Source organism: Lontra canadensis, unplaced genomic scaffold, assembly GCF_010015895.1.
Source record: "Lontra canadensis isolate GAN:19392208 unplaced genomic scaffold, GSC_riverotter_1.0 scaffold125, whole genome shotgun sequence".
Taxonomy (NCBI): domain Eukaryota; kingdom Metazoa; phylum Chordata; class Mammalia; order Carnivora; family Mustelidae; genus Lontra; species Lontra canadensis.
In genome coordinates this window covers 5,140,746-5,209,405 of record NW_022631119.1, presented here as the reverse complement: position 1 = coordinate 5,209,405, position 68,660 = coordinate 5,140,746, and the positions used below count along the sequence as shown (strand labels likewise).

Sequence of the window (68,660 nt, the reverse complement as noted above, 5' to 3'; positions counted from 1 at the left end):
AAAAAAAAGAACTGATTCTGTGCCTGATGCTGTGCCAATTACTGGATAAAGCAGAGATCCCAAACAATCTCCAAGCTTCAACAGTGGAGGAGAACAGACAGAAGTCAAGCAAACAGAAAATGGATAAAATGTCCAGAACTTCCACTCAGAGCAAAAGAGGAAACACATAGGGTGCTGAGAGAAAGAGTAGGTTGGTAAGATGAGTGAATCCAGAAGCTGAATGATGGGCTCTGTGCATGGGCAGCTCCCAGGGAGACCTTCAGAGCAAGGGGAGAGGGGACAGGGAGCATGGAAAAGCCCCTCACCGTACCCCTACCAGGCTGTTGTTCTCAGATGAGGCAGCAGCAGACAAGGGTGAAGTTCTTAGCAAAGCCTAAATTATAGACATCCTTGTAAATTCTGTTAAGGAGTTTGCATTTCGGACCATTGAAGTCCCAAGGAGAGTTCTGAGCAAATGCCAATTGCTTCTTTTTTTTTTAAGATTTTATTTATTTATTTGACAGACAGAGATCACAAGTAGTCAGAGAGGCAGGCAGAGAGAGAGGAAGAAGTGTTAGGGCCGATTTAATGTTAAACCCTGTTTAACTATTAAAGCCTGCTTAGCCAGAGTGACTCCATATTGCCTAGGTAGCCATATTGTTGTTTACATCCATGGACTTCACTCCGGGAATAAACGCCCCAGTAGTTCCTGGTATCAGTTCCGGGTATCAATTCCGGGAGTAAATGCCTTAACAATAGAAGCCACGTACCTTGGGTCTCTGGGGTATGCCCTATAAAACCAGCCTGTGAGATCGGCATGGGGTCGCTCTCTTCAGAGGAGGCCCTGGCCAGTCAGTCTGACTTCTAATGCTTGGCATAGAATAAAGCTTTGCATAACTTTCACTTTGTCTCAGTCTCGTTCCTTTGATAACGTACCCCAACATTCTGGGGGCTCATCTGGGATCGAACGACAAGAACTGAGCCGGCATCAGAATTTCTGGCAAAAGCCTCTGGAGGTAAGATCTCGAGATTTTATTGTGCGAGATCTGGTCTGTCTGGTTGTGGAGCTCCAGGGTATAGCCCACCAGGGAGAAGCTGGAAGCAGCATTGCTCCCCAGGGCTGGAGTGGATGTGGGGATACCCCATCCCTCCACTGGGAGATCGCCGGGAGGTACGGGTCCCCCTAGGCTGTCAGGGGACCGAGAAAATCCCCACCAGCAGGTGTTTGCTGGGGACCAAGAAAATCCCCAGTGGCCACTGGGTCTGCATTTGTCTTCGTCTTGTCTTTTCATTGTCTATTATGTTGTTTGTTGTGTTTGAAGGAATGGGGCAAGCAGGGAGTAAGGGGACTCTGACTTTTACTCATTTCTTGTGTTAATGGCTATAACTGGAGCCAACTGTGGTTAATCTAACTCGAGACAGAGACTTTAAGGAATATTCCCAAGCAGCTGCTGAAACTCCCTTTGTTTCAGGGAAATTCCCGGTCTTCTCTGGCTCGACATGGACTGCCTAACCCCTCCCTCCTTGCTGGTGGGAAAGCATAGCGTCTGCTCCTCTGTTGAAGCTGATGCGCTCTAAAACTGGAAACCCTTTCTCTGCCTTCTGGCAGCACTTTGTTTTTCTGTCTCCCCCTCCTGTTTCTGCACCAACTTGGGTGCAGCCTGCATAACTGGCCTCTAGACCATCCTCGGTGCTTCCTGCTTCCCCCTCCCTCTCTGCCTGCCTCTCTGACTACTTGTGATGTCTGTCTGTCAAATAAATAAAATCTTAAAAAAAAAAAAAAGATAGACATGTCTTGGGACGCCTGGGTGGCTCAGTTGGTTAAGCGGCTGCCTTCGGCTCAGGTCATGATCCCAGCATCCTGGGATGGAGTCCCACATCGGGCTCCTTGTTCAACGGGGAGCCTGCTTCTCCCTCTGCCTCTGCCTGCCACTCTGCCTGTCTGTACTCTCTCTATCTCTCTGACAAATAAATCAATTTAAAAAAATTCTGTTAGGGGCGCCTGGGTGACTCAGTGGGTTAAAGCCTCTGCCTTCAGCTCAGGTCATGATCCCAGGGTCCTGGGATCGAGCCCCACGTCAGGCTCTCTGCTCAGCAGGGAGCCTGCTTCCTCCTCTCTCTGACTGCCTCTCTGCCTACTTGTAATCTCTGTCTGTCAAATAAATAAATAAAATCTTTTTTTAAAAATTCTGTTATAACAGTTCACATTTGGTTAATACTTAGCCATCACTAGAGACTGAGGTGTTTCTAAGAATACAAAATTCTGCTAACTATAACTAAGACTGATGAAATAAAGGAAGCAACTCTGTATGTAAAAAAGTAGGAGATATGTAAGGAAGATATAAGGAATGAAAATACATTTTGTTGAAGGTAAGAGAAAGTAATTTTGTCCCAAATGAGATGGTTGTTTGGAAGAAAATGGCTTGGGACAAAACCTGGATGCAAAAGAAAGTTGTAAAAGGTTTGTGAAGGAAAATCTTCAAAAAAGAAATTTTAGGTATGGTCAGGACAGACTAAGATTAAAATCAATTTTTTTAAAAGATTTTATTTATTTATTTAACAGGCAGAGATCACAAGTAGGCAGAGAGGCAGGCAGAGAGAGAGAGAGGAGGAAGCAGGCTCCCTGCCGAGCAGAGATTCCCAATGCGGGGCTCGATCCCAGGACCCTGAGATCATGACCTGAGCCGAAGGCAGAGGCTTTAACTCACTGAGCCACCCAGTCGTCCCTAAAATGAATTTTAAAATGTAGCACGTCAAAGTGGTAAAAACACATGAAATGATTCCATGTTTTCTGGACAACCAAAAGAAAAATGCCGTAAGGTTTTTAATAAAAGTTCTAATGCTGTCTGAAAAACCAGAGGGAAGGCAGTTGACTGATAGTAAGTTACAGAAAAACTATACACACAAAAAAAGAGGGCCTAAGAAAATGAACAGTTTTGTCTTAAAGTAAAAATGTCTGGTTGCACCAGAACATGAAAGGAGATAATAAAAACTAAACTTGAGGTTATATAGTAAGTCGTAGAAGGCTTGGGGAAAGTGACTTTTCTTTGCCTTGGTTTATAGGTTTGAAAGGAAACAATGAAATATGTTGAAAATTTGACCATATTAGATCAGTTTTGATGGATTTATTCACAAGAAGGGAAAAAAGACTAATAAATCTTTTCCTGTAAAATGTTTCTGTTCAAATGAGGCATAGTATTTAAGGAAGGAAGACTAAAGCCCTGTGTCATGGCAAATCTATATTGGTGATCCATTCAAGTAAATGTTGACTATTATGTAAACTAAAAAGACACTGGTATAAAAAATCTGCTTTCTCTCTGTTCAAAAAAAACAATTAATTGATTAACAGATTAATTGATCTGCTGTTAAGAATAAAATGTAAATGTTTTTCTCTATCAGATCTTAAACATCTATAATCCCATTTAGGCATATGCTTTAAAACTTAGATTTTAGCAATTGTCAACAAGATTTAAATTGTAAATGAGATCTCTGACTCATAAGGCTTTTCCTTGGTATGCTAAGTTATTCAGGAAGTACTGCTAAACCAATGATAAACCTTGGGTTACATTTGGGTAAATACTATAACTATTATAGAGATTCTATGCATTTCCTAAAGTTTTAACCTTCTGATAAGGTCATCACTTGATATTGTAATTATTGAAATGTTATGTGTCACAGAAGTAACCTGATTTTCTTGCCAGTTAAATTATAAACTCTCATCTCATCAGCTCTTTAACCATATCTATTCTGAGCTTTTGTCACTTATAATTGTTTTAATTCTCTTGGAAAATAAGTTTTACCTTAAAGGAGATTCATATAAAGGACTTTTAGGACAAATACAGGTATTTGATATGTTAAAAGTCCTAAAATTGAAATGGGTAAAAATTTCCAGAACTAAGTAAAAGTTGCATTCAGACTAAACCAGAATTAGTAACATGGGACTAAATAAACTAGAAGATTATAATGTTATATCTGTTATTTTGAACATTGCTGGTTCTCTAATGTTTGCTCTTCCAGACTACGGAAACTTTTTTCTTAAGATGCCTGTGACTTACAGAAATGTAAAAATATTCATTTGTAAACAAATCAAAGCATTCAACTTTTCTCTGTATCTAAACCCTCTGAAACTCAAAAAGGTCTCAGCAAGTATTCTTTCTTCCATGGCAATCAGTCATTTGCATAAGTTCAGTAAGAATCTGTTCTCCTTGTAACAGGACACCATTGGAAACACTGGTTATTTTACCAAGGCTTTGACTGGAATGTCATATTTGAAAAAGATTCAGATATGACCAGACAGCTTAAAGGAACTAAGGTTAACTTTATAAAACCTGGAGCCATAAAGCCCTTTGGAACTGTTGGCCTGATACCTTGCTTACAGAGTTCCCAGCGGCCTCACCAGGGGAGTAAAGAATGTCACTTCCTGGCAGGTGCAGGAACCTCAGGATACATTGGGGACCCCAGGAAGAGGAATTCGCCCAAATCGACAGGTATTGCAGGCATGTCTGATGGCAAGTACTTGGCTTGGCTTCTGGCCTGGAGAGGCTATTACAAGTTCAACCTAGAGATTCCTTATAAGAAGTTCCAGCAAAGGGGCACCTGGGTGGCTCAGGCGTTAAGTGTCTGCCTTCGGCTCAGGTCATGATCTCAGGGTCCTGGGATCGAGTCCCGCTTCGGGCTCCCTGCTTGGCGGGGAGCCTGCTTCTCCCACTCCTACTCCCCCTGCTTGTGTTCCCTCTCTCTCTCTCTCTGTGAAATAAATAAATAAAATCTTTAAAAAGAAGAAGAAGAAAAAGAAGTTCCAGCAAAGCAGATTCTAAAAGATCTATATGATCACACTCACTGTTCTTGCTGAGCTTATGTAAATAATTAGGCCAAGTTTGTTAAAACTGGACTTGTTTTTCAAATAAATTAGTCCTGATTTGGCTATCTCTGGAAATGAGGGTTATTTTAGAGAGAAAAATTACGTTTCAGTAACACACCTTTGTGGATGTTAAGTTCTAGATTTTGTTGTCTTTAAATGTTTGTGTACCTAAGCTAGACAACTTGAGGTAAACTTCAGAGAAGTTGCACAATAGCTCGTTTAGACGATCTTGCCTAATATTCTGTAGGGATAATAACAGAACCCATTGGACACAAATATATGTTAGTTTTTATGGATACCTTTTCAGGCTGGGTAGAGGCTTTTTCCGCCAAACATGAGACAGCAGGAATGATAGCCAAAAGCTGCTAGAAAAAAATAATTCCTAAGTTTGGGCTGCCTCTCGCAATCAGGTCAGACAACAGCCCTGCATTTGTGAGTTCAGTCTCATAGGCATTGGCCAAGGCCGTGGACACTAATTGAAAACTACACTGTGCCTACCGGCCCCAGAACTCCGGACAAGTAGAGAGAATAAACCGGACTCTTAAAGAAACCTTGACAAAGTTAATTCTGGAAACTGGTGGTGGATGGGTGGATCTTTTTCCCTTTGCCCTCCTTAGGGCGCGATGTACACCCTACTTAAACAAGTTTACCCCATTTGAAATAACAAGAGGTTGCCCTAGCGGAAATGACTGATCAGTCTCTACTCCAGTCACTGTAAGTGCTACAGTCTGTCTTTTTTTTTTTTTTAAGATTATATTTATTTATGAGAGAGAGAGAGAGCGAGCACAGGCAGACAGAATGGCAGGCAGAGGCAGAGGGAGAAGCAGGCTCCCTGCAGAGCAAGGAGCCCGATGTGGGACTCGATCCCAGGACGCTGGGATCATGACCTGAGCCGAAGGCAGCTGCTTAACCAACTGAGCCACCCAGGCGTCCCGCTACAGTCTGTCTTATGAAGATAGAACCACATCCTTACCAACCCGGAAACTTGGTTTGGATACGCTGCCACCGAGTAAAAAACTTGGAGCCTCGCTGGAAGGGACCGTTCACTGTCATCCTGACCACCCCCGCGGCAGTAAAACTAAAAGGCATCAGGGCCTGCATTCATACGTGTCACGTCAAACGAGCCAAAAGCAAGGACACCCTCCAGAAATGGGAGCCACTGCCAGTGGACCCCACCAACTGTGGACTAAAACTAAGACTCAAAAGGGTTTCATAACTTGGTCACTTTTAACCCTGTTCCTACTCAGCAGCAGCCAGAGGACACCTCATCCGCCTAAAACAGCCCAGTGGAAAATCAAAAAGACAGCAGATAGAACAACGTTCAAGGTTAACTGCCGAATAGAAGAGGGCTTGACATATTATTCCTAAAAAAGGGGGGAGGGGCTCTGCGTAGCCCTGGGAGAGGAATGCTGCTTCTGGGTATTAACGCCCTAATGTCATTTGTAAAAAAAAAAAGGAATTGGGGCTATAAAAATGTTAGTCCTACAAACTCAATATAACCCCTTACAACAGGAAGACATAAAACTGGCTGAAAAGTCAAGGAATTGACTAATCTCCAAAGAAAAGAGGGAAATGTTAGGACCGATTTAATGTTAAGACCTGTTTAACTATTAGGGACTGCTTAGCCAGAGCAACTCCATACTGCCTAGGTAGCCATATTATTGTTTACATCCACAGACTTCATTCTGGGAATAAACACCCCAGTAGTTCCTGGTATCGGTTCTGGGTATCGATTCTGGGAGTAAACGCCTTATCAATAGAATCCACATAACTTGGGCCCACGGTTATGCCCTATAAAACCAGCCTGTGAGATTGGGAAGGCTTCGCTTTCTTCAGAGGCGGCCCTGGCCGTTCAGTCTGACTTCTAATGCTTGGCATAGAATAAAGCTTTGCAAAACTTTCACTTTGTCTCAGTCACGTTCCTTTGATAAGGGACCCCAACAGAAGCAGTGTCCCTGCTGAGCAGAGAGCCCAATGCGGGGCTCGATCCCAGGACCCTGAGATCATGACCTGAGCCGAAGGCAGAGGTTTTAGCCCACTGAGCCACCCAGGTGCCCCGTTTTGTTTTGTTTTTTTTTTAATCGTGCCTTCCTCTTGCCTCTCAGCTAGCTTCCCATTCCCCGTCCCTCTGCTCTGCATTTTCTCCACCTCTCAGGTGACATATTTGCTGCCTTGTTGATTCTTCTCCGTGGTGTTCTTCTCTGAGACCCGTTTTACTCCTAAGAGGGGGTCTAACTGGGCGGACCAGTCGGCTCTAGTTCCTGGTCATCCACTCTGGACGCCCCACACCCAGTGTGGCCCCAGCTTCCTGACGTGGAGCTGGGACTCTGGCCTTGGCCCTTCTCACCTGCCCCCCACTCCACCCTCATCCCCCATCCCCATGCGCTCATCAGCCTGGCCGGGAGGGGTCTTGAAAGAGCTGAAGAACACTGGTTCTGGAAACACTGTGGGTAGCACAAGGCTGAAACGATGGAAGTGCCTGTCTGTGTCTCATACGAGAAGAAAATTCAGGGAAACTTTTGAAATGATCAACAATAGAAACCTTTCCAAAAATCTCTTCTGGGGTGCCTGGGTGACTCTGTCATTAAGCATCTGCCTTCGGCTCAGATCAGGATCCCAGGGGTCCTGGGATGGAGCCCTGCAATGGGCTCCCTGCTCAGAGGGAAGCCTGCTTCTCCCTCTCCCACTCCCCCTGCTTGTGTTCCCTCTCTCCCTGTCTCTCTCTGTCAAATAAATAAAATCTTTAAAAACAAACAAAACTGGGGCTCCTGGGTGGCTCAGTGGGTTAAAGCCTCTGCCTTCGGCTCAGGTCATGGTCTCAGGGTCCTGGGATCGAGCCCCGCATCAGGCTCTCTGCTCGGCGGGGAGCCTGCTTCCCTCTCTCTCTCTCTGCCTACTTGTGATCTCTCTCTGTGTCAAGTAAATAAATAAATAAAATCTTTAAAAATAAATAAATACATAAAAACAAAACTGGGACACTGGGTGGCTCAGCGGGTTAAGTGTCTGCCTTCAGCTCAGGTCGTGATCCCAGGGTCTTCGGATGGAGATCTGCATCCAGCTCCTTGCTCAGCGGGGAGACTGTTTCTCCCTCTGCTTGTGCGCTCTCTCTCTCTCTCTCTCTCTCTGACAAAAAAAAAAATAAATAAATAAAATGTTAAAAAACAAAAATAAAAAAACCTTTTAGAATTGAACCCTGGAGTCAAATGAGGTTGAAGAGGGTGATGGAATCAAAAAGGACGAAAGTCAAAATAGCAGAGGATTTTGCAGGCATTCATTTTTTTGTTTTTTGTTTTTTGTTTTTAATCCTGTCCCTTCTTCACTTGCTCACTTAACAGTAATCTGAGTGACCGCTCTGCCAACATCTTGTTCTGGTGAAAGAGAAATCAAGATTTAGGAAAATAGAACTTATCTCTGCCTTGGAAAGTGCCAGCACCCTAGGGAGGGAAGCAGAAAATAAATAAGCAAACAAGCCAATAAATCGTTTCTGATTATGATATGTACTGATTATGATACGTACAGATGCCGTCAACAGCACTGGTTCGAGGAAGCACGTGAGATCGGTGCCCCAAGCAAGACAGCTCCGAGGAAGTGTTTTTTTTTTACGGAAGGATAAAGAAAGGTGTTCTCAGCAAATGGAACAGCAAACTCAAAGGCTCAGGGGCGCCTGGGTAGCTCAGGCCTTCTGAGCCTAACATCTGCCTTCGGCTGGGGTCATGATCTCAGGGTCCTGGGATCAATCTCCGCGTCAGGCTCTCTGCTCGGTGGGGAGCCTGCTTCCTCCTCTCTCTACCTGCCTCTCTGCCTACTTGTGATCTGTCTGTCAAATAAATAAAAATAGGGGTGCCTGGGTGGCTCAGTGGGTTAAGCCTCTGCCTTCGGCTGGGGTCATGGTCTCAGGGTCCTGGGATCGAGCCCCACATTGAGCTCTCTGCTTGGTGGGGAGCCTGCTTCCCCCTCTCTCTGCCTGCCTCTCTGCCTACTTGTAATTTCTGTCAAATAAACAAATAAAATCTTTAATAAATAAATAAATAAATATCTTAAAAAATAAAACTTGAAGGCTCAGAGACACGAAAAACCTTTTGACATTCGAGGGGCAGACAGAAGGGCACTGTCGCCAAGGTATTTTATGAAAGGGAGAGATAGTGGGAGAAGTTGAAGATGGAGAGACAGACCAAGGCCAGATCACAATGAAAGCGTTTGGACTTCATTCCAAGTGAAGTAGAATTCCATCCAAGGGACCTTGGGAGGTAAGAAGTCCCCCAGCCTGGCCTTTTCCCATGAGGCAGTTGAGAAATGAGAGACAGCAGAGCTGCAGCTTGAGTGGGGCGCTGGGCATTCACCGGATGAGCAGGATTCAGCTGGAGCTCGAAGACTCTGATGTCCTCTTTCTGGTCCTTGTGCTTGGAGCATCTGCTTCCCTGGCCCTGTTCACCACCTTCCCACAAAGCCCTTCTCTGATGCCCCAAACCAGCTCAGGACCTCCGTTTGATGCCACCAGCCTTCCTGGGCTTTGTTCTAACCTTTGTGCGCTGTATGTCTGGGCCTGATAATGCTTCTCTTCCCAGGGGTCCTCAGTGCCAGGACCCGCAGTGGACCCAGTCCGTGGTAGCTGCTCATTACGAGGCATGAAAACAGTATTGGACTCCTTGTGGAGAAAAGCATGGCTGTCGTTGACCTTGCTCCTGCAGGAGGTGGAGCATAAATAGAACTTTTGATTACAGCTGACCCTTGAGCAACACGGGTTTGAACTGTATGAGTCCACTGTTTTTTTGTAGTACATACAGTATTTTCCTTTTTTAAAATTAAGATTTTATTTATTTATTTGACAGAGACACAGCGAAAGAGGGAATACAAACAGGGGGAGTGGGAGAGGGAGAAGCAGGCTTCCTGAAGAGCAGGGAGCCCTATGCGGGTCTCGATTCCTGGACCCTGGGATCATGACCTGAGCCGATGGCAGAGGCTTAACGACTGAGCTACCCAGGCGCCCCACATTGTTTTAATTTGCAATTCCCTAATGACATATGATGTGAAGCACCTTATATGCTGATTTGCCATCTATATGTTTTGGTGAGGTCTTTCACCCATTTTAATTTTTTTTAAGATTTTATTTATTTGAGAGAGAGATTTAAAAATTTTGCCCATTTTTAAATTGTATCATTCATCTTATTTTTAAAAAGAGCTCTTTATTTCTTTTGGACAACAGTCCTTTAACAGACATCTGTGCTCAGGCGCCTGGGTGGCTCAGTTGGTTAAGTGTCTGCCTTTGGCTCAGGTCATGAGCCCAGGGTCTGGGGATGGAGCCCTGGTTTGAGCTTTCTGCTCATCGGGGAGTCTACTTCTCCCTTTCCCTCTGTGCTCTCTCTTGCTCTCCTTCAGGTAGATAAATAAAATCTTAAAAAAAGAGAAAAAACATGGGGCACCTGGGTGGCTCAGTTGTTAAGCATCTGCCTTTGGCTCAGGTCATGATCCCAGGGTCCCGGGATTGAGCCCCAAATAGGGCTCCCTGCTCAGCAGGAAGCCTGCTTCTCCCTCTCCTACTCCCCCTGCTTGTGTTCTCCCTGTCGCTGTGTCTCTCTCTGTCAAATAAATAAATAAACTCTTTAAAAACAAACCAAAAAACCCAGATATGTGTGCTGCAACCATTTTCTCCCAGTCTGTGGGTTGTCTTCCTCATCTCTTGAGAGTTTGTAGGTTTCTATTTTTTAAAACCAGATGATGAAACTTCTTTTTTGTTTTTAAGATTTTATTTATTTGGCAGAGAGAGATCCCAAGTAGGCAGAGAGGCAGGCAGAGAGAGAGGGAGAAGCAGGCTCCCCGCTGAGCAGAGAGCACGATGTGGGGCTCGATTCCAGGACCCTGAGACCATGACCTGAGCCGAAGGCAAAGGCTTAACCCACTGAGCCACCCAGGCGCCCTAGGATCTTTCTTTTTTTTTTTTTAAGATTTTGTTTATTTGGGGCATGTGGGTGGCTCAGTGGGTTAAAGCCTCTGCCTTCAGCTCAGGTCATGATCCCAGGATTCTGGGATCGAGCCCCACATCAGGCTCTCTGCTCAGCAGGGAGCCTGCTTCCTCTTCTCTCTCTGCCTGCCTCTCTGCCTACTTGGGATCTCTCTCTGCCAAATAAATAAAATCTTTTAAAAAATTTTTTGTTTATTTATTTGACAAAGAGAGTGTGTGAGCACAAGCTGGGGGAGTGGAAGAGGGTGAAGGAGAAGCAGGGAGCCCGATGTGGGGCTCGATCCAGGACTCCAGGATCACAACCTGAGTGAGCCGAAGGCAGATACTTAACCCACTGAGCCACCCGGGTGTCCAGATGAAAGATCCTTTATAGCCAGTGGTTCTTAAACTTTAGCGTGCATGAGAACCACCTGGAGGGCTTGTAAAACACAGCTGGGTCCCACCTCCAGACTTTAATTCAGTAGGTATGGGCTGGGATCCATAAACAGACATCTTAAGAAGTTCCCAAGTGTACTGATGCTGTTGGTCTGGGGACCACACTTTGAGAACCACTGTTCCTAGCAATCCCAGGGTCACCTTTTCATAGAGACAGACCTCTTGGTGACTTCTTGGATGAACTATGAAGCTTTAGGCCAGCTCTATATCTATTACAACTGTTACCAACATTAAGTTTTGTTTTTTTTTTTTTTTAAGATTTTATTTATTTATTTGACAGACAGAGATTACAAGTAGGCAGAGAAACAGTCAGAGAGAGGAGGAAGCAGGCTCCCTGCTGAGCAGAGAGCCTGATGTGGGGCTCGATCCCAGGACCCTGGGATCATGACCTGAGCCGAAAGCAGAGGCTTTAACCCACTGAGCCACCCAGGCGCCACCACCAACATTAAGTTTTAATGGTAGTTTTGTTTCAAATAGCCTTTTAAATTTAGGACAGAGTGAGGTGCCTGGGTGGCTCAGTTGGTTTAGCGTCCAACTCTTGATTTCGGCTCAGGTCATGATCTCAGGGTTGTGAGATTGAGCCCCACATGGGGCTCCTTGCTCAGCGGGGATCCTGCTTCTCACTCTCCCTCTGCCCCTCCCCATCTGCTTGTGCCGTCTCTGACAAATCAATAAAATCTTTAAGAAAAAAACTGCTATAAAGGGGTGCCTGGGTGGCTCAATGAGTTAGGCCTCTGCCTTCAGCTAGGGTCATGGTCTCAGGGTCCTGGGATCAAGCCCCACATCCGGCTCTCTGCTCTGTGGGGATCCTGCTTCCCCCTCTCTCTGCCTGCCTCTCTGCCTACTTGTGATCTCTGTCAAACAAATAAATAAAATCTTAAAAGAAAAAAGAAATCGATTTCCAGTGGTGGTTACATGGATGTTGGCTTTCTGATCAATCAACCCACTCTATATTTCCTATACTTTTCTATGTTATACTGCACAGATAAGATTTAGGAAAAAAAAAAAAATGGCCAAGAGTGGCCAAAGAAATGTTAAAGACAGGAAGGGAGTATGATTAGAAAGCTTTAGTAGTTCAGAGGATTGTTGTGAGGAAGATAAACAAATGAATAAATGGAAAGTAATAAAGAACACCCTCTCCCTCCCGCCACCCCCCAAAAACCCCACGAATCTAGACTATTTTGGAATACAATACAGGCGGCTTTTTTTTTTTTTTTTCTTTCTTTCTCCCCTGCAAAAAGCTTTATTGTTTCCACTTGGCCCACAGCTTGGGGGAGGACCTCTCCCGGGTGGTTAAAAAGCTGCTTGGCTTTATTGTTTCCACTTGGCCCACAGCTTGGGGGAGGACCTCTCCCGGGTGGTTAAAAAGCTGCTTGGCAGCTGGCTGCTCGGACAAACCCAGACAGAAGCTCCGGGACTAAGGGGATGTCAGAGGGGCCCCTCAAAGGTCGCTGGGCTCCAGAGGCTGACAGTCACGCTTGAGGGTGAGCCTTTCGAAGAGATACTCGCCCAGCCCGCCCTGGGTGCAGGACACCCTGCGGAGGTTCGTCAGGTGGTCACCCATCTTCTTGATGATTTTCACCTCCTCGCCCAGGAAGTGGCTCTCCAGGAAGTTACAGAGATGGGCGTCCGCACGGGAGGAAGCCAGGGCGTGCAGATCCAAAAGGGCCTCGTTCAGGTTCTTCTCCAGGACCACAGCAGTTTCCATGGCGTCCAGGGCTTTCCCCCACTTGTCGTGGGACGGCTTCTGCACATCCTGGAAGAGGGAGCTGCCGCTGCGCTGTTCTTGCAACATCAGGAGCTTCTGGGCGCCTTCGAGCTTCTTCTGGGCCAACTCTTGGAAGAAGCGGCCCAAGCCCTCCAGAGCCACATCGCTGCAGTCGAAGTAGAAGCCCAGGGAGAGGTAGGTGTTGGATGCCCGCAGGTGCATGTTGACTAGGCAGTTGACGGAGGCCTCCACCTCGGTGGAGTAATTCTGGCGAACCTGACAGCTCATGGTTGGTTGGCAACAGGGAGCTAAGCTCAAAAACCGGTGTTGGTTGGCCCCAGAGGCAGAGGGTAGCTGAGGAGATGGTTCCGATGGTTGAGGCTGTACAGAGGGTTGAGGCTGCACCAGCGGCTGGAGGGCGACCGGAGTCTGGAATAAAGGGTGGCCCTGGGTCTGTTCACAAATTCTGTTGAAACACTGGACAGATCCAGGGGCCCGCCGGACGCACTGTTGGTGGGGCATTATAATCATGGGAGAAGAAGCTTTGAGTGAAGCATCTTGGATGGGATCTTGGGAAAGCCAACAAGAAGCAGTCTTGTAGGACTTTCTTTGTAAACGTTAAACTGGTCCAAATGGAATACACGACCTCGGGCGTTCGGTTACCAACCCGGCAGTTTCAGCTGTGATGGCACATACGACCGCTAGGTGGCGCCTGGCGGAGCGCGGGTGCCCGGCCATGACGCGTGCGCAGTGTGCCTGGGTTGAGCCGTAGGCCCTGCGCTCGCGCACACGGGCTCGCGCGCTGCGTTTCCTGGCGCGCACGGCGCTGGCGCATGCGCTCTCAGCTGCACGCCCGTAGTCGCGCTGTCCCTTTACCGCAATTTTTCTGGGAGCGGTTGAGCTGCCCCCGCGGTCCGAGATGTCCGAACTGCCCGCCGACAACAATATCCGGCAGACGGACGCGGCGAATGGCCACCGCGACGTCCGGCAGGCGGAGGTAGGCGGCGGGAGGCGGGAGCCGGCCCCGGCGCGGCCTGCCGAACCCGGAGAAGGTCCGGTGGCGGCGGCGGCGGCGGCCAGGGAAGCCCGCGAGGCGGCGGTCGACCGCGAGCTGGCGGGGCCGGCAGAAGAAGAGGGCGCGCAGGCCAGACTCCGGTCCCGGCCTGCGAACGGTCCGGCCCTGGGTGCGCTGCCGTACCTCCGCCTGCGTCACCCCCTTAGTGTTTTAGGAATTAATTACCAGCAGTTCCTCCGCCACTATCTGGAACACTACCCGATCGCCCCGGGCAGGATCCAGGAGCTGGAAGAACGCCGCAGGAGGTTTGTGGAAGCCTGCAGAGCCCGGGAAGCCGCGTTCGATGCCGAGTATCAGCGGAATCCCCAGAGGATGGATTTTGACATTTTGACGTTTACTATAGCTCTCACCGCATCTGAGGTTATCAATCCTCTGATAGAAGAACTCGGTTGTGATAAGTTTATCAGTAGGGAATAGTCTGGCGACGGACCTGCGTGCAGGGGAGCGAGACTTGCGCCGGCCGTGTCGTTGCGTCGTAAGAAGTCCTTGTATGGGAGATAAGCCCCATGCCTCGTCGGGTGGGAAAGGGAGGTTTATCAGGAAGGGAGACAGAAAAGATTCAAAGCCTCGTGACTTCTGTGACGTTGGGTTTGCGACTGATAGATTCTTGACCCTGCGTGGTGGAAATATCTTTGAAAAACTGTTTCCCCAACGTGAAGGAGAGGTTTCATGCAATTGAGACCCGGTGTGAAATATTGGCCATAATAGAGCCGGTGATGAGGAGAGAAATGGTCAGATACTCATGGTAGCAAGAAGGAGTCACAGCTGAGTTATCCTGTAGACAGACTGGAAGCCCCCGGAAGAGAACTTGAAATTGTCAGAATTTGCGCTCTCCTCGCGTCAGGTTTTAGTCTAAGGCGATTTTGTGTTTTCTGAGGCATTTCAAGTGGCAAACAATGTAACTGTTATATATATTACGTGATAAATTATGTGTTCAAGAGTTTCTGAAGTTTCTCGATTTTTTTTCTTTCATTTTTAATTTTTACTTAAGGTGGGTTTTTTGTTTTGTTTTGTTTTGTTTTTTGGCAAATGTATTCACACATCCCCAAAAGTAAAATATATGCTGAAAAGCCTTACCTCCCTGTCCCCTCCATCCAGTACCACAACCCACATCTGTAGGTACCTCTTCTGTCCTTGCAGTGTCCTTATGTACACACAAGCAAATGCGAATTTGGGTGTTTGGGGGGGGGGGGTGTTCTGTTTTTTTGTTTTGTTTTGTTTTTCATTTCTTCACAAAAGTTGGTGTATTTACTGATTTATAAGCTGCTTTTCTAGTAAGAATGTATCTTGACGATCCTTCCAAACCACTAGGTTTCCTCATTCTTTTTTAGAGCTGCATTTTGTTTCATTCTGTGGTTGGTTATGCTGTAACTTACTTATCCAGGAACCTACTGATGGGCCTTTGGGTGGTTCCCCATCTTTTGCTTTACATTTCTTTTTAAAGATTTTATTTATTGGGGCCCCTGGGTGGCTCGGTAGGTTAAAGCCTCTGCCTTCGGCTCAGGTAATGATCCTAGGGTCCTGGGATCAAGCACCACATCGGGCTCTCTGCTCCAAGGGGAGCCTGCTTCCTCCTCTCTCTCTGCCTGCCTCTCTGCCTACTTGTGATCTGTCTCTCTGTCAGATAAATAAATCTTTTTTAAGAAACGATTTTATTTATTCATTTGAGAGAGCACAAGCAGGGACTGGAGGGGCAGAGGGAGAAGCAGACTGCGCTGAGCAGGGAGCCCAACTGGGGACTTGATTGATCCCAGGACACTGAGATCACGACTTGAGCTGAAGTCACACATTTAATCAAGTGAGCCACCCAGGCGCCCCCTGACGATATAATACAGCATTATTTCTTTTAATTTTTCTTATAATTTTTTTTTTTTAGATTTTATTTGACAGAGATCACAAGTAGGCAGAGAGGCAGGCAGGGGAGGGGGTTGGGAAACAGGTTCCCTGCTGAGCAGAGAGCCTGATGTGGAGTTCGATCCCAGCACCCTGAGATCACCCCACCCGAGGGGAAGGCAGAGGCTTAACCCACTGAGCCACTCAGGCGCCCCTCCCTTAACTTTTATAAAATGATGGAGCAGCTTATAATCAGCAGCTTCTTAGATTCTTTGTTATATATAATACCCATAGTGTGAATTTACAGAATTGAGAATTCTGGGCCAAAGGTACTCATTTGAAATGTTACAGATCCTGCAAAGTTGCCTTCCGTACGTGTTGTACCACATTCCACTTCTGCCAGCAACTGAAGGACTTTTCCTTCTAGTCTTACCGACATAGTAAGCCACCAATGGTCTGGATTTTGCCAATCTATATACTTGAAAGGTAGTATGTTGTTTTGAGAGAGAGAGAGAGCAAGCGCGTGCACGCTAGCAGGGGGAGGGAGGATAGAGGGAGAGGGAGAGAGAATCTCAAGCAGACTCCCAGGGGCTCAATCCCAGGACCCTGAGATCATGACCTGAGCCGAAACCAGGAATCAGAGGCTTAACCCACTGAGCCACCCATGCACCCCGACAGCATGAGTTTTAATTTGCTTCTCTCTTAGGATTGAAAAATCTCTTCTGAGAGTTCTGTATATTCCCTTTTCCATGAACTGTTCATAGCTTCTATCCATTTCTCTCCTGAAGAATTTTGTCCTTTCCATGTTGATTCCAGGGCTATTTGTGTAACAGTGATAAGATATAATAGCTTGTAATGTGAGTTACAGATGTGTTTTCCCAGTTGGTCATTTGCATTTGGTTATCCTGAAAGCCTTTTGGTATGGAGTTGTTGGGTTTTTGTTTTGTTTTGTTTTTTGCTTTTGTTTGCTGTTTTCTTTTAAAAGGGGGAAGATTTTGAATCTCAAGGTTTTCTTGGAGGAGATGTGTGTAGTTGGTGTATATTTGAGTCTTTGAGCCACTTGGAATTTAATCCTGTAGGAGGTAAGGACACAAAATTTCTTAGGTGGCTACTGGTTGTTCTAACACCAGTTAATAACCAGTCCAGCTTTTCCCCACTAACTTTGTTTAAAGATGCCTCTAGGTATACTACACTGTGCTTTTCATTTTCTGACTACATCATTTTAAATCTGGCAATGCTAACCCTTGTTACACTTCTTTTTCAGAGTGTCTCTGGCTGTTTTGTTTCTCTTACTAGTCAGCCTCAAAGTCAGCTTACGTTGTTTTAGGCAAAGTTTTTTTTTTTTTTTTCTTTTTGAGAGGTACCTGGGTGGCTCAGTTGTTAGGCGTTTGCCTTCGGCTCAGGTCATGATCCTGGGGTCCTGGGATTGAGTTCCACATCTGGCTCCCTGCTCAGAAGAGAGCCTGCTTCTCCCTCTGCCTGCTGTATCACCTGCTTGTACTCGCTCGCTCTCGCTCTGTTAAATAAATAAATAAAATATTTAAAAAACAAAACTTTTTTTTTTTTTGAGAGAGAGAGTGTGGGAGCCAGGCAGAGAGGAAGACAGAGAACAAGCAGTCTCCACACCCAGCACGGAGCCTGGCTGGAGGCTGGATGCCACAACCGGGAGATCACGACCAGAGCTGAAACCAAGAGTCCCGACACTTAACTGACTGAGCCACCCAGGTGCTCCTCAAGCAAAGCTTTTTTATTAGAATGACACAGCAGTTAATTTAGGAGTAACTGCTATCGTTAAGATACTGAGACTTGGGGCACCTGGGTGGCTCAGTCCTTAAGCAGCTGCCTTCAGCTCAGGTCATGATCCCAGGGTCCTGGGATGGAACCCCCATCAGGCTCCCTGCTCAGCAGGAAGCCTGCTTCTCCCTCTCCCACTCCCTCTGCTTGTGTTCCCTCTCTGTTTGTGTCTTTCTGTCAAATCAATAAATAAAATCTTATTAAAAGACAAACAAACAAACAGTCTTCCCATCCCAATGGTCTATTTTCCCTTTAAAAAAAAAATTTTTGGGGCGCCTGGGTGGCTCAGTGGGTTAAGCCGCTGCCTTCGGCTCAGGTCATGATCTCAGGTTCCTGGGATCGAGTCCCGCATCGGGCTCTCTGCTCAGCAGGGAGCCTGCTTCCCTCTCTCTCTCTCTGCCTCTCTGTCTACTTGTGATCTCTCTCTGTCAAATAAATAAATAAAATCTTTAAAAAAAAAAAAAAAATTTTTTTTTTTTTTTAAGTAATCTCTACACCCAGCATGGAGCTTGAACTTACAACCCCGAGACCAAGAGTCCCACACTCCACCAACTGAGCCACCCAGTCACCTCTATTTTCCCATATTTTTAAAAAAGATTTCCTTTGTGTCCTTCCAAAGAATATCAATGTTTATCCTCAAATGAATGTTCCTAAAGCAGGCCTTTCACAGATCTAGTTATGTATTCCTACATACATTTACCTTTTTTTGTTTTTCCTATGTAAGCGAGGATTATTTCTGTTACATTTTCTGAAAGTTTGCCTGTGTGTTTGAAAATAATTGGTTTAAAAAAAAAAAAGGAATTGATTTCTGCATACTTACTTGCTAGCCTGTTACCACACTGAATTCTCTTAATTGTTTATAGAAGTATTTCATGTGGTTCTCTTAGGTTGGAAAACAAGTCCTGTTAAATAGTGAAAATATTGTCTCTTTTCCTTTTTATACCTAAAACTTCTTTCTCCTTATAAATTCCAGTTCTTTCTGTCGAATGTAAAATTATGTGAAAGACAGTCATCCTTGTTCCCCATTTTGTGGAAATACTTCACGTATGCATTTGCCCCTCTGGGGACGTGTTTTACAAAGAATGATGATTGAATTTTGTCAAAGCCCTTTTCAGACTCTTCAGTGAACCTAGGGTTATTTTTAATATACTGATAGTTCGTAATGTTTGCATTCTTCAAATGATCTTTATTTACAAATGAGGTATAATCCTTTTTTTTTTTAATTTGTTTTTGTTTTTTTTTTTTTAAGATGTATTTATTTATTTATTTATTTGACAGAGAGAGAGAGAGAGATCACAAGTAGCCAGAGAGGCAGGCAGAGAGAGCGGGGGAAGCAGGCTCCCCACTGAGCAGAGAGCCAGATGCGGGGCTCTATCCCAGGACCCTGAGATCATGACCTGAGCCGAAGGCAGAGGCTTAACCCACTGAGACACCCAGGCGCCCTGAGGTATAATCCTTTTAATGTGCTTCGGATTTCCCTCTCTTTTTTTTTTTTTTGTTTGTTTGTTTTAAGATTTTATTTACTTATTTGACAGAGCACAAGCAGGGGGAGAGGGAGAGGGAGAAGCAGGCTCCCCACTGAGCAGGGAGCCTGATGCAGGGCTCAATCCCAGTACCCTGTGATCACCATCCCAGCCGAAGGCAGATGCTTAACTGACTGAGCCTCCTGGGCGCCCCTCTGCTTTGCTTTGCTTTGCTTTGCTTTGCTTTGCTTTCTTGCTTGCTTGCTTGCTTTCTTTCTTTCTTTCTTTCTTTCTTTCTTTTTTTTTTTTTTAAAGGAGGCTGGCATTAGAATTCTGTAAGTGAAGTTGCTGTGTCCTTTTCTTGTGCCCTATTTGTTATTTTTAGATACTAGTGTTCTCGCATCATGTAAGTAATAGGGAAGCCTTCCTTTCCTAAATTCTGGAACACTTTAAGACCCACTGGAATCATCTTGTTAAGATTTGGTAGCATCTCCTTTGTGACTGTTGGGGCCCCGTGCTTGGGGTGGTGAGGGTGAGGGTCCGGTCGCCACTTTCCCTCCTTTTCCCCCACCCTGAGAGAGATGGATTTGTAGGCACCTAGAAGACGAACATTTCCTCGCAGACTCGGAGTGACTGGCTTTCTTGGGGTGCCTTTCTTTGCACTCCTGGTGACAGAAGGACTCGGAGGCAGCAGGCACTAAATACACGCCCTGACCCGCGAGGCGCCTTTTCAATTTCTCTCGTGCGATGTGTATCTCAAGGTCAAGGCCTGGAGTTTCTGCTTATCAGGTTACCCTGGAGGCTGCTTATTCTCAGGAGTTCTTCCAGGATCTGGCCTGAGACAGAAATGGCAGGTTGTTACCCAAACAGGAAGCAGCGTGATAACTCCGACGTCCACAGTTGTAAAGAGCTCCGAAGACCTCTTGTCCCTTCATTTGCCCAGAAAAGAACACGGAGGCTTAGAAGGCTCCAGGTCCGTCTAAGATCCTGTGTTCTTCCCACCGAAGGGCACTGACCTGAAAGTGGGGAATAGCCTCTCAGCAGGTGAGCGGGACCAGGGCTTTGGGGAGGGTGGATATTAACAGCATCACTTGGGGGGTCAGACTCCTGGGGTTCACAATCTGATTTTGACAGTTTTCTGTGAGACCCCGGGCTTATTACTCAATGCTCTGTTTCTCCTTGAAGATACTCCCACTTTGTTCCTTCCACAATCTTTATTGGTGATGAACTCTAACGGGTTAAATACATACGCTTTTGGAATTTCCGAGGAGGGGACACAAGAATCTAGAGTTCCTGGACCAACACGGGTCCCTTAGAATATGTAAATGCATGTTGTCACGTGACCAAGTTAAGTTTTCTTGTATGAAAATCTGCATATATGATCGCCTAGCAGATCCCAGACTCAGCTGGTTTGGAGAGCTGCTCCCCCGCAGATATCCGAGCGTGGGAAGGGTGTCCAAGAAAAATGGCACTGGGACTGCCAGCTCCGAACTGGATGTAACTAGGGTCGTGGGTAAGGCTCTGTTTTCTTCAGGGACTGAGAGGAAGACACAGAGAAGGAAAGTAGGTCATTCTCAGCCCACTGATGAAAATGACTAAGTGGTGTCCGTTTCCTCTTGTCACCAAGACCTACCCATACCTATTGTTTTCTGCGAGGAAAGGGAAAAATACGGCCCTTTCTCCAGAAATGGATGGGCCGCAGGGCACCCCTGGGAGCAAGCACCCAGCTGAGAGTCCTTTCACCTCAAAGCAGAAATAACCTTTATGGTGTAACTAGGTGTGTGGTCTTTGCCGCGCCCCCCGCCCCATTCCTGGCACAGAGCTCCTGAAATTCACCTGGGATTCCCTGAATGATAAGGGTGATCGGCGTCTTTTGTTCTAAGGAGGTGACTCTTGGTGGCCCCATAGATAGCTCCAGGATGAGGACCAAGGTCTGGTAGAAGCTCAGCCCCACCCCAGCCTCTGGGGAAGGGACAGCGGCTGGAGGCTGAGTGAATCACCCACGGCCCCTGCTGTCCTCAGTCCTGTCTGCGTAAGGAAACCTCCAGAGACCAGAGTTTGGAGAGATTCCCCAGATGGGTGAACACTGAGCCGCTGGGAGCGCCGTGCCCCTTCCAGCATACTGTGCCCTGTCTCTCTCCCAGTTGGCCGCTCCGGACTCATTCTGGTGAATTATCCAACTTGGAAGGAGCTGTGGGAACCCCTGAACTGATAGCCAGTTGGCCAAACATGCCGGCGACAACCTGGGACTTAGGGGTGGCATCCAAAGCGTGGGCAGCCTCATGGGACTGTGTCCTTCCCTTGTGGGATCTGACGCCAACTCCCGGAGATAGTGTCAGCACTGGACTGACCTGTAGGACACCCAGCTGGTGCGCAGAGAGCTGGAACGGGGGTAGAGAGCACCTGCGCACCTGATGTCAGGCCCATTCAGGGTAGTCTTGGGTTTGACTAATTCACGGGGCAAAATCCTTTTAGTCATTTAGCGTGACATAGTCCTGGGAGCGATAGCCTGTCCTATTCACGTGTCCCACCCATACTCAAGGGAAGGTGGGGTTATATGAAACGACCCCAGTGCACGTCATTGGGGGTCATCTTAAGATTCTGCCTGCCATAAAAAGTAAATATTGGGGGCACCTGGGGGGCTCAGTCGTTAGGCATCTGCCCTTAGCTCAGGTCGTGATCCCAGGGTCCTGAGATCCAACCCCGGGTGGGGCTCCCTGCTCAGTGGGGAGCCTGCTTCTGCCTCTCCCTCTGCCCCTCCCCCCTACTCATGCTCTGTCTCTTTATCAGATAAATGAAATCACCAGTAGGCAGAGAGGCAGTCAGAGAGGAGGAAGCAGGCTCCCCGCTGAGCAGAGAGCCTGATGTGGAACTCGATCCCAGGACCCTAGATCATGACCTGAGCCAAAGGCAGAGGCTTAACCCACTGAGCCACCCAGACGCCCCCAGATAAATAAGGTCTTTAAAAAACAAAATAAAACAGTAAGGAAGCTTATTCTTCCCTCCTGTAACTGTTCCCCATTACTGCTGTCTCCTTCCTCCGCTCCCATGGACGCCTTCCCTGGCTCTTCAGGACGGTGCACCGTCAAGAGTCCACATTCCAGACAGCAGCATGGCTGGCACCCCTTCCCTTAAGAGCACAATCCAAAAACTGCATACCTCCCTTTTCTCACATCCTACTGCCCAAGCTTAGTCATGTGGCCATGCCTGGTGGCAGAGGAGGCTGGGAAGTGTAGTCTTCAGCTGGGGACTCTCAGGAAGTCCGGGAGGACAGATACTGAGGGACATCTAGCGGTCTCTGCCACAGCCGGGATGGCCAAATCCTCGTCTTCACTTTCCGGCCGGAGACACCAAGCTCAGAGTGCTGATGTCACCAAAAGCTGCTGGGTAAATAAATCAAAGGTGGAGGGGGGAAGGGAACCTCTTTGTACTGTACCCCAAGACCAGGGGCTTTTACCAGCTCAGAAGAGCTGCTCTCTCATCCTTGGTGCAGGAAGAGGCAGGTGGGGATAAATGAAGGTGGGGAAATGCATAAATTTGTGACAAGGGCTGGGAGGGGGTCTCTCATGGTTGCCACCTCGTGTCTGGGTGTGGGGTTGCGGGCGGCAGGAGAATGTTCTGAATTTACTGAGGCACCAGTCCTGGATGCTGCCTTCCTCTCACGCTCGTATCTGGGCCATACAGTGCGGTGGGCAGCACGGGGCTCTGCAGACAGACTGACTGCGCTGGATTCTCGGGGCAGGACTTACGCGCTTGCAAGCAGGTATGCCCTGAGAAAGTTAACGTGCACAGAGTCCCTGTGCCAGGAAGCACTCTTCAGGTATTTTCACACACTTAACTTGCGGACTCTTTTCAACAGCCCTAGGTGGTCAGTGCTACTACATCCCCCATTTTACCGATGGAGCGACTGAGGCACAGGGAAGTGAAGTTCGTGCCAGAGCTAGGAAGTGGCAAAACCGGGATTCAAATTCAGGTAGGGATTTGACTCCGGGGTCTGTGCTCTTAGCTAGTAAGTTTTAGGGTCCTCTCCTCCAGGTCTGCCCCACCCCCAGCTGCACGGGCTAATCACGGTCAGGACTAGAAAGAGTCCAGACTCATCGAAGGCCCAGAGCTTCACTTTGGAAGTGCGGGCAGCATGTCTGCCATCTCTCCAATGACCACCGCATCGCAGCCTCTGTGCTGTGGCAGACCCGGTTAGGGGTCTGCACTGTGTCTGTCCCCTCTTCTTCTGCTGGAGCCGAACATGGGGCTGAGCCAAACCAGGAGCTCTCATCCTCTCCCCACCCGCACCATCCCCTCCCCAGGAGGAGGGCATACCTGCCCTGTCTGAAGTGTTTGTGAATGGACAGCTGGTCCATTCCAAGAAGGGGATTCTTTTTTTTTTTTTTTTTTAGATTTTATTTGTTTATTTGACAGAGATCACAAGCAGGCAGAGAGGCAGACAGAGAGAGAGGGGGAAGCAGGCTCCCCGCTGAGCAGAGAGCCTGATGTGGGGACCGATCCCAGGACCCTGAGATCATGACCTGAGCCAAAGGCAGAGGTTTAACCCACTGAGCCACCCAGGTGCCCCCCAAGAAGGGGATTCTTAAAAGGGTTTTTTTTTTGTTTTGTTTTTTCATTTATTTATCTGACCGAGAGTACAAGCAGAGGGAGAGGGAGAAGCAGGCTCCCCACTGAGCAGAAAACCTGACACGGGACTCGATCCCAAGACTCTGGGATCATGAACTGAGCCAAAGGTATACACTTAACCCACTGAGCTACCCAGGCACCCCCGAAGAAGGGGATTCTGACATAGAGGGTGGTACTAGGATGTGGGGGGGAACCTACAAGTCCCTGATGTTTCCCCTCTGTGCCCAGAAAGGTGATGGCTTTGGGGATGAGGCCAGGCTACAGAAAACTGTGAGCATTATCACTGAAGAGATCAGGAGAAGGTAGTGGGGCAACAGGCAAGCTGGAGGGGAGGGAGGTGAGCTGGGAGGGGCAGCGGAGGGACTGCGGGTCATGGGGGATAGCACCATCCTGGCAAGACTGGGTGGGGCTTCCAGGAAAGGTTTGCCTCCCTAAAAAAAAAAAAAAAAAGGTGCCCCAGCTGGCATGTCCTTCCTTATTCAACCCTTCTCCACCAGGAATACAGACATGATGGGTAGAGGCGCAACAGTGAAATGTGTGTGAGCCCAGCCCCCTCCTACCAGTTCACGGGGAAAAACTATTAATTGGTCCTTTTGTGTGAGCCACTGGTGGTCTGGTTTGCTGTTACTTGTAGAGAGCACCACTCCAAATGAAACCTACTTGTTCTGTGCCAGGCCTTGAGAATTCCATGATTAAGTAGTGTTAGGATCCCCATTTTACAGAGGAGAATATTGAGGCTCCCAGAGGCAGGGTCCCTTATTGGAGGTCACAGCAAAGGTCTGACTCCCACACTTTGCAGTGACCTCTTGGCTCCCGCCCAGTGACTTCATGGCACCAGGTGCAGAGTAGGGGGCCCATCGATGTCCCACGAATCCACACTCGCCCCAGGTCACCCGAGACCCCTCCCAACACAGCGATTCTAGGACCTGAGGTTAGATGATCAGGAGCAAACCTAGGGAGCAACAGGCGAAGGCTTCTCTTCAAAGATGCCCTCCCTTCCCCCACCCCCAGTCCAGACCCTTGCCGATGCCGGGAGCCAGGAGCAGGCGACTGCCACAGACTTCAGGAGAGAGTAGGCCAACATTAGACACTGTCAGACCAGAACACAGGGAGGCAGACTGTATGTATTTCCCTGTTCCCCTCCCCAACCCACCCCCAGCCCCAGCCACCATCAGGAAAGGACCTGACTTGACAACATTTCAGCCCTTCCCGGCATCCTGCTGAGGCTCCTGAAATAGAGAAAGAGAGAAAAATTTCTAATTTTTAAAATAACAACTGTATTTTAAAAAATAGCATTTATATTAGAGTTTACTAGGTGTCAGGCACCATAGTAATGCTTCCCACTTGAGGCTTGAGGCTCCTTACCATTTCTCAAACACACCAGACACATTTCTACCACAGACCCTTTGCCCTTGCTCCTCCCTCTGCCTGGAATACTTTCCCCCAGATATTCACATATGCACATGGTTCAATCCCTTCTTTCAAGTGTTTAGAGATTTAAAAAAAAAAATGGTTTTTGGGGGGTGGGAGAGAGAAAGCGAGAGAGCACAACGTGGGGAAGAGGGAGAGGGAGAAACAGCCTCCCTGCTGAGTAGGGAGCCCACCTGGGGCTCCATCACAGGACCCCGGTATCATGGCCTGAGCCAAAGGCAGACCTTCAACTGCCTGAGCCCCGCCCAGGGGCCCCTCAGTTTAAATACCATCTTCCAAATAAGGTCTTCCCCCACTGCTCAATTCAGAATTGCAAAAAACTCCCAGCACTCCCCACTCCTTTCCTGCTTTGTTCTCTTTTCACTACTTCTTTTAATCTTCTGTTTGCCTTGCTTGGCTGTCCCAACACTAGAATATCAACCTCCTTAGGGCAAGGGTTCTTACTGTTTTGTTCACTGTCCCATGTCCCCAGGACCTAGAACAATATCCAGCACAAAGTAGGTACTCAGCAAATATTTGTTGAAAATAAATGAAATCCAAGGAGGTAAAGGCTGTCATAGTTTCTGGGTTACAGAGGAGGAAACAGGCAGAGAGAGGTGCAGGCATTTGCCTTACCTCACACAGCCAGTAAACAGCAGAGCTGGGATTTGAAGTCAGAAAACACTGACTTAACTATTATCCGTCCTCCAGATTTGTAATGTTGATTGTTGTTCTGGTCCACCCAACTTTTTCCCTCCTTATCCCTCTTCCTCATGTGGTTTGGGGGGACCAACTCCATCCCCTTGTCCGGGAATGGCCACATGAGATCACTATGTTCCCTTGGGTCTCAGTGATTGATTCTGGAAGGAAAATGTGACCTAATCCAGGTCAATGGGAACTTTCTTCAGGATTCATGCCACCATGAGGGGGAGCCTGAGAATAAAGTTAACCCAGGAAAAAAGCAGAACGCGGAGTAAAGAAGAGTCAGATTCCCAAGGCCAATGTTTTGGTGCCTGGATCAAGCCATGCCTGAAGCTAATTAGCCTCTAGACGTTTATTCTCATGAGCCAATTTTTTTTTCTTAAGCCAAACTGAACCGGGTTCTCTGTTGCAATAAGAATAGTCATTACTTATTCCAATAACAGCAGCTGTCACTGAAGAAGGGTTTTGACTGGCCTTTAATTCACAAGGCCTAACATCACCCGCTTCAGCTTTGTGTGGCTGGCGGATCCAGGGTTTGAATCTAAGTCTCTGTGACCCCAGAAGCTGCATGCATAACCATTATGTACTGTCTCTTACACATCACATAACCACATGTACTGTCTCTTACATATCACTTATGCCCCAAAAAGGTGACAACTTTTTGTAAAAAATAAACAGATTAAAAGTATTAAATCTGTAGTAGCTTGCAAATGTGTATGTATAGTAAGTGGTTTTAAAAATGCACTACCTGGGGGGAAAAAAAGTCCAGTATGTGGGGCACCCGGCTAGCTCACTCAAAAGAGCATGTAACTTTTTATCTCGGGGTTGAGTTCGAGCCCCACACTGATATATAGAGATTACGTACATAAATATTTTAAGTGAATAAAAAATAAAAATCCATTATCGGCAAAAAATAAAATCCAGTATTGGCGGCAAATAAATTATTGTGCATATGGTTTAATACCTTATACCAATTCCAATACCAGTGGAACTTTCTGCAGTGATGGATTCTATATCCTCTGTGCTGTCCAATCCAGTAGCCACATGTGGCTATAGAGCACTTGAAATGTGGCCAGTGTGACTAATAACTGCAGTTTTTTAAGATTATTTTTTTCTTTGTCAGCGCACGCTCGAGACAGCAGGAGCAGGGGGAGTAGGAGAGGGCGAAGCAGCCTCCCTGCTCAGCAGGGAGCCTGACGCCTGCCCTGGGACTTGATCTCCTGACCCTGGGATCATGATCTAAGCCAAAGGCAGACGCTTAACTGACTGAGACACTCAGGTGTTCCAAATATTGTATTTCATTTTAATTAACTTAATTGTAAATTGCAAAGCATCGGCCTGCTATTGGATAGTACAGCTTTACAACTAGGAGCTAAGAAAGGAAAAAAGGAACCTTAAGTTCTTTTGGAAGAAAATTAGCCGATATCCCACTGAGCCCTTCTCTGAGCCTTGTAAATTTATTATGTTAAGTGAGGCGTCTTCTGGGAGCATCTCAGCAAACCCATTTTACAAAGGATGAAAATGAGGTTCAGAGAAGGGTAGAGCTGACTTGTCCTGATCTAAACAGGAAGGCTGGGCTGAGCTAGGACAGTGACTAAATCACCTTTGACTCCCAGACAGTGCCCTGCCCACTACCTACCCACCACCCCCCCCATCCTCAGCCCCGCCTCACCTCCCTGATCTCACCTCCAGCCGGTCACCTGCTACCTTTTGCTGATCTCCTCCTCGATAATGCTCAAAATTTTCTGCAGCCCAGCCTCATCCACAAAGCCATCACCTTTCTGGGCACAGAGGAGAAAGAGCACGGACATGTAGGTCTCCCACCCCCGGGGGATCCCAGCACTGCGGCCCGCCCGCCCTGTCTGGGCCCCTTGCCAGAATCACCTTCTTTGAATGGACCAGTTTTCCATCCACAAACACTTCAAACTCCCCCGTAGCCTGGGCAGCTCTTTCCTCCTGCTGGAGAGGGAAGGTGGGGGGTTGGGGGAAGGTGAGAGCTCCCCTCCAAGCCCCTGGAATCTCCCAGCCCTGACTGCCCCCCTCAGGCCACTCACAAAGAGGAGACGATTTGGAAATTGCTGCTCCAGACTCTTTCTCAGTAGAATGAACTGCAGAGAGGAGGGGGGAGGAGAAACAGGACCTCCTTCTAGACTTCATGTCCAAACCACCCCCTCCCGGCCCCTGCCACCCACCTACAGAGTCAAAACTACTTACCCGAAGGCTATAGCTTCAGAGGCCGCTGGAGGGAGGGCAGAGAGAGATGGAGGGAAGACACTGCATCAGTATCTCCTCAAGCCCAGAGGGAGCCTGGGAACAGTCTGATCCCGTCCCTCCGCTGCTTGGAACCCTCCCATAGTGGCAGCTCACCCAGGGCAAAAAAACAGTCCTCTGCATGGTCCATAAGCCCCCACCGGCTCTGCCCCATCTCCTCCTCCACTCTCCCCCTGGCCTGCTCTGCTCCAGCCACAGGGACCTCCTCCGATACTCCAGGCATGCCTGCCTCAGGGCCTTTGCACCACCTGTTCTCTCTGCAGAGCCCTGGTATCTGCACAGCTCCTTCTCTCCCCTCCTTCAGATCTTTGCTCATACATCACCTTCTCAGGAAGACCATCCTGATCACCCCAGCTAAAATTATTACCGCCTCCTTGCCTTCTGCCATTAACACTGATCACCTTCTAAGATGCTATATAATTACTGTGCTTCGTATTTATTGTTCATTCCCACCCTCTCTACACAAGGATCACAAGGATGTGAGTGCCATAAGGACAAAGATTTTTTGGTAAGAATTAGAGAGCAAGCGAGAGAAAGAGGATGAGCCTGGGGAGCAGCAGAGGGAGAGAGAAACAGACTCCCAGCCCAGCAGGAAGCCCGATGTGGGCTCCATCCCAGGACCCTGGATTGTGACCTGAACGGAAGGACATGCTTAAAGAACTGAGCCACCTAGGCACTCCCAGCGATCTCAGTCTTATTCACTGCTGTGTCCCTAGTGCCAAGGACAGGGCCTGGCACGAGGTAAGTGCTTAATAAACGAATTAGTGAATTAATGAATCCATGGAGTCAGAGAAAGAGCTGGAAAGGAGAAGGGCAGGGGTGCTTGGGATCGAGCCCCACATCAAGCTCCTTGCTCAGCAGGGAACCTGCTTCTCCCTCTGCCTGCTTCTCCCCCTGCTTGTGTTCTCTGTCAAATAAAGTCTTTTTAAAACCAGGGGGAGAAGGGCAGAGAGAGATGGGGGAGATGAGGAAACATAAGAAAAAGGAGAAAGACACTGAGTTGTGGGGAGAGACTGGGCACAGAGAAATGGAGTGGGGGAGGGAGAGGAAATGGGGGGAAGAGTGAAACTGGGGAGAGAGAAGGGGGAGAGAACATTCTAAAGCAGGAGAGGGGGATGGGGATGAAAGGGAAAGACCAGGCCCCGGCCTGGGAAGGTCACTGCTGTTACTAGGGCCACAGACACAGAGACTCAGCTCTGAGACCACCAAAGACAACAGAAACCAACTTCTTTCGGCCTTTGTAGCTGGGTTCCTCCTCCCCCACCTTTTACCTAGATCCCTTCCCCACGACCCAGCTCTTCACTTAGAGGCCATCTGGGGAAAGGCCATCCCTGACAGTCTGAAATTCCCACACCCCCCAGTGCTCCCCGGTGGGCTTTGCATCTGCAAGGCCCAGCTGGGCCTGGGGAGAAAAGCAAGGGGATGGGGTCAGCACTCCATCCCTGGCATAGGCCCAGTCCGTGGGGGGCAGCACACTCCAAAAATGGATAAATGAGTGAGGGGGAAGCTCAGAGCAGGGATGTGAAGCCCCAGATCTCCAGCCCCCGTGAGCATGGCAGGTGGAGTCAAGACTGGGACTTGAGACTCCCTCCCTTCCCCCTCCTAGCAAATCCCCAAAGCCCCACCGCCCCGCCCCCCCACCCCATCCAGCCTTCACCCGCAGGGAGGTAGGCCAGCGTGCACTAGGACGACCCTCACCAGTAGATCACTCGAATCAGGATCTTCTTGTCCAACGGGAAGTTCTCGCTGGTGGGGGCTAAGGGGCCGGGCCCCAGGATGGGCACCGGCACAGACTCGGGAGTGGAATCTGTCAACTTTGTGGCGGAGGAGTCGGTGCTCGAGGTGGAGCCAACGGTGAGCCTCAATAAATCAGTGGCGGATGGAGTGTGGACAAGAATGGACTCTCGGTTGAACCCGAATTCACTGGTGACGGATGGAAAGTGCTTCACACTAGGCGGCCGCGAAAGACCCTTGTCGCGCGACAAAGCGGGTTCCGAAGCGGGTTCCGTGGGCTGATCCAAAGGTAGGACTGAGTCCGGGAAGGATTGCGACACAGGGACAGCAGCCGTGATCTCGACCCCGACCCGGGATGAAACTGGGGTTGGGGCAGGGGCCGGAGGCGGGGTCCAGATTGTAGTAGGTGTCTGCGCCGGAATAGGGGTCTGGACCCCGGTCGGCATCTGTGCCCGAGTTGGGGTCCGGACGGGAGTGGGGTTCCAGACCGGGATTGGAGTCTGGACGGGAGTCGGGGTTTGGGCCGGGGTCGGCATCTGGACCGGAGGTGGGGGCCAGGCCGGGGTCTGGGCCGAAACCTGGGTCTGGGCAGGGGTTGGGTTCCAGGCGGAAGCTGGGGTGTGGATGGGAGTTGGGGTCTGGGCCAGGGTTGGGACGATAGTTGGAGTTTGGGACGGGGCCTGGGCAGGAGTGGGGGTCCAGGCTGAGGCGGTGGTCTGGGCGGAAGCCGGGGGCCAGGCCGAGGCCTGGGTCTGTGCAGGAGTCGGGGGCCAGGCCGAAGCTGGAGTCTGGGCAGTAGTGGGGATCCAGGCTGAGGCTGGGGCCTGGACGGGAGTCGGGGTCCGGGCTGGGGTCCGGGCTGGAGTCGGGGTCCAGGCCGAGGCTGGGGTCTGGACAGGAGTTGGGGTCCAGGCTGAGGCCCGGGTCTGGGCAGGAGTCGGGGTCCAGGCCGAAGCTGGGGTCTGGGCAGTAGTGGGGATCCAGGCTGAGGCTGGGGCCTGAACGGGAGTCGGGGTCCGGGATGGGGTCCGGGCGGGAGTCGGGGTCCAGACGGGAGTCGGGGTCCAGCCCCGGGTCGGGGTTCGGATGGGAGTCGGGGTCCGGGCCCGGATCGGGTTTCGGACGGGAATCGGGGTCCGGGCCCGGATCGGGTTTCGGACGGGAGTCGGGGTCTGGGCCCGGGTCGGGGTTTGGATGGTAGTTGGGGTCCAGACCCGGGTCGGGGTTTGGACGGGAGTCGGGGTCCAGGCCCGGGTGGGGACCGGAGTCGGGGTCCGGGCGGGGGTCAGGATCTGGACAGGATTCGGTGTCTGGGCCGAAGTTGAGGTCCAGGCAGGAGTTGGGGTCCGGACCGGGATTGAGGTCCTGACTGGAGTCGAAGCCCTGGCTGAGATCAAGACCCGGCCTGGGGAGGGGGGAGGGGCCCTTGCCTGGTTGTTCATGGTGGGGTCAGGGGGGGCCCCCCCGGGTAACGGGGTGGGGGAGGGGGGATTGGGCTCCTGCCCAGTCCTCCTTCCTTGGGCAGGGAAAGCCTCACCCACACCAGGATTCTAACATGGGAGATGACCACAAGGGGGCACTGTGACATCATGTTCCACCGGGTAAGAAGGTTCCATTGCTCTGGGCCAGGGACCAGGTGGGAGGGACCTCTGGATCTCACCTAAAAATTCCCATCCCTAAATGCCACCTCCAAGGTAAGGAACACAGACATTGCTCCAGTGTTCTCCTCACTGTCGCTAAACATTCATCCATTCGGTACCTATTTCTTGAGCGCCTGCGGTGCGCACATTCCTATGCTGAGTGATTCCGAGGTCAGCCCTCATCAGGAAAGCCCTGGTCCAGGAATCAGTTTCCCTGTCCAATGGGGAAACATATACCAAACAAGGACAGCCCAGGGTGGCCAGGGCTGGAGGGGTCAGAGATGACAAAGGAGGCCCAGAAATCTGCAGGATCCCCAAAGGTGCTAGAACCAGCCTGGGGCAGAGCAGGCTCTCTGAATGGGGTAACTGGGTGATCTGGAGAAAAAGCACCATAGTAGCCAAAATAACCGAGTTTACAAGTATATAGTGCAAAGTGCTACCCCTACGAGCACAGTACGTGACACTGCCGGGATCCACATGGAAACGGTCAGGCTTGGGCGTCCTGGCCCTTAATCACTTGTGGCTCATTCACTGCTGAATCCCAGGCTCCTAGAACAGGGCCTGCCTTGTTTGCAGGAGGTGCTTCCTAAATATTTGTCTTTTTATTTTGAAATAATGAGACACTCATATGTAACACTCATAGGAAACTGAGTAAAACTAATAGTTACTGAGCACCTCCTATATCCTTTCCACCCAGCTTTCCCCAGTGACAGCCTCAGCTGTAACCCTAGCACGTTGTCAGCACCAGAACTCTGACATTGGTCCGAGACCATTAGGTCAGGTACACACCTTATTTTGAATCATGAAAGGGTTGGGTTTGGGGGTTTGTTTTTTGTTTTAAGATTTTATTTCTGAGAGAGCGAGCATGAGCGGGGGGTGGGGGAAGACAGAGGCAGAGGGTGAGGCAGACTTCCCACTGAGTGGGGAGCACAATATGGGGCTTGATTCCAGGACCCTGAGATCATGACCTGAGCCCAGGGGTGACACTTTTTTTTTTTTAAGATTTTATTTATTTATTTGGCAGACAGAGATCACAAGTAGGCAGAGAAGCAGGCAGAGAGAGAGGGAGAAGCAGGCTCCCTGCTGAGCAGAGAGCCCGATGCAGGGCTCGATCCCAGGACCCTGGGATCGTGACCTGAGCTGAAGGCAGAGGCTTTAACCCACTGAGCCACCCAGGCGCCCCCAGGGGTGACACTTAACTGAGATGGATGCCAGGGGCCCCATGGGAGGGTTTGAAAGGGAGAAGAGTTAAGAGCACCTGGGCAGCTCTGTCAGTTGAATGGCCAACTCTTGATTTCAGCTTGGGTCATGACCTTGGAGTCCTGGGACGGAGCCCTAGATCAGGCTCCTCGGTGGGGAGTACCCTTAAGAATTCTCCCTCTCCCTCTGCTCCTCCCATCCACCCACTCATGTGCGCACTCGCTCTCAAATAAATCTTTAAAAGGGGGGGGAGGGTAGAAAGTTATGACCTACTGTACTTTGCAAACACTGGGCCCTTCTCATGTTAAACCTTTGGCCTGGGTCTCAAAAACTATGAAGATCATGAGACCAAATTTTCTGTGTGATGCTAAGCAAGTTTCTACCCGTCTGGGCTTCAATTTGCCTTTCTGTGAAATGGGCTTTCCTCTTACAGCACCATACTGAGAACAAACACTCACTGAGCATCTGTTATCTGCCAGCCTCTGATATTAAATGCTTTGTACATGTTTAAAACATTTCCTGGGCGCCCGGGAGGCTCAGTGGGTTAAGCATCCGCCCTTGGCTCAGGTCACGATCCCAGGGTCCTGGGATTGAGTCCTGCATCAGGCTCCCTGCTCAGTGGAAAGCCTGCTTCTCCCTCTCCCACTCCCCATGCCTGTGTTCCTTCTCTCACTGTCTTTCTCTGTCAAATAAATAAAACCTTTTTAAAAAATTAAATAAACAAACAAATGAAACATCTCTCTGAGGCCCAATGTGGAGCCCAGTGCAGGGCTTGAACTCACCACCTGGAGATCAAGTTGGATGCTCAACCAACCGACTGACCCAAGTGGGTGCCCCTGTGGCAGCTACTCTGAAGGCTGTGTCTGTTCATCCCAGCCTCTCTGGTCACTCCCTGGAAGTTTCTGTCTCCTCCCACCCCTGCTGGTATACAGGTCTTGTTTTTTTGTGGGCACCTGGACATTTCAGATAGCAACTGTGGCAACTCTGGGTGCTGGTCCCTGCCCTGGGGTCTATTTCTGTTTAGTGACTGGCTAGATGATTTGTTCGGTTTATCCCTTTCCTTCCTCCAGCAAGTGCAGAGCCAGGGAAGGCAGCACAGGGCCTTAGATATGCCCTGTCATCCTGGGCTGGTGGCTTTGGGAAGCTTCTCTGGGTCTTTCTCTGACCATGTGGGGCAGCTGGGCTCCACCAGTCGCCAGCTGCTTGCCCTATTGTTATTGTTTTCAACACTTCGGGAGGCATAAACTCTTTCAGATACTGATCCAATCAAATCAAGGATCCCTGGAAGGGTTACTCCCCCAGGTTCCCAAAGTTGGTTTGAGATTCATTCTGACCCAAAGCGGGTTCTTGCCAGCTCTTTCCCTGGATCTCTGGCAAACTAGCCAGGATATATCTATCATCTCCTTCTATCTGCATTACTTATACCATGACCCCCACCGTTTGAGGCACCGTTAGTCTTGAACTTCACACTGTCATCCATCTATTCTTATCTGGATAAAATGACAAGGCAGAAAGACCACAAAAAAACAAGAGACAGGGGCGCCTGGGTGGCTCAGTGGGTTAAGCCGCTGCCTTCGGCTCAGGTCATGATCTCAGGGTCCTGGAATCGAGTCCCGCATCGGGCTCTCTGCTCATCAGGGAGCCTGCTTCCCTCTCTCTCTCTGCCTGCCTCTCTGTCTACTTGTGATCTCTGTCAAATAAATAAATAAAATCTTAAAAAAAAAAAAAAGAGACAGTACCAATGACTAGGGACCTAATCAATACGGACTTTAGTAGTATGTCATAACTGGAGTTCAGAATGATGAGTATCATCAAGGTGCTAGCTGGGCTTGAAAAAAGCATGGAATATACTAGAGAGTCCCTTTCTGCAGAAATAAAAGAACTAAAATCTAACCAAGCTGAAATTAAAAAAAAGCTATTAATGAGATGCAATAAAAAATGGAGGCTCTTACTGCTAGGATAAGTGAAGCAGAAGAGAGAATTAGTGATACAGAAGACTAAATGATGGAGAATAAAGAAGCACAAAAAGAGAGAGATCACCTACTGGACCAAGAGGGGAGAATTCGAGAGAGAAATGACATCATAAGACAAAACAGTATTAGAATAATTGGGATTCCAGAAGAAGAAAGGGAGCAGAAGGCATATTGGAGCAAATTATAGCAGAAAATTTCCCTAATTTGGCAAAGGAAACAAGCATCAAAATCCAGGAAGCACAGAGAACCCCGCACAAAAATCAATAAAAATAGGTCCACACCCTGTGATCTAACAGTAAAACGTACAAGTCTCAGTGACAAAGAGAAAATCCTGAAAGCAATTCAGGAGAAGAGGTCTATAACATACAATGATAGAAATATTACATTGGCAGCAGACCTATCCACAGAGATCTGGCAGGCCAGAAAGTTCTGGCATGATATATTCAGAGCACTAAATGAGAAAAATATGCAGCCAAGAATACTATATCCAGCTAGGCTGTCATTGAAAATTGAAGGAGAGGGGCGCCTGGGTGGCTCAGTGGGTTAAAGCCTCTGCCTTCAGCTCAGGTCATGATCTCAGGGTCCTGGGATCGAGCCCCACGTCGGGCTCTCTGCTCAGCAGGGAGCCTGCTCCCTCCTCTCTTCTGTCTGCCTCTCTGCCTACTTGCGACCTCTCTGTCAAATAAATAAATAAAATCTTAAAAAAAAAAATTGAAGGAGAGATAAACTTCCAGGACAAACAAAAACTAAAAGAATTGGCAAACACCAAACCAGCCCTACAGGAAATGTTGAAAAGGGTCCTCTAAGCAAAGAGAGAGCCTGTAAATAACAGATCAGAAAGGAACAGAGACAATATACAGTAACAGTCACCTTACAGGCAATACAATGGCACTAAATTCATATCATTCAATAGCTACCCTGTGTGTAAATGGGCTAAATGCCCCAATCAAAAGACACAGGGTATCAAAATGGATTAAAAAAATCGATATGCTGTCTGCAAGAAACTCATTTCAGACCCAAAATCACCTCCAGATTTAAAGTGAGGGGGTGGAAAACAATTTACCATGCTAATGGACATCAAAAGAAAACTGGGGTAGCAATCCTTATATCAGATAAATTAGATTTTCTTTAAAGATTTTATTTATTTGACAGAGATCACAGGTAGGCAGAGAGGCAGGCAAAGAGAGAGGGGGAAGCGGGCTATCCACCAAGCAGAGAGCCCAATGCGGGGCTCAATCCCAGGACTCTGAGATCATGACCCGAGCCGAAGGCAGAGGCCCAACCCACTAAGCCTCCCAGGCGCCCCCAGGTAAATTAGACTTTAAGCCAAAGACTATAATAAGAGATTAGGAAGGATACTATATCATACTTAAAGGTCTGTCCAACAAGAAGATCTAACAATTTTAAATATCTATGCCCCTAACATGGGAGCAGACAATTATATAAACCAATAACAAAATCAAAGAAATACATTGACAATAATATAATAATAGTAGGGGCCTTTAACTCCCCCTCACTGAAATGGACAGATCATCTAAGCAAAAGATCAACAAGGGGGGCACCTGGGTGGCTCAGTGGGTTAAGCTGCTGCCTTCGGCTCAGGTCATGATCTCAGGGTCCTGGGATCGAGCCCCGCATGGGGCTCTCTGCTCAGCAGGGAGTCTGCTTCCTCCTCTCTCTCTGCCTGCCTCTCTGCCTACTTGTAATCTCTGTCTGTCAAATAAATAAATAAAATTAAAAAAAAAAAAAAGATCAACAAGGAAATAAAGGCTTTAAATGACACACTGGACCAGATAGACATCACAGATCTATTCAGAACATTCCATCCCAAAGCAACAGAATACACATTCTTCTCTAGTGCACATGGAACATTCTCCAGAATAGATCACATCCTGGGTCACAAATCAGGTCTCAACCTGTACTAAAAGATTGGGATCATCCCCTGAATATTTTCAGACCACAATGCTTTGAAACTAGAACTCAATCACAAGAGGAGAGTTGGAAAGAACCCAAATACTTGGAGGCTAAAGAGCATCCTACTAAAGAATGAATGGGTCAACCAGGAAATTAAAGAAAAATTGAAAAGATTCATGGAAACAAATGAAAATGAAAACACAACTGTTCAAAATCCTTGGGACGCAGCAAAGGCAGTCCTGAGAGGAAAATATATAGTGATACAAGCCCTTCTCAAGAAACAAGAAAGATCTCAAGTACACAACCTAACCCTATATGTAAAGGAGCTGGAGAAAGAACAGCAAAGAAAGCCTAAAACCAGCAGGAGAGGAGAAATAATAAAGATTAGAGCAGAAATCAATGAAATAGAAACCAAAAGACCAGTAGAACAAATCAATGAAACTAGGAACTGGTTCTTTGAAAGAATAAGATTGATAAACCCTGGCCAGACTTATCAAAAAGAAAACACAAAGGACTCAAATTAATAAAATCATGAATGAAAGAGGAGAGATCACAACCAAGACCAAAGAAATATAAACAATTATAAGAACATATTATGAGGGGCACCTGGGTGGCTCAGTGGGTTAAGCCTCTGCCTTCAGCTCAGGTCATGGTCCCAGGGTCCTGGGATCGAGCCCCGCATCGGGCTCCCTGCTTGGTGGGGAGCCTGCTTTCCCCCCCCATCTCTGCCTCTCTGCCTAGTTGTGATCTCTCTCTGTGAAATAAGTAAAATATTTTTTAAAAAGAACATATTATGAGCAACTATATGCCAGCAAATTTGACAATCTGGAAGAAATGGAAGCATTCCCAGAGAGGTATAAACTACCATAACTGAACCAGGAAGAAAGAGAAAACCTGAACAGACCCATAACCAGTAAGGAGGTTGAAGCAGTCATCAAAAATCTCCCAACAAGAGCCCAGGGCCAGATGGCTTCCCAGGGGAATTCTACCAAACATTTAAAGAATTAGTACCTATTCTCCTGAAACTTCAAAAAAAGAAAGAAAGAAAGAAATGGAAGAAAAACTTCCAATCTCACTTTATGAGGCCAGCATTACCTTAATCCCCAAACCAAAGACCCCATCCAAAAGGAGAATTTCAGACCAATATTTTTGATGAACACAGATGCAAAAATTCTCACCAAAATATTAGCCAGTAGGATCCAACAGTACATTAAAAGGATTATTCACCACAACCACGTGGGATTTATTCCTGGGCTGCAAGGTTGGTTCAACAGCTGCAAATCAATCAATGTGATACAATATATTAATAAAAGAAAGAACAAGAACCATATGGTACTCTCAATAGATGTTGAAAAAGCATTTGACAAAGTACAGCAACCTTTCTTTATCAGAACTCTTCAAAGTGTAGGGATAGAGGGTACATACATACCTCAATATCATCAAAGCCATCTATGAAAAGCCCACAGTGCATATCATTCTCACTGGAGAAAAACTGAGAGCTTTTCCACTAAGATAAGGAACATGGCAGGGATGTCCACTATCACCATTGCTATTCAACACAGTACTGGAAGTCCTAGCCTCAGCAATCAGACAACAAAAAGAAATAAAAGGCAACCGAGTTGGCAAAGAAGAAGTCAAACTCTCACTCTTTGCAGATGATATGATACTTTATGTGGAAAACCCAAAAGACTCCACCCCAAAACTGCTAGAACTTGTACAGGAATTCAGTAAAGTGTCAGGATATAAAATCAATGCACAGAAATCAGTTGCATTCCTATACACCAACAGCAAGACAGAAGAAAGAAATTAAGGAGTTGATCCCATTTACAACTGCACTCAAAACCATAAGATACCTGGGAATAAACCTAACCAAACAGGCAAAGAATCTATACTCAAAAAAAACTATAAAGTACTCATGAAATAAATTTAGGAAGACAAAGAAATGGAAAAATGTTCCATGCTTATGGATTGGAAGAATAAATACTGTGAAAATGTCTGTGCTATCTAGAGCAATCTACACATTTAATGCAATCCCTATCAAAATGCCATCAATCTTTTTCAAAGAAATGGGACAAATAATCCTAAAATTTATATGGAACCAAAAAAGACCCCAAATAGCTAGAGGACGGTCGAAGAAGAAAATCAAAGTTGGTGGCATCACAATTCTAGACTTCAAGCTCTATTACAAAGCTGTCATCATCAAGACAGTATGGTACTGGCACAAAAACAGACACATAGATCAATGGAACAGAATAGAGAGCCCAGAAATAGACCCTAAACTCTATGGTCAACTAATCTTTGACAAAGCAGGAAAGAATGTCCAAAGGAAAAAAGTCTCTTCAACAAATGGTGTTGGGAAAATTGGACAGCCACATGCAGAAGAATGTAACCGGACCATTTCCTTACACCACAAAAGTAGACTCAAAATGGATGGAAGACCTCAGTGTGAGACAGGATTCCATCAAAATCCTTGAGGAGAACACAGGCAGCAACCCCTTTGACCTCAGCCACAGCAACTTCTTCCTGGAAACATTGATAAAGGCAAGGGAAGCCAGGGCAAAAATGAACTATTGGGACTTCATCAAGATCAAAAGCTTTTTTTTTTTTTTTAAGATTTTATTTATTGGGGCGCCTGGGTGGCTCAGTGGGTTAAGCCGCTGCCTTCGGCTCAGGTCATGATCTCAGGGTCCTGGGATCGAGCCCCGCATCGGGCTCCCTCCTCAGCAGGGAGTCTGCTTCCCTCTCTCTCTCTGCCTGCCTCTCTGTCTACTTGTGATCTCTCTCTGTCAAATAAATAAATAAAATCTTTAAAAAAAAATTTTATTTATTTATTTGACACAGAGAGAGAGAGACATGATCACAAGTAGCCAGAGAGGCAGGCAGGGGGCAGGGGAAGCAGGCTCCCCGCTGAGCAGAGAGCCTGATGCGGGGCTCCATCCCAGGACCCTGAGATCATGACCTGAACCAAAGGCAGAGGCTTAACCCTCTAAGCCACCCAGGCGCCCCAAGATCAAAAGCTTTTGCAGAGCAAAGGAAACAGTCAACAAAACCAAAAGAAAACTGACAGAATGGGAGAAGATATTCGCAAACAACATATCAGATAAAGGGCTACTATCCAAAATCTATAAAGAATTTTTCAAACTCGGGGGGCCTGGGTGGCTCAGTGGGTTGAGGCCTCTGCCTTCGGCTCGGGTTGCGGTCCTGGGGTCCTGGGATAGAGCCCTGAGTTGGGCTCTCTGCTCAGCAGGGAGCCTGCTTCCTCCTCTCTCTCTGCCTGCTTCTCTGCCTACTTGTGATCTCTGTCAAATAAATAATAAAATCTTAAAAAAAAAAAAAAAAGAACTTACCAAACTCAACACCCAAAGAACAAATAATCCAATCAAGAAATGGGCAGAACACATGGACAGACATTTTGGCAAAGAAGACACCAGATGACCAACAGACACATGAAAAAGTGCTCCACATCACTGGGCATCAGGGAAATACGAATCAAAACCACAGCGAGGTACCACCCCACACCAGTCAGAATGGCTAAAATTAACAAGTTAGGAAACAACAGATGTTGCCTAGAATGCAGAGAAAGGGGAACCCTCCTACACTGTTGGTGGGAATGCAAGCTGGTGCAGCCACTCTGGAAAACAGCATGGAGGTTCCTCAAAAACTTGGAAATAGAGCTACCCCACGACCCAGCAATCGCACTACTGGGTTTTTACCCTAAATATACAAATGTAGGGATCCAAAGGGGCACGTGCACCCGAATGTTTATAGCAGCAATGTCCACAACAGCCAAACTATGGAAAGAACCTAGATGTCCATCAACAGATGAATGGATAAAGAAGACGTGGTGTATATATACAATGGAATACTATGCAGCCATCAAAAGAAACGAAGTCTTGCATCGATGTGGAGGGAGCTAGAGGGTATCATGCTAAGCAAAATACGTCAATCAGAGAAAGACAATTATCATATGATCTCTCAGATATGAGGAATTTGAGAGGCAGGACCAGGGGCTGTGGGGGATAGGGAGGGTAAAATTGAAACAAGATAGGATTGTGTGGGAGACAAACCATAAGAGACTCTTAATCTCAGGAAACAAACTGAGGGTTGCTGGGGTTGGTGGGGGGAGGTATTGGATGGCTGGGTTATGGACACTGGGGAGGGTATGTGATATGGTGAGTGCTGTGAAGTGTGTAAACCTGATGATTCACAGACCTCTACCCTTGAAGCAAATAATACATTATATGTTAATTTTTTTTAATTTTAAAAATGGAGGGGGGTTCTTGGTTCACCTATTATTGATTCTCCTGGTTTTCACCAATTTTTTAGTTTTTATTTTTATTTTTTTTATTAATTTGCTATGTGCCCTCCAGATCATCCCCAGAAGCTTCAAATGGTCTGTCATTTTGGTTTTTTGTTTTAAAATTTTATTTATTTATTTGACAAAGAGCGAACACAAGCAGGGGGAGCAGCAGGCAGAGGCAGAGGTAGAAGCAGGCTCCCCACTGAGCAGGGGGCCCAATGCAGTGCTCAATCCCAGGATCATGGCCTGAGCCGAAAGCAGAGGCTTAGCTCATTGAGCCACCCAGGTGCCCCTGTCATTTTGTTCCTCAGTGAGCAGGGAGCCTGATGCAGGACTCAATCCCAGGACCCTGAGATCATGACCTAAGCTAAAGGCAGACGCTTAACCAACTGAGCCACCCAGGCATCCCTTGTTTCTATAATTTGCACCCGTTTGCCAGCAGGGAGGTCCACCAAGCTCCTCATTTGGTCAGACCACTGCAGTAATAACTCCATACAGTCCATTTTTAAAACACAAACGGTAGCACCCTATCTGTTCTTCTGTACCTTATATTTTCCTCCCTTGGACAAAAATCTATCAAGGATTTCAGTTGAGCACATCTATATCTCATTTGAACACTGGTGTAATAGTTCCCTTGTAAATGGCCCCTAATCAATGTAGCCAGTCCTCCCTCATCAGACATTTATTTTTTTTTTTAAGATTTTTTTTTTTTTAATTTGACAGACAGATCACAAGTAGGCAGAGAGGCAGGCAGAGAGCGACAGGAGGAGGCAGGCTCCCTGCTGAGCAGAGGGCTCGATGCGGGACTCGATCCCAGGACCCTGAGATCATGACCTGAGCCGAAGGCAGAGGCTTTAACCACTGAGCCACCCAGGCGCCCCTCATCAGACATTTAGATCCTTGACAGCCTGTGGCTATTACCAACAATTACTCAACTACAGACACCTACAGACACCAAAGTCTATGTGTAGGGTAAATTCCCAGATAAGAAACCATCCGATTAAAGGGAATGTGAATTTTTTTACTTTGGAAGTTATACTAAATGAGTCTTTTGATGTTTTATTTTGTGCAAGACCATAAAAACATCAGGATATTGCAGGTGGCCAACACAGCTGCATTTTGGCTTTTAGAAACAAAGAAGCAGGGGTGCCTGGGTGGCTCAGTGGGTTAAGCCTCTGCCTTTGGCTCAGGTCATGGGATCGAGTCCCACACCGGGCTCTCTGCTCAGCAGGGAGCCTGCTTCCCCCCCCTCTCTCTGCCTCTCTGCCTACTTGTGATCTCTGTCTGTCAAATAAATAAAATCTTAAAAACAAAAAGGGGGGGGGAGCACAACCCAGGTCCACAAAAATCCTACAAGCTCTTTAGCAAGCGTTCTAGCAGGAAGGCATCCTGCAGGACGACTGCATCCCAAACCCCCCAGTCGCTCCCTATCTTTGCAGCAGTTACTTCAAACTCTCTGAGCCTCAACTTTCTCTTCTGTAAAATGGATCCTTTCCACTCTCATTGACTGGTTCCATGGGGTTAAAAAGAAAGCACAGGCTTGTGGCACCCTGCTGGCTCAGTTGGTGCAATGTGCAACTCTTGATCTCGGGGTTGTGAGTTTGAGCCCCAAAGCAGAGATTACTTAAAATCTTATTTAAAAAAATAAAATAAAATCTTAACAAAAAACAAACAAAAAAACCCTACAGGCTCAAAATGGCATCACTTAGGCTAAGTCACCAAACTGGGGCTTAATACCTAACCTAACTGCAGTTCCAACTTCGCGGGAAAATTAAGTCTCACCAGGCCAGTCAGGAATTCTCTGATCAGCACCAATAATCTGTAACATGGACCCTCTCCACCCCAAAAAGGAAAATGAGGTAATTCCCCAATGACTCCCTGCCCTTCCCCTACTAGGAGGTGCCCTTGCCTGGAACAATGCTTTCTTTTCTTTTGCTAACTTTCTTGCCCCACTCCCCTTCCTATAAAAACCTTCCTTTTTGGCCACCTCCTCAGAGCTCCCCTCTACTCCGCGGACAAGATGCTCACCAATTCATGAATCACTTATACAACTCTTCAAACTTACTGTGTTTTTCTTCTGGAACAGTTGGTTTCCCGGTCCGATAGGGTACTGACGTCTAGTAACAAACCCAGATTTGGGGTAGACGCAGGGACACTGCTTCACCCACACCCTCCATTTGCTTTGGACAGCCTGATTGACCTTGCTTCCCACCGCACGCTAGACAAATCGCCAAGATTGGCCAATCAGAATAAGCCATTCTGCCTGGGCCCCGCCCTCAGGCAAGGCCATGTGACAAGCCAGAGCCAATGAAAGCCCCGTTTACAAATGAAGTCATTCCCAGACACAGCTGAGTAAAAAGATACTGAAGGCACTGGGTCCCTGAATCCAGCCCCGCTGAAGCTACACCTACCACAAGATGTTTCATTTTTATGAATAAACTCTCCTTATTTAAGCCACTTTGAGTTGTTTCTGATCCCTCCGGGAGAGTCCTGATACTTCTCTCAGGAGATAGTAGCTCTCCCCTCCGTCCCAATACTAAGTACAAAGCACTTAGGCAAGGAGTCAAAGCTGATCAAAATAAGAGCCTTTATAGACGTCTCTAGAGAGGAGGGAAAAAATAGGATTTAAATAAGCATTATATACAACTCCCAAAGGTAAAATTCTCCCACCCACCCCGTCCAGCTCCAAAGTGTCTCAGGCAGAGATTGGGCACCACCAAGTTAAGTACAAAAATATCCAGGTTCTGTCTCCAGGCGCTGATGGAGAAGGGGCAGGTCAGGCCTAGAAATGAAAAGAGTAGGAGGCATTAGACAGGGCTGCCCTCGCCTCCTCTCCCTCTCCCCATTGAGTGGAAAACAGGGAAGCTCTGCTGGGGCTCCCCACCGCGACCTCTTGAAGGCCGTATGGTCTGGCAAATAGCTCCGAACGACAGCAAGAGGGCTGCAATACAGAACTAATAAAAGCCGTAAGTGAAAGGTGGCTTAAGGACATCCCAGAGACCCTATGCTCATTTTACAGATAGAGTAAAAGAGGGCTACCGGAAATGCAGGGGCTGCCTCCGCCCAGCGTGCCCAATGTGTGGGGAGCAGGTAGAGGGGTGGTAGCTACCTCCTGGGCATAAATGGAAGGAGCCGATATGACGTAAATCGCACGAGAGTCTCCATCTTCAGGGTGATTCCAATCCGCTGGCTGGCTGTGGGAGGAAAAGAAGATCAGATTCCTCTAATTCTCCGATCTTGTTTTCCCCACCCACCATGGAGAGACCCCAAAGCCCACTAGGGGAGCTGTCAACGACCCAATCAGAAAAGGCCGGGAGCAGGTAAGAGGAAGGGACCGACCAGGAAGGTCTATCAGGGAATCGGGTCAATTGCACTATGGAGATTGACGAAAGCAGCCAGGAGACAAGCCAGACGCCTGGGGCCCCTCACCTCGGCCCATCCTCCGAACCCTCCTGCGTTCTTCTGTTGTTGAGTGCATCTGGGAGCGCGTGCACCAATGGCTCCGGGGTCCCCGCCAACAAGCGAGACCCAGTATCCTGGCCGGGGCCTCGGCGCCGCACGTGGACCAGCAAGAGCGCCGCGCCGGCCAAGCCCGCGGCCATCAGCAGTCCCAAAGCCGGAGGCAAAAGAAAGCGCTGCGGGTCCCCCTGTTTCAGGCCCGGCAGCGCCGCGGGCAATACACGTGCGCCATCGTCCGCGCCGTCTGGGTGAACCGGGAATTCGCAGCGCGCACCCATGTAGCCGGGGGCGCAGGCGCAGACGAGGCCAGAGAAGTGGGCGTAGCAACGGCCGCCGTGGGCACAGGGGCGCGCGGCGCACGGGTCGGCGCGTTCGCGGCAGTCACGGCCGCCGAAGCCCAGAGCGCAGGAGCAGCGGCGCGCGCCGCCGCCCTCTAGGCACGTGCCGCCGTTGGCGCAGGCGCGGCCGGAGCAGTCGTCCAGGTCGTGCTCGCAGCGCGGCCCCGCGAAGCCCGCGCGGCAGCGGCAGCGCAGGGCGTGGCCCAGGTCCAGACAGAGCCCGCCTGTGGGGAAAGAATGTCAGGTGCGTCAGGGGCGCGGCCTCGACGGGGATCCCCGAGCTTGTCCGCGCATCCGCTCCTCTGCTCTGCAATCCTGCCCGCCCTTTCCTCGGCGTCCCCGCTGTCTCCGTCTAACTCTAGGGCCAGCCTCTGGGAGTTCGCCTGGAAAACAGGCCTTCTTCCTTTCCTCCCCAGTGGTCTTGGTTTGAGTCAGTCTCACCTCTTCGGCGCTCTGTATGACCATTTTTCTCTCAGCTTCAGCCATACTCCAATAGTTAGCAGTTCCAGAACATGTTTGAACCAACTGGCCTTTGCCCATGGCTTCTGCCTGGGATACCCCTTATCTTTTCCCTTCCTCCTTTACTCCCATTCTTTGCACCTTATCTCTCCCCGAGCTCCCTGGTATCTGCTCAGATGTCCCCTCCTCCAGGAAGCCTTCCCTGACTCTCCATTCCAACCCTGTGCTCCCCTATCACAACCCTGACAACTTCGGGCTCCAAGCACAACTGTGTCTTCCCCCACCCCAAGATGGTACCCTCGTGAGGGCGTGGCGCAGAGCTGTCCTAGTCGCTGCTGTGTCCCTAGTGTTCAACCCAGAGTGAACACTCTGTTTTGGAGAGAATTAGTATTATGAGAATGCACGGGGCGCCTGGGTGGCTTAGTCGGTTAAGCGGCTGCCTTCAGCTCAGGTCATGATCCCAAGGTTCTGGGATAGAGCCCCAAATGGAGCTCCCTGCTCAACGGAGAGCCTGCTTCTCCCTCTCCCTCTGCCCCCTCGTGCTTGCTCTCTCTCTAGTAGTCTATCTCTCTCAAATAAAATCTAAAAAGAATGCACTGAGCCCTTTACATTCATAATCTTATGTAACTTTGTGACACCGTTATCAGATCAGATCTCTCCACTGCTCATTCCTGTGGCTCCATCTCCCTCAGGGTAAAACCAAAATCCTCCTCATGGCCCAGGAAGGCCTACATGATCTGTCTGGATCACCTCCCTCACCTCATCTCGCACCACTCTCCCTGCACTCACTCTGCTCGATCCACACCTGCTTCCCTGTGATCCTCAACAGGTCAGGCACATTCTGACCTCAGGGTCTTTGCACTTGCTATTCCTGCTTCCTGGAACATAACTCTTCCCCCTAGAACCCACATGGCTCCCTCCTTCTCTACCCCTCAGCAAGGTTTTGCCTAACCACTTTTGCTAAAATGTCAACCCTCCACCCCATACACACTCCCCATCCCCCTCTGGCTTTATTTTTCTTCTTAGGTTTTTTTTTTAATATCTTGTGTATTTATTTATTCGAGAGAGGGAGTGTGAGCAGGGGGAGGAGCAAAGGGAGAGGGACAAGCAGACCCCACACTCAGCACAGGCTTCACACAGGCTCTGTCTCATGACCCTGAGATCGTGATCTGAGCCGAAGCCAAGAGTCCTGTGCTCGACCTACTGAGCCACCCAGTGCCTGTTTTCTTCTTCGTTTTTATCACCATCTAACTTCCCATATAATTTACTTATTTGTTAATTGTCTGTTCTGTCAGCTCTTTGAGGACAGGGTTTTTTGTCTATTTCATTCCCTGCTGTAACCCTAGTGCCTAGAACAGGACCTGGAACACTGTAGATACTCAATTATATGTGTTTTTAAGTAATATCTACACCCACCATGGGGCTTCAATGTACAGCTTCGAGATCAAGAGTCTCACGATCTACCTACCGAGCCAGTCAGGCTCCCCTTACTCAAATATTTTGGTATGGGAATACCACCTTGCCCAGAACAAGCAGGCTGGGCAGGAGTGCCTGGGTGGCTCAGTTAGGCGACTGCCTTTGGCTCAGGTCAGGATCCCAGGGTCCTGGAACTGGGTCTCACATCGGGCTCTCTGCTCAGTGGGGAATCTGTTTCTCCCTCTCTCTCTGCCTCTCCCCCTGCCTCTGCTTGTGCGTGCTCCCTCTCAAATAAATAAATAAAATCTTTTAAAAAATAAATAAAACAGATTGGGGGTGGGGGAGGCTCACGTCCCCAGGCCAGGGGGTAGAGAAAGCTCAGCCAAGATTCCCACCCAGGGCTGTCTGAGCCAAGCCCCGCCGCTGCCCACTGACCACGCAGGGCCCCTCCCTGCCTGGCCTCCCCGCCTCACCGTTCCGGCACGGCTTCAGGCTGCAGCGATCCACTCTCTTCTCGCAGTTGGAGCCTTGGAACCCGGGCGGGCAGTGGCAGACGTAGGCAGAGTCAGGGTCTGCGCCTCCCACACACAAGCCGCCATTGAAGCAGGGTCCATCCGCACATGTCACCCCGCTCACCTCACACCGCAGTCCGTAGAACCCTCGGGGACAGGCACATTCGAAGGATCCCGGGGTCTCCTGCGCAGCGGCAAGAGGACTTCAGAACGGGTCTCTCGGGAGCAAAATCCCAATCCCCCCTCCTGTCTTAACCAAGGAGGGCTGCTCCTTGTCCCGTCCTACCTCCCAGTCTTCGGGGGCCCTCCCCTGCAGCTCCCCGCCCCACCCTCAGCCCTCCCCAGGCTGTGATCTCAAGGAGCCGCAGACAGGGGGCGCTGGGAACTCCCGGAGGATGATGAGGGAGGGGCTGATACTGACGCTACAGCTGCCCCCGTTGGAGCACGGGTTCCCGTCACAGGGCCCAGGCCTGGGTACGAGGCATCCAGGGGTGGCAGGAGACGGGCCCCTGGGAGTGAGGCAGCTACTGGAGACCGGGATGGTGCAGAGGGGCCCAGTCCAGCCCTCCAGGCATCGACATTCGTTGGGCTGCTCGCAGAAGCCGTGGTCTGGACTGCAACCCTGGCGACACGCTGCTATGGGGGAAGGAGAGGCAGAGGAAAGAGTAACGTTGATGAGGGCAGGGTCAGGAGGGCAGGAATCAGAGAAGTTTCTGAGGGCTTTCTGTGCACCACCTTCTCATCCTCGTGACAGACAAACCTCTGGGCTAGCGGGTGATCCCCAGTTTCCAGACAAGGACACTGAGGCCCCGAGAGGCACATAGGAAGTGGCAGACGGAGGATGTGAACCCAGGCCATTGAGCTCCCGACTCTGTGCTCTTAGAAGGAGAATGGAGGGGTGCCTGGGTGGCTCAGTCATTAGTCGTTCGGCTAGAGTCATGATCCCAGCATCCTGGGATCGAGCCCTGCATGGGGCTCCCTGCTCGGCGGGAAGCCTGCTCTCCCCTCTCCCTCTACCCCAGCTTGTGTTCCCTCTGTAGCTGTCTCCCTCTGTCAAAAAATAAATAAATAAAATCTTAAAAAACAAAACAAAACACTCTCTCTGCCTGCCTCTCTGCCTATTTATGATCTCTGTCAAATAAATAAATAAACTCTTTTTAAAAAGGCGGGGGCGCCTCGGTGGCTCAGTGGGTTAAAGCCTCTTACTTCGGCTCAGGTCATGATTCCAGGGTCCTAGGATCAAGGCCTGCATTGGGCTCTCTGCTCAGCAGGGAGCCTGCTTCCCTTCCTCTCTCTCTGCCTGCCTCTCTGCCTATTTGTGATCTCTGTCAAATAAATAAATAAAATCTTAAAATTCAAAACAAAAAAAGAAAAAGAAAGAAAAGAAGGAGAATGGAGTGGGGCCTGCAGGGTCTGAACTTGGAGAGAGAAGAATGGGCCCCTGGGGCTTGGGGAGAGGCCCCTGGTCTTTCAGCCAAAATGGGAGGGTCTTCCATTAGGGCAGGTCTGGGAGAATCTGGGTAAGCCTGGGAGTCCTAAGGGCTTCACTGGGATTCAGAAGTCAGGGGAGGAGTCTGAGGGTCCCCACAATGGAGATCAGGGATCCAAGCTTTAGAAAGCAATGATATTATCTGGCCTCTGCAGCTGCGGGGAGGGAGCATAAAGTATCCCTTAGTGACGGGGTTGTGGGAAACTACAAGGAGTTTCCAAAGCTCCTGGGTGGGGGTAGGAAGGGCCCCAGCACTGGAAGAGCTGATTGTCCTAGCATCTGGAAAGTGGTGTGCGCATGTGTTAGAGGAGGAAGTGGGTGGGTAGTGCCTACATGGGAAATGGGTGTGGGGCTCCTATTCGGGAAGAAAAAAGTGCTAGGGAGAGGGGAGGGGGTTGGAGTGCCCAGGCAGGACTGGAGAGAAGTCCAGGGTCCTCAGTTTCCCCGAGGGTGGTAGCTGGATCACGGGAGGGGGTTGAGGACCGCGAGGCGGCCTGGAGCGGGGCCTGGGATACTTGGCCAACCGTCAACAACATTCCCTAGTTTCCTGGAGAGGGGTGTGTCTGCGGCACCACGGCAGAGCTCTCGAGCCCCCGGTTCCCTGAGGAGGGTAACCGGCTTGTGAAAGGAAACTTGGGGCCGTGAGCGCAGCTAAGGAAGGAAGTGCCGGGGACGGGGTGGGGTGGAACGCAGGACTCACGCGTGGCCTCACACTCGTCCTCGACCGGCGTGCAGGGGCGCAGTCCCGAGCCGCACCGCGAAGGGGCGCTGCGCGAGCGGCAGAGGCGCGCGCATGCGGCCCCGACGGCTGGCGGATCGCAGCGCGCGCGGTAGGAGAAGCGCAGCTCCCAGGCGCCTGCGCGCTGCACGTCCCGGGCCCACGGACCCCCGGCCGCCAGGCGGCGCCGACCCGCCACGCGTGCCAGCAGGCTCCAGGCTGGCCCTGCGGGGAGAAGGGAGCGAGGTGCTGGGGCGGGCCGGGCCGCAAGCGGACTCACTCTGGCGAGACAGATGGAGCTTGCACTCTCCCTGCCGCTCTTAGCGAGGCCAAAACACCCCTTTTCGAGCCCTGAGAATGGCAGTTATCCCTTTAGCAAGGCTGCAAACTCCCATAATGACGTCGCCATCCCATTAATACCCTAGGACCATCGCGATGACAACGGTCCTCCCAAAGAACCCGAAACAGCCCCATATCTTGCCCAGGAATCTTTGTGTATCAGTAAGGAGACCTCTAACATCCTGTGACATCTGATATCTCTATATGGCCAAGGGGCAACACGGGTCTTTTGAACTGAGGTCATGACACCCCGAAACTGTGCCTCAGGATCTTCCTAGATCGAAATGGTGACAGATACCCCAATTACTAGATCGCAAATTGCCCTCATTGCCTGAAGCCTTGGGATACAGAGAGAGAGTGGCATTTTCTCCCCGAGAAAGCTGTCACAACGCCCCCATATTGCCACAGGAGCTTTCTATATATAGATGCTGACAGAACCCCCCAGACACACACACTGTGGGCCTTACGTGGCTCCAAATCCCCTCAAATTAAGAATAAAATCACCCCCATCTCCCTCCCTGAAACCTTTGCTCAACCTGCGACATCCAATAGGGCTCCTGGGACCTCTGTAGGGACACCATGACTGAGCTTGTAGCCGGGTTTATCAAAATCCCACAGTGACGGTGCATTACTGTGCGATCCTGTATCCTCCTGCTCTGGGGGCTTCGAGATTCCAAGATGCTAAGAGTGCCCTCTGCCTGGTATCAGCCCCTGGAGACTCCCACGTCCAGGACCAGGACAATTCTACACCGACCTGCCAAGAGCCCTGGGACTACCGCCACCCAGCCCCCGCACTCAGGAGCTGGGAGGACAGCACAGGATGTTGATCCTGGGAATGCCCCACCCTACAGACAGTCCCATGTCATTCTCCCGGACCATACACGGGGCCCCAGCTCCCTGGAGTTCCCCACACTGTGCACTGTAGTCTGATGACTGAAGACACTCACCTCCAATCTGTTCTAACTCCTCTCTCCAGGTTTCGATGATGAGAGAGAAGGTGCCCTGGTTGGGAGGAGAAAGGAGAGGAAAGAATGGAAGACAGTGGAAGGCCAGATTTTTGGGGTGGTGGTCCTTCCAGGGACCAGGCAGACAAGGGACAATTCCCAGAGGGGCTGGCACAGGGAAGGAATGACAGTTTGGGCTTCTTTTATGGAGCACTTCCTGTGGGTAAACGCTAGACTGGAGATAGCTGGTTGAACCCCTCAAGAGGGACCCTTGTGAGGTACCACGATGATCCTATTTTAGAAATGGGGAGATTGAGGCTAGAACAGGGAAAGCCACCTTGCCCAGAAGGACAGGGGTCTAGACTTCAAGTACCGGTCCGTTCACCTGCCCACTTTTGGGGTTGTGGGCTAGGAGATAAGATTTTGGAGGTAAAAGTCATGAATACGGGTCCCAACTGGAAGATTGAAGAAGGGATAAGGTGAGAGGAGACTAGGGTTTCAAAAACAGGGCGGAGGAAGGTCCCTAAGTGCAGGGAGATCTGAAGATAAAGATAAGGATTCCAGTGTTTAGGAATCCCCAAGGAGCAGAGGTAGGGTCCTGTGAATTTAGGATTTACAGAGGGTGAGTTTGAGGTTCTGGGAATTTGGGGTCCCAAAAATGCAGGGTGGGTATCAGAACATCTGGGATCCCCAAAGGGGAAGTGGGACTCAGAAATTTGGGGTGCCCTGTGGGAAGTCCACACAGTAGAATGTGGGATTCTAGGTGATAGTTACTGGCCTGGGAATTTGGGGTCCCCAGAGGTCAATGCTGGGAGCTTGGAGGGCAGAAGGCCATAGAAGTTTGGGTAGGGCCTCCAGGCACAGGGTTCTCACCGGCCAGGCTTCCTGAAAGGGCACGCGCATGAAGCTGTCGGGCAGCGGCAGGTCAGGAGCCGGCGCTTCGGGCTGCTGTTGGGTGTAGACCGGTCCTCGCGCAGTCAGCGCCGCGCCCAGGGCGCACGGGGACTCGGCGGCCTCCTCGGAGACCCCTGGCTTCAGGCAGACCCTAAAGAAGAGGCGACACGGGCCCTGCCCAGTGCAGGGGGACCGCGGGGCCCCTGGTCCTGGTCCCGGCCCGAAAGAGTGGATCTGCAGCTCGAAGACGCCTGCCGGCCGTGCCTGGGGCCGGAAAGGGGCACAGCGTGAGGAGGCGTGGGAGCCCAGGCATTCCGCCCGCCCCGCGCCTCCTCCCCAAGACCCCTTGGGTCTCACCCCTTCCCATTCCTCCCTCTCCACTCCCGCTCTGACCTGGGGAAGGAAAATAAGCGCCAGGATCACTGTCCGGGGCAAGAGCTGGGGCATCTGCGGGCTGACCATGGCCTTTGCGGGGGTGCTGGGAGCCGCAGCTGCGGGCTCCCGAGCCTTATATGTGCGGGGACGGCCCCGCCCCTTCAGGCAGCCGCCGGGCTCCGGGAGACCCTAGGGGAGGAGGTCGCAGGGGAAGGGGAGCTTGCGGGAGCAACCGTGGATTTTGTATGGGCGCCGGCTATGCGGTGAGTGTGCCATCTTGCGTGTGCTTTGGGCCTGACTCCGCGTGTGACTGAGGGTGCGGTGGGGTTAGGGACTTAAGCCAGTGTATTAGGCTATACAGGGTTTTAAGATTCTGTGCGTGCATGCGGTGTGAGCAAGAGCTGCTGGCGGGAGGCTGTACATGACTTTGTGATTGTGTTCCTGGCTGAGACCGCGTGCCTCCACGTGTGCCTAAAAGTGTATACAGTTAAGACTATTTGTGAGGTTGTAAGTAATTCTGATTCTGTGGTTGTGTGTGTGTGTATGCGTGTGCACCAGCATGGGAGAATAGAGATGTACGTGACTTCATGATTGTGTGACTTTTGGGGACTGTGTGGCTGTTGTGGATGCTTCTCTGGACGTGTGTAAGAGTGAACGTGAGATCCTGGACCACTGTGTGGAGTCACGTGAGCCTCTAACTTTGAGGTCTGTGCAGGTACCTCTAGGCGGCTGTGCGTGTGTGGTAGGGTCTGTGTCAGCTGTGAATAACCGAACGTCCGCGTGTGAACGAGATTAGGTGTCGGGAAGCCCAAGGGCGTAGCCATGTGTGTGGGCGATGAAGATCCCGGGTTCTTTATGGACCTGTGTGTGTGTGTGTGTGTGTGTGTACATGCTTGCTTGGTGTGTGTGCTGCCCTCCGGAAGACAAAGCCACCCTTCCAAACCCCGCATCAGGGATGCACCAGACGCCGGGTGGGGAGACCCCGCCTGCGAGGGGGCTCCAGCTGTATGTAAATGCCGCCATCTGCCGGACGCCCGCGCCCCTCCCCCTTTGGGCCGCAGCTGGGCCGCCCATTTGGCCTCCGGAAGGTGTGAGGAGCAAATGGGCAGGAAATTGTCTTCACAGATCAGCCACCCCCCGCCCCGCTCCCTCACAATGGGGAGACCAGGCACCCCCCGAGGGCCCTCCAGAAGCCCCGAAGTATTCCCGGGGCCACGTCAAAGAAAGCCCGGTGAGAGCAGGTGCTCCAGCCTCCAGTCCCAAACTCTCTGTGCCAGGTGCTGAGTAAAGCCCTTAGGTGACGCCAACCCCTTTTTCTCGCCCCACAAAGAAAACATTTTAATACTTAGAGCCTAATACTTATGGGGGAAATACAACTTCGATTTACAAACTTATTTTTCTTTTGGAGAAGACAGGATGATCAAGAAAGTGCAGCCCAGCAGAACCCGGCACACACAAGCGCTTGGCAATTTTTAATCAAGGAGCGAGTTCAGTTAGAGACTTTCCTCTTAGGGGCACCTGGCAGGCTCTGGCAGTGAGCCGGCAGCTCTCGATCTTGAGTTTGTGAGTCCAAGCCCACACTGGGTGTAGAGATTACTTAAAAATACAATCTTTCCTTTTTTTTTTTTTTTTAAAGATTGATATTTATTTATTTTTAAGATTTTATTTATTTATCTGACAGAGATCACAAGTAGGCAGAGAGGCAGGCAGAGAGAGAGGAGGAAGCAGGCTCCCCGCTGAGCAGAGAGCCTGATGCGGGGCTCGATGCCAGGACCCTGAGATCATGACCTGAGCCGAAGGCAGAGGCTTTAACCCACTGAGCCATCCAGGCGCCCCGATATATTTATTTTAGAGCGTGGGCGAGTGCAGGGAGGGGCAGAGGGAGCAGCAGACTCCCCACTGAGCTCGGAGCCTGGGATCGTGACCCCAGGCCAAATCAGGTCCCTCGCTCAACCGAGCCAACCAGGCACCCCAAAAATAAAATCTTAAAAAAAAAGTTTCCTCTTAATCCTGAGGACTGGAGTCATGGAAGGCTTTTGCGCAGGGGAGGGCCATGGTCACCACACAGACAGACCAGGCTCCTTCGCACAGGTCTTCCCTCTGCTTGTGTCGTCTATACTCCCTCCTCTACTGAATTCCCTTCTCAGCAGATTCCCCCTCCTGCAGGTGCTTCCCTAACATTCACTAAGGTGGCCAGGCACCTCCTGGGCCCGACAGCCCTGATTCCTCTCTCCAGTCAAGACCATTCTGGCCCATGGGATCTAAGCACAAATCTGACCCTGTCCCTCTCCTGCATGGCTCCGCAGTGCTTTCAGAATACATTTCAAGTGGAGCGCCTGGGTGGCTCAGTGGGTTAAGCCGCTGCCTTCGGCTCAGGTCATGATCTCAGGGTCCTGGGATCGAGTCCCGCATCGGGCTCTCTGCTCATCAGGGAGCCTGCTTCCCTCTCTCTCTCTCTGCCTGCCTCTCTGTCTACTTGTGATCTCTGTCAAATAAATAAATAAAATCTTTAAAAAAAAAAAAAATGTATTGAGTCCAGAGACTCAATCCGGTCCACAGAGGTATATCTTCGTTATTATCGCAAACACCAGGGGATGTCTTTTTAAACTATTTAACCAGTCCTAGCACTAAGTGCTGGCTGGAGGAAAGGCTGGGCCAGCCGGGGACAGGAGCTGTCAAACCGGCCCAGGATGCTTCAGTCTGCGAAGCCAGAATGGGAACTGGGTAAGGCAGCCCACAGAAGTCTACACACGCTGGGTACGGGCTTTCCCGTGACTGACTCAACTGCTCGAAGATAGGTCCTACTGTCACCCCCACTCGTGAGCTGAGGAAGCGGAGGCACACAGATGCTGGGCCCAAGGTCCACGGCTACCATCTGAGGGCCTCCATGGGGTGCCTCACTCAGCCTAGCCTGTGAGCTAGGTACCGTTGCCTTTACAGATGGGGAAACTGAGGCACAAGAGGCGAAGTAACCTGCCCGAGACCACACGAGGCGGGAAGTGGTAAAACTGGGATTTGAACATGGAAAGTCAGGGACTCGGGACTGTGGAATGGCTCGCAACTGTGCTGTCCCCAGCAGGGGGCCATGAGCCACAGATGGCTGCTTAAATTAAGGTTACTTAAAACGATACGAACAGAAGATCCAGTCCTTGGCTACCCTCATTACACTGCAGTACTCTGTGGCTCTGCCCGACCATGACAGTGCAGACACGGGACACGGAATAAACATCACAGAAAGTTCCATGGTGCCGCCACACTGCCTGTCCCAGTTAGGAGCCAGCATTTCACAAGAGACTTAATATGAAAATCACAACTTCGGGCTTCTGTCGAAAGAGCAGATCAAGCAACTCCAGGCACACCTTCCCGCAGGGCCACGGGTGGGCAGAGGGAGCAGCACCCCCACTGCCCCCCGAGCCCACACATGGTGCGTGCAAACAGTGGCCTGGCAGTGACTTGGCTCTCGGACCCCCAGTGCCGCCCTCTCTTCCCTTTTCCACAGGTGAGGAATCTGTGGAAATTAAGGAGTGAGACGCACTTTTGTGGTCACACGGCACATGGAAGACACGGCCAGAGGAACCCGGCTTTGCGGCTTCCCAGGCCAGGGTTCAAACCCATCCTGATCACTGAAGAACCTACTCTGTGCCCGGTGGCCGATCGGGACGATGACCCAAGAGTCCCGGACCTCACCCCGATGCCCCCAGCTGGAGACTCTCGGGACACAGGAGTGTGGCATCTGGGATGGACTTTATTGGATGTGGCTGCCCAAGCCACAGTCTGGGAGCACTGAGCCCCGGGCCCAGGACCCAGGCAGTGAGTCTGAGGAGGCTCAGAGAGGTCAGGGCTGTTTGGAGCGAGGCCATAAGCGGTTGGTAAGAGAGCCAAAGAAGAGGTTCTGCTTGCTTGATTTGGAGAGCTCAGCCAGGCGCTGCTGTTCTTCCTGGGGTGAGGGACAGAGGAGGGTCAGCCCAGGGTGGGTATTTGCCTCCTAGGCTCCCTCATCCAAGGGGCCACCTTCCTTAAACCTCTGCCCAGCCCACACCCCTTCCCCAAGCCTCTAGAACACCAGCCCTTTCCCCAGACCTGGCCCAAATCTCCTGTCCACACAAAACTGGGGCCTCCAGATCTGCTGGAAACCATCACAAACTACCCCTCTCCAAGACCCATGCTTGGCATTCCCTGTCTCCTGCTCTCAGATCAGGCTATGGAATCGAACCCCCTCCCCCATTACAAGAAGGGAAACTGTCCCTACAGGACAGGTCATGGGGAAGACAAAGGCCTTGCTCAAGCTCTTGCAGCCAGAGTGCAGACAGGCTGCTCAAGGGCCCTTCTCTTGGGAGCCTTGGGAACTGATACTATGCCCCCCACCCCCTGCAGATCGGGGGCGGCCCACCTGCTCTAGCCGGCTCTGGCGCTGTTTGAAAGCCTCCAGGGGGTCATCCTCCAAGGCGTAATGCTCCAGCACGGTCCTGACATCCTCCACGCGGTTCAGCGCAATGGCTGCGGGCACAGCGGGCAGGGCTCAGCCAGGCAGAAAGGCCATAGGGAAGCAGGGTCCCCATGGGTAACGGTCAGATACTGGGGCTGCTCACTGCTACCTGGAACATTTCTTAACGCTCTAAAAGGGCTCCCCTGGACATTCCCCCAAGTATTCCCTAAATATCCCAGAGCATCCCAAACGTTCTCAGAAACTCCTAAAGATGACAAGATGCTCGTGAACCTCCCACACCTCAAGTACCCAATTTTACACGGGGGGTGGGGGTGGTGTGTGCAGAATTAAGCAGTTATCATTACTCCTAAGAGTCAAGGGCTCCTAGGTCAGAGCCCAGGAGCTCAGGGGGTCAGCCTCACTCTTAAGGAAGGCAGACAGGTCCAACAAGACCCGGTCATCGGAGTTGCCGTCCCAGGGCCGCAGGGCAACACCATTGTAGGGCTGCAGGCGGAAAGCTTCTTTCTTGCAGTCCACGACGACTACGCGGGCAGGGTCCCGATTCAGACATGAAATGTCCTGGGAGTGCAAACAAGGCCCAGAGTTTCATACAAGCTACCACAGCTACACAGCCCCAAAGACAATCGGTTCCAGACAGACATCAGACAGCCTCCAGATCTCATAACCCTCTGTTACCCCCAACTGCCTCCTTTGGAGAGACTCCATCCCCCGCACCCCCACTGGGGGTGGCTCCCAGCCCGATACTGGGGAAGGGAGAAGAACCCAGAAGCCCAGCCCGTGCTGAGGGCAGGCTGAAGGCCTGTCGGAATCAGACCTGTGGCAGAAGCAGGGTTGGGGCTGGGGTCAGAGCTGGGGCCTCTTTCCCTCAGGAAGTGCCGCCCCTCCCAGCAAGTCCTAGAGGACCACCCGTGGCCCCCCACATGACACCTTAACATGGTGGCCATCCATGTATCTTGTGGCATCCCGGAAGAGGCGGTAGGAGATGAAACCATGGGGGTCCACGCTGTCGATGAGTGGGAATGCAGTCTGGGGATGGGAATGGGGTCGGACAACAGGGTCAGGCTGAGCCCTGACCCTCCCACCCTCCAGCCACACTGATCAACCCTCCACTGTCCTGAGGCCTTACCATGCCAGTCTCGGACGTAAAGATGACGATTTCATACAAAGGGGCAAGCTGCTGGAATAAGGTTTCAATGCCTGGACGCTTCTTAAACCTCCAGCCAGTGGCCAGCTGGGGAGGCAGGGAGGACAGTGAAACACCAAGACCCAGAGACCCCCAAGAGAACAAAGCCCCAGCCTGGGGGATCCCCAGAACGAGAGTGCTCTCCCCCATCTTTCTAGCTCCAGGGTGGGGCGGGGAGGGGGGGCTCAGGAGTACACGGCCGTGACGAGGGTCTCGGAGTCTGGAGGGTCTGGGTCGCAGGCTGACTGACTCCTCGGCAGCATGGACCGTGTGCCCAGGCAGCCTCACAACAAGCCACGGGGCGGACCGTCTCACAGGCGAGCAAGGCAAGGCGAGCAATGCCTCCTCCCCAGGACACAGCGGAGCTGGGGCCAGTGTCTCTGCCCTTAACCGTATCATCACGATCTGGGTCCCCGTGTCCACTTAGTGTCCCCAACCCGCTGCCGTCCCCAGGACACACCGACCACTCAGGGTGCAAGAGGACGCCCGTGAGCTCCAAGACCAGCGTGTAGGGCGGCTGGTAGTATGGCTCCCGCAGAGGGTCTGGGAGGAGGCAGGGACTGGTGGGCTCGATGATCATCTGTGGGAGAGAGAGTGGGGGGCACTCAGACAAGGAAGCAGGGGCCCGCGCGGGAGGGCTGGGGACTGGGCTCAGGGATCCCGCTCACCTGTCTATAGTCTTTGAAATATTTGTATGTCCGACGCAACTGCTGTACGAGAATCGGATCTAGGAGGAGAGCAGGGCAGAAAGGGGTTCTGAGATGAGCCACTGCTCAACCTCCCAGATGAAGCTGGGGTTTGTTTACTTACCGGACACAAGTCTACAGACCCACTTGGTTTGAACAAGCTCATTTCTAAGTCCAAAGGTAGAAGGCAAGGATGTAACCACCAGGCGGGAGCAAATACATCTATCCACCTGCCCAGTTTTAGTGCGGATACTTACACCCACCCGCCCCACGAGATATAAAACCGAACACTGATACGTCTCCCCACTTAAAACCCACACCCATGAGACTGCTGACATCATGCCTGTGTGTTCAGACCACTGGAACCACCAGGCTTCCAGACCTGCCTGCTTCGAGCTAATATGAGTCTACTCAAGCCACACTAACTACGTACACACACCTACGTACTTTATAGTACTCAACTTGGAGCTATCTGGTCTGCCACCTTCCGGGGAACTCAGGCGATGTCTGAAGACACGTGTGACTGTCAAGATACTGGCGTCTAGGGGACCAAGGCCCACGATGCTGCTCAACACACTCCAAGGCACAGGGCGCTCCCCCACAACAAGCACTCCCTGCTCCACAAAGTACTGAGGGGACCAAGACTGAAAAATCCTGGTTCAAATGAATAAACTGAAGCCCGCTGAAAGCAGCAAGTCTACCTGACTGCCTCCTTCACTGTGGTACTTTTGGTCTAGTTAAGCCACCATCTATGTAAGGGCCTGCCTTTTCACAAGCAGAATACCGCAACGAGTTATGCTAGCAAACGCACGCTTCTTAAACCCGTGTGTTTACTGCCCCACTTAAATCAGTATGTTGATTTATTTGAACCAGAAAGATTACCCAGTTAAAAGAGCATACTTACCCAACTGCCCAGCCTAAGCAACCAGTGTATTAACATGAGGGTCTGCAAACTTCCCCAGCACAAACAGGCGGCCTTCTGGACCTACCAATTTTGTTTTTCTCCTGGGAAGGGCCAGATGTGACAGGACTGACAACTACTCTCTACTATCCAATTTGTCAGAAACTCTCCACCATAAGCTGGTTAACTAAGAGGAGGAGGGAGGAAAGAGACATTGTTTTGGAAATGAGGAGCCTCATGGGGTGGGGGGCTGGGGGTGAACAAGAGGCTGTCTTTATGATAGGAGGGGATTAAGGGCTGCAGCCGCTCAGATCTAAGGCACAGGAAGCCATGTGTCCGGTGACAGACACCCCCCTCTCTCCAAGCACTCCTACGGTGGACTCCCCTCCCCCATCTGTCCCTGACCATCTGCTCCGCCAGTGAAGAGGGCTGAAGAGGACTAGGGCTTTGTAATGCCCCTCCCCTCAAAGCCATCCAGCTGCTGACTCCCCTACCCCCCAGTGGAAGGAGGAGGGGTGGGGGGGCACCAGATGGGAAAGCAACATCCCTATAAACAGCAGAATAGGGAGGTTCCCCAAGGGGAACCTCAGAATCTGTGCTTGTTTTTACTCACCATTGTCGAATTCATCGGGAATCTGGAAGGTGGAAACAAAAATATAGGGTTTGGGATGCAGAGGCAGAACCCCATCAAACCCCAAAGAGGAATCTCTGGGGCCCTGGGAGGAGTCAGCAAAGGTCCCTGGGAGGGAGTCTCACCCCAAGACCAGAAATGAGCCTGAGCAGACCAAAGGGGAAAGGACCCACAGGATGGGACCCCTGGCAAAGCCTCTGGGTCTCTATCTCCCTCACCTTGGCACCAGTTTCATCCACAGAGTTGTTTCCTGTAAGGGAGACAGGGAGGAATGAGAGAAATTGGGGCCTGGTCTCCTGGGTCTTGAGGAAGGAAGAGGGCAGGGGGCCTGGATTCCTGGGTCTGGGGGAACAAGGAAGAGGCATGGTCTCCTAAGATCAAGAGAGGAGGGGGTTGGTAGTCAGGATCCTGGGTGTCTGAGAGAAGAGGGACTGGGGCAGGGTCTCGACAGTCTCTGGAGGAAGGGACGTTGGGGAGGGCTGGAGCTTTGGGTGCTGCAGGAAGAGGCAGTTTAGGAGGCTGGTTAGGCCCCTCCTTCCCCAACTTTCCCTCTTCCAAGTGACTCTCTGGATCCTGGTGCATAACCAACTAAGAGTGGAACCTTGAGCAAAGCAGGTAGAGGAAGAAGAAAGATCTCCCATTTCCAAGGTAGATATTCTAGTTGGCGGCCTTAATGAGGGAGGAGCCAGGAAATGGGCCAAACCCTTAGGGGAAAGGCGGGGGGAGGTTCTGCAAAAGTGAGGGCCAAAGGAACAAAACTGAGAAACAGGCATATGTCTCTCACCAAAGATATAGACGACGCTCACAGTCCCACCGGCCCCCAGCAGCCCAGCGAGCCAGAGCGCGACTTTTTTGGCGTAGCTGGGACCCTCTGTGCTCCGCTGCTGCTGCGGCCCCTGAGCCTGGGCCTTGGTGCCCGTGCGGCTCCCAATTTCCGTGGCCTGCAATTGAGAGGAGATAGGTTAGTCCAGAGAGAAATGAGAAAGGGCAGGTTGACTCTGGTACCCTAGTAGAAGACTCAAGGTCAGGAGCCAGGAAACAGACACCCCATAGCCTCAGAGTGTTGTGTCTCTGGAGGAGCAACCAGGAGATCGGGTCTCTTAGAAGAGTCAAAACTAGACTGTCCAGGGCCAGGATCCCAGGGGTTCAAGAGTTGATAGGCCAGGTGCCTAGGATCCTGTAGGGCAGGGAAATGAAATCAGGGGGACTAGGTGGACACTGGGATGCTGGGAGCAAGGCAACGGAGGGCACAAAAGGGGATGGGATGGATAGTTAAAACATCTGGATGCCTGGGGTTCACAGTAGTGGGTATAGAGGGGAAGGGATGGGAGCAGGGACAGAGGGGCACTGGCTTGCCTGGGGAAGTAAGGGCACGAAGTCAGGTCAGAATGGCTGGATCTCTGTCAACGTGGAGGCACGGTGAGATTAGAAGCCCGCACATCTACCTCATCATCACCGCCACCACCGCGGGGAAATACCCCCAAGGCCAGAATGGGACCCCAGCATCCCAGGCCCTTCCCCTCAAGTATTACCTGAGAGGTCACTGAGAGGGGACACAGGTGACCTCCCTTCCCCCTTGCACCCACGTGGGGTCCAGAGAAAGTGGCGTTCAGAGGACGCACTTCAGCCCTCAGCACCTAGCTCTGTGGGAGGGGGGCAAGCGCTGCCCACCCCGGGAGGCAGGGAAGCGCCCCGAAACGCGTGCGGCATTCCATTCAGCACCCTGAGGTGTTGCGTCCCAGAGCCTTCGCGCGGCGGCGTTCCGCCTGGAACTCCAGAAAGGGGCCCCCGCACTCGCGGGCCACCCCCGTTCCGCTCACCTGGTCCGGGGTCCGAGGGGGCTGTGTCGCTAGCCTCGCGCACAGCCCCCGCGCGCCGAGCCGGAGCTCGCTCCGCAAGCGGAGGAACAGCGCCGCCGAGGCCGCCATCTTGCCCTGACGCCACGCGGCCCCGCCCACTCGCTCCCTCCTCTCGGAGCCCGGGCCCAAGCCCTGGCCAATGGGGGCGCAGGGGTGGGGCGGGCGGACGGGAGCCCGAGAGAGACAAAGAACTCCGGGCGGAGAGCAGCGGGCGTGCCCGCCAGCCTCGGGCGGACCCGGTGCGCGGACCAGGCTAGAGTCCGACGACCTCACGCCTCCTTCGGGCCGTGGGGCGCTCCCCGGCCCCTGCGGCGGCACTGGGCGGCACACCCAGTATCCGGGGGTGAGACAGGCCACCGCGTACGGACCCTGTGGCTGCGGATGGTGTCCTGAAGGCGAAAAGCCGCGAGCTAGTCCGTCTTGCCCAGAGGGGGGCCGTCCAGGAAGCGGACCGAAAGCCAGCCCTTCCCGAACTCTTCCCCCAAGTGAAGACTGGAGGCCGAATCAGCCTTCTCTCCAGTCCTCAGAGCTCTTTTTTGCTCCTCCTCCCATGAGCTTCTAAGGAAGGGTCTGGAAAGCCAGCCATTTCAGCGAGGCCTCAGCCGGGTACAGGTAGCGACGAAGAATCTCCCTCCTTACTTGGAGGAAAGTAAGATAAGGCTTATGTAAACTTGGAACAAAACATGGAAAGACGACCATGTGACATTTAGGGATAAATACTGAGGTCAGGCTTTTGAGCATTCTCCGCTGGAGGGGAATGGCCTGGGGCTGCTGCTTCAAGTGGGTCCTATCTGCTACGTACTGTTTCCTAAGCTGGGTGGTGGACATGGGTGTTCCGGGTGTTGTAATTTCTTTTTTGAATATCTGAAGTATTTTATAATACATTTTATATTGCATTTATTTAAAAAAAAAAAAAGACATTTGTCTTTTGTCAGGTAAGAAAGGTCAAGGTACTAACAAGCCCCATTCTCTACCTTGCTCCCCATCTCCACCCCCAAGCCATGAGACAGGCCACAGCAGTTCTGGTGTCACTGGTTTGTGGGCTCCAGGGAGAGAACCCCCATCAGCTGTGGTATCCTGCACCATAGGGGGAATTTAGGTTTTCCTGGAGAGTTACAGATTTTCACTTCACGTAACAGAAAGAGATGAAACTTCAATCACAGGTAGGCTCTGTCCTAATAATCTCTTTCCAGTGTCTCATACATTCATCCTGAAGAGCCCTCTGGCATGGGCAGTATCATTTTCTAGATGGGGAAACTGAGGCTTAGGTACCATCCAGTTATTTGCTCAGGAAGTAAGTGGGGTCTGCAAATGACCCCACTTACGAAACACTGACACACACACACACCACTTTTGACCAAACAGCTTTTTATTGAAAGACCATTAACACAAAAGCTAGCTGTGGAAGGGAGGGTGCAGAAGGTGGGGACCCTCCCCCAGACTCTACTCTGATTCCCATGAACACCAGAAAGGGAGACAGGAACCCAGAAAGAAAAATAAAGGAAGTCCTGAACAACCACATTAGCCCTGGTCCGGGCCCCAGACCCTGCGTCAGAGCCGAGGGCCAGGGAAGTTAGGAGGGATGCTCCCTGCCTGCCAGGTATCCGCCAAGGTCCGCCCGCCCCGCACTTTTCAGGCCTCCAGGAGCTTCCCCAGGAAGCGAAGATTGAGGATCTTGAGCTGCTCGTCAAGGTCCATGCGGACGATGCCATCCTCACCGTCGATGCTCAACAGGACCCCTGTGGCTTCCCGGTCCTCACCCAGGATGACCTTCACCTGGGCGGAGGGACACAGGGTCAGGCTCCGCATCAGCAGCCCCAGGCCCCCACGCCTCCTGGCCCCCCATTACCTTGTTGTTCTTGGTGGGGGTGATGGGCTCCAAGTGCTCGCTGGAGATGCTGACCACCTTCTCACTGTCCTTTAGGTACACAGAGCACATGCCTCCCTGTGGGCAGGGACAGCCCGGTCAGCCTGGCCTGTTTCCAGTGTAGGACTACTGCCCGCACGCAGGGGGCATGGGCTCAGGGCTCATTCCAACAAGTCACTTTCCCAAGGTGACACGGGCAGGAGAGCCTAAAAGCTAGGCCTGGTTCCTGGGCCTGTGGTGTGTGGGGACGGCGTGATCGGGCCAGCATGGGAAGCACCATAATGAAGCGGACTCAGGCCAAAAGAGACTGCTGCTCAGCACTTGACTCTTCAAGTCCCCACTCGGGCCTCATCTTTCCCCCCGCCCCAGGCCCGCGCATTTATCTCAGGGATGTCCTCCCACTCCCTAGTGCCTGCCCGGAGCTCTGGCCTCATGTTGGTCAGCTCTTTCACCAACAACCTCCAGCTCTGACGTGTGTTCATTTGGCCTCCTGAGGGTCTCTGCCACCTCTCTCCTCTCTTCCTCACTGCCTCACAGGGCGGGCTGACCTCCCCCCGAGGCTCACAGCCCTCCGTCTCAGCTCCCTAGTCCATCCCTGCTACAGCAACATAGTGAATTAATTCCAAACCACAGACCTGATCCCACCACTGCTCTGCCTGCTTAGCTTCCTCAGGACACGGTCCAAGGTCCCCAGTCTGCCACACAACCTGGCTCAGTCACTTCTCCGGCCTTGTCACTCCCCTTCCCCCTAGGCTATGTTCCAGCCACAATGAACATACTTCAGCTCCCCACATGTGCCAGGCTTTCCTTCATCACCAGGCCTCAGTGTGTCCCTTTCTGAGACACACTGAGCCCCTCCCCAGCCACTTCTCTTGGGTTACTTCTATTCGTTCTTCAGGTCTTGGTGCAGACACCTCATTCTCCAGGAAGCAGCCCGCAAGCCCCTCCAAAGTTAAGTAAGGGTGCCTCCTCTAGGTTCCCATAGCTCCCTTTGCCCTTGGGGCTTCCTGTGTCCCAGCTCTGGTCACTCAGGCTCTCTTTCTTTGGGGACATGTCTGCCTCCTCAACCAGAATGTGAACTATGTGACGGCAAGGCCTGGAGCTGTCTTGGTCCCTGGTGTTTAATTCAAATAATATTTACTGGAAGGCCAGCACGCTCTTGGCCCCTCATCTAGGAACTAAGGCTACTTACTTAGGAATGAAACACAGGCTTAGTAACCAAAGAATCAGCCCTGAGTCAACTTTAAGCTTTTAGGCAGCAGGTAAGTAACATGAAAAACATTACATGGACTTAAAAGAGACAGATCTGAGATACCCCAAAAGGTTTCCCTGAAGGATGATTAGCAGTTTACTAGTAAGAGGATAGAAGGAAGAGCGTCCTAGTCAGAGGAAAGTGATGAGCAAAGGCCCTGAGGCTGCAGAGAACTTGGTGACAGTGAAGAATGGAAAGGCTGCAGCAGGGGTGGGGTGCCTGGCAGAACACGCAGTCCCTGTTATGGAACTGGTCGCAGAGGACTATGTTAAAGAGTAACCTAGTCCCTGGGTGCCAGTCACTGCTCCATGCTGGGAAGGCCCCAGCTATGCCCTGTGGGGCCTGCAGGCCAGTCCTGCCACACCCACTTTTCCAGTTATAAACGAGTACTGGAGAACGTGGTTAGGTGATTAAAAACAGAAACCCAGTGGCCACAGAGATTGGGGATCCCAAAGGAGAGGACAACTGCCCACCCCCCAGCCTGGGCCCCACTTACTGTGACGCTGCGGATGACTCCTGTCTGCCCCACCACCTGCGTATCCAGGTAGGTGTCCCGCACCTTCACCTGGATGTCTGTGGTTACCCAGTCGCTGGAGTTCTGCTCAATGCCTGAGCCTGGTGTGTGCGGGTTGTAGCCCCCAGGGGAAGGGGCTCCGGGTGTCATCGGACTGTAGCCAACAGGGCTCGGGCTGGGACTGGCCTGTGAGTGAAAGGGGGACAGCATTGTTGGGACTACGTCATCTAGCTTGGCTGTCCCCACAGACCTAAGGCCCATTCTAAACCATCCCCCCCTTTTTTAAAGATATATTTGAGAGAGAGAGTGAGAGAGAGTGAGCATTCGAGTGCAGGGAGGGGCAGAGGAAGGGAAAGAAACTTTAGCAGACTTCCCCGCTGAGTTTGGAGCCTGACACAGGGCTTAGTCAGTCTCAAGACCCTGAGATCACAACCTGAGCCGAAACCAACAGTTGATAGCTGAACCAACCACTGCGCCACCCTGGCCCACCGTAGACCACCGCCCTTAAGGACACACAAGCCGGTCAATACCTGATAGGCCATGGGGGAGGGTGTGGGATGGTAGCTGGCTGGAGAGTGGGTGTTCTGGTACCCTGCTGGGCTTGGCGCCACCTGGTGGTAGCTCTGGGGGCTGGGGCTGGGCTGGTAGGAGCCTTGCGGAGAGGGGGCGGCATAGGGGGAGAACTGGTCTGTGTTGTACCTGGAGACTCAGAGACAGAAAGGGGCACTTGCTGGGGATGGTGTTGAAGAGAAGAAGGTAATGGCAGTGGGGAGGGTCGGGGCAAGGTCTGATTAGGGTCAGCCCCAGTGGACTCACATGGCTGGCGTCCCTGGCGTCTGTGGGTTGTACTGAGGGTTGACCTGTGGGGATGAGGGGTCGGGATAGCCGGGTGTTTGGGGATTGGGGGTGCCCCCATAGGCCTGTGGGGATGGGGTGGGCTCATCGTCAAAGGCATACTCATATTCTTCCTCCGCCCTGTTGGAGAGAGAAGTCTGTTGAGAATGACTGCGGTGATCACAGCAATGCAGCAAATGCTTCCAGAACAGCACTGGACACCTCACAACAGCCCCGTCCAGAGGCCTCCATTTCACAGCTCAGACTGGGAGGCAGAGACAAGGCTGCCGCCCAAGGTCACAAATCTGGTCACATGACTTTGATTACACAAATCTGTCTTGGAGCCCAGGTCTTAACCACAGCAGGCTACTCCGGTGGGGACTGGACACTATCTGACCCCCAGCCCCAGCCCCACCTACCCCTTCGCACATAAGCAGCCCCGGGCGGGGAGCAGAGAATTCAGGGAGGGCCATTCGGACCCCTCCACTCCGCAGACACCCAGCATAACCACTTGCACACACAGGCTCAGGGAACCCTGTCCCCACCCCCCAATCCTCACCGGGATGGCGTGTTGGGATTGTTGGGGTCCCAGGCCCCACTCTGAGCAGGAGTACGGCTGCCATCATGCAGGGGTGTCTGTGAACCGTAATGCGGGGTGCGGCTGCCTAAAACGGGAGAGTGGGAGAGGTGTTCATCTGTTCCGCCCTGTCTCTACGCCCCGCCACATCACCCCTCATCCCTGTCCCCAGGCAAGCTCACCATCCTGGAGAGGCGTTTGAGAGCCATACATGGGTGTACGGGAGCCAGAGCCGTACATTGGCGTCTGGGAGCCGTACATGGGTGTCCGCCCGTAGGTGGAGGTCATGCCTCCCGGGCGCCGCGAGCCCCTGTGGACACAGAAAACCAGTGGGGTGAGGAGGGCCCTCTGGCCACCTAACAACCCCCACCCCCGGCCCCACACTGCCCCAGTGCGTACACCGTGGTGAGCCGCTGACGGTCCACAGAAATGGTCTGGCAGGTGGAGTGCAGCTCCACGCGGGCTGTGGACTCAGTGGCATCCTTCACCACACCAATGTAGCCTGGCGAGAGACAGGACATCAAGCTGGGTGGGGTGCCCCGCCATGCCCCTCCTCAGGCCTCCCACATGGCCCTCAAGGTCACCTTTGTAGGGCCCCTGGGAGATGCGCACGGTCTGCCCTATGAGCTCGTTGTCTCTCCGCCCCCGGCCCCTGCTCATGCCTCCGCTGCCACCACCGGGGCTGCCAAAGCCACCACGCTGACCTAGGGAAGAAGGATAACGTCACCAGTTCCTAAGGCCATGTCCTCCCCTACATGCTGTGTCTACAGACAGAGCACCCTCAAGCCTCCTCTGCCCTGGCTTGACTCCCCCAAGGCACACCCCGGGTTTAGGAGCTTCCTCTGGGCAGCCTGCACCACCATGACCGCCCTGGCTGCCACTGGGGGCTGCGGGGTCGGGGAGGGTCCTGGTCAATGTGAGCCAAGAACCCCATCATGGCCAGGCCAGCGGAGCAGGCACCCAGAAGAGTGTGGGCTGAATGATCTCCCTCCCTCAGTCCCCAGCCCCACCCTTGCCCAACTCGCTCTCACCTCCAGCGCTGGGGTGCATGGGACTGCTGATCCGAGGGCTCATGGGGGCAAAGCCGCCCACTGTGAAGTTGGTCACATCTCGGGGCTACGGAAGGGATGAGCAGTGAACGGGCAGGCAGGAGCCTGAGGGATGGCTCCCCCAGGCCACCGCCTGCCTCCATTTGGGAATAGCTCCTGCCTGAACTGGCCTGGAGGCCATCCCTTGCTCCTTCTGGTGATGATGCCTCAATTTCCCTTTGGGGAAACTGCCACCCCCATGCCACTGTGGGCCTGTCAATCAAGAGGCCCGGTCCTCCCCTGGCCGGGGTCAGAAGAATTGCTCACCCCGTGCGTAGGACCCTAAGGACCAGCTCCTGCTCCCAGCTCCCCAGAGTCTGGGCCTCATTTCCTGTTGCCTGCTTCTGTGCAGCTTTCCCATGTCCCACCTCATCTACATTTGCTGCTCCCCAGAAACATTCGCACAGCTCTGGGTCCCTTCGTTCAGGTCTGTGCTCGGGTGTCATCTCAAGGCCTTTCCTGCACCTTCTCCCTCTAAGGCAGCACCCCCCCACGATTCTCTCTCCCTCTTCTGTTCTACTCTCCTTCATGGTGTTTGTCCCCGCCTCATAAGCACCACATCTGTATTTACTCATCTGCTCGTCTCCGGCTAGCAGCTCTAGAAGCGCACACATGTTCACCTTATTCGCTGGTGTATCTCCAGTGGCAAGGCACCTGTCAGGTGCTCAAAAAAACTGAATGGATGAATGATTTGGTAAAAAGCTTGGAATCTCACTAAACTCTGCCAAGGACCTGAGCCTGACACGTGCCCTCCTAATCCCCAACAAGCCCATTCTCATTGCTGCTAGGGCCAGGGAAGGCCAGGAACCCAAGGGCCAGGGACTGCACCCGCCATACCTTGGAGCCCCCTGCCAGGACAAGGTGGCGGGTCTTGCAAACAAACATGCCCCCGTTCTCCACCAGTTTCTTGCAGTGCAAGAAGGCAAAGCTGCGGAAGAGATGGCGAATTTCGCCCTCCCGGCCCTGGATGGGGAAAGGATGGTCACTCTTGGGGCTGT

General features: G+C 51.1%; 6 protein-coding genes across 9 annotated transcripts in view; 1 reads left to right on the top strand and 5 right to left on the bottom strand.

The window, feature by feature from the left end:
• Window positions 1–12,600: 12,600 nt before the first annotated feature.
• LOC116857582 (ferritin light chain-like) lies at window positions 12,601–13,582 on the bottom strand. Its single transcript, XM_032841823.1, has one exon. The coding sequence runs from the start codon at window positions 13,471–13,473 to the stop codon at window positions 12,676–12,678; it is 798 nt and encodes a 265-aa protein (XP_032697714.1). The 5' UTR covers window positions 13,474–13,582; the 3' UTR covers window positions 12,601–12,675.
• A 191-nt stretch (window positions 13,583–13,773) lies between these two features.
• Window positions 13,774–14,966, top strand: LOC116857659 (EP300-interacting inhibitor of differentiation 2-like). Its single transcript, XM_032841954.1, has one exon. It carries the CDS (start codon window positions 13,862–13,864, stop codon window positions 14,432–14,434), a length of 573 nt encoding a protein of 190 aa, XP_032697845.1. The 5' UTR covers window positions 13,774–13,861; the 3' UTR covers window positions 14,435–14,966.
• Window positions 14,967–24,840: 9,874 nt separating this feature from the next.
• Window positions 24,841–31,295, bottom strand: SELENOV (selenoprotein V). Its single transcript, XM_032841847.1, has 6 exons — window positions 29,818–31,295; window positions 28,063–28,087; window positions 27,903–27,956; window positions 27,733–27,807; window positions 27,535–27,629; window positions 24,841–24,965 (listed from the first exon to the last, which is right to left on the bottom strand). Exons 1-5 carry the CDS (start codon window positions 31,293–31,295, stop codon window positions 27,552–27,554), a joined length of 1,710 nt encoding a protein of 569 aa, XP_032697738.1. The 3' UTR covers window positions 24,841–24,965; window positions 27,535–27,551.
• Window positions 31,296–43,888: 12,593 nt separating this feature from the next.
• Window positions 43,889–51,968, bottom strand: DLL3 (delta like canonical Notch ligand 3). The gene is given in 9 exon segments (XM_032841844.1): window positions 43,889–43,954; window positions 43,957–44,074; window positions 44,310–44,901; window positions 47,026–47,248; window positions 47,486–47,700; window positions 49,254–49,496; window positions 50,558–50,612; window positions 51,428–51,712; window positions 51,842–51,968. Coding segments are annotated over 9 exon segments (1,866 nt in total). The 5' UTR covers window positions 51,911–51,968.
• Window positions 51,969–55,548: 3,580 nt separating this feature from the next.
• TIMM50 (translocase of inner mitochondrial membrane 50) lies at window positions 55,549–61,632 on the bottom strand. Its single transcript, XM_032841882.1, has 11 exons — window positions 61,492–61,632; window positions 60,456–60,612; window positions 59,890–59,921; window positions 59,654–59,675; window positions 58,122–58,180; window positions 57,914–58,033; window positions 57,397–57,501; window positions 57,198–57,296; window positions 56,672–56,828; window positions 56,214–56,320; window positions 55,549–55,760 (listed from the first exon to the last, which is right to left on the bottom strand). Exons 1-11 carry the CDS (start codon window positions 61,597–61,599, stop codon window positions 55,659–55,661), a joined length of 1,068 nt encoding a protein of 355 aa, XP_032697773.1. The 5' UTR covers window positions 61,600–61,632; the 3' UTR covers window positions 55,549–55,658.
• Window positions 61,633–62,881: 1,249 nt separating this feature from the next.
• SUPT5H (SPT5 homolog, DSIF elongation factor subunit) overlaps window positions 62,882–68,660 on the bottom strand; it is a 28,099-nt gene continuing 22,320 nt past the window's right edge. For all 4 annotated transcript variants that reach the window (XM_032842042.1, XM_032842043.1, XM_032842044.1 and 1 more), the window contains 11 exons: window positions 68,500–68,625; window positions 67,606–67,690; window positions 67,159–67,278; window positions 66,974–67,076; window positions 66,757–66,884; window positions 66,557–66,662; window positions 65,980–66,138; window positions 65,694–65,862; window positions 65,146–65,349; window positions 63,380–63,475; window positions 62,882–63,306 (listed from right to left, as the gene is read on the bottom strand). In XM_032842042.1, the coding sequence (XP_032697933.1) occupies window positions 63,163–63,306; window positions 63,380–63,475; window positions 65,146–65,349; window positions 65,694–65,862; window positions 65,980–66,138; window positions 66,557–66,662; window positions 66,757–66,884; window positions 66,974–67,076; window positions 67,159–67,278; window positions 67,606–67,690; window positions 68,500–68,625 (1,440 nt within the window). In that variant the 3' untranslated portion in view covers window positions 62,882–63,162. The remainder of the gene's footprint in view (window positions 63,307–63,379; window positions 63,476–65,145; window positions 65,350–65,693; window positions 65,863–65,979; window positions 66,139–66,556; window positions 66,663–66,756; window positions 66,885–66,973; window positions 67,077–67,158; window positions 67,279–67,605; window positions 67,691–68,499; window positions 68,626–68,660) is intronic.

Excerpts from the sequence above, each read along its gene's own strand:
- LOC116857582 (XM_032841823.1), bottom strand. The coding sequence starts at position 13,473 with ATGATTATAATGCCCCACCAACAGTGCGTCCGGCGGGCCCCTGGATCT.
- LOC116857659 (XM_032841954.1), top strand. The coding sequence starts at position 13,862 with ATGTCCGAACTGCCCGCCGACAACAATATCCGGCAGACGGACGCGGCG.
- TIMM50 (XM_032841882.1), bottom strand. The coding sequence starts at position 61,599 with ATGGCGGCCTCGGCGGCGCTGTTCCTCCGCTTGCGGAGCGAGCTCCGG. Across the intron at positions 59,922-60,455 it reads GAGCGTCGTCTATATCTTTG|GAAACAACTCTGTGGATGAA; the intron begins GTGAGAGACATA and ends TCTCCCTTACAG. Across the intron at positions 56,829-57,197 it reads TGGATGGCCACCATGTTAAG|GACATTTCATGTCTGAATCG; the intron begins GTGTCATGTGGG and ends TTGCACTCCCAG.